Source organism: Lepidochelys kempii, chromosome 24 (assembly GCF_965140285.1).
Source record: "Lepidochelys kempii isolate rLepKem1 chromosome 24, rLepKem1.hap1, whole genome shotgun sequence".
Lineage (NCBI taxonomy): Eukaryota > Metazoa > Chordata > Testudines > Cheloniidae > Lepidochelys > Lepidochelys kempii.
The window spans coordinates 16,414,685-16,486,512 of NC_136403.1; the positions used below are offsets into that span (position 1 = coordinate 16,414,685).

At 47.6% G+C, this 71,828-nt stretch overlaps 1 long non-coding RNA gene across 1 annotated transcript; it reads right to left on the minus strand.

The window, feature by feature from the left end:
• Positions 1-17,702: 17,702 nt before the first annotated feature.
• LOC144929871 (uncharacterized) lies at positions 17,703-48,435 on the minus strand. The gene is made up of 7 exons (XR_013634988.1): positions 48,323-48,435; positions 44,376-44,408; positions 36,134-36,172; positions 30,636-30,674; positions 25,444-25,482; positions 20,092-20,115; positions 17,703-17,985 (listed from the first exon to the last, which is right to left on the minus strand). It is a non-coding gene; the product is annotated as an uncharacterized LOC144929871 (long non-coding RNA).
• Positions 48,436-71,828: the final 23,393 nt, after the last annotated feature.

The window sequence follows — 71,828 nt, forward strand, 5'->3', positions numbered from 1 at the left end:
CAGATTCTAGCAGGCTGTGCAGCTCCTGGTACTCTAGCGCTTCAGGTACACGACTGAACCCCAAGTCCCGGCCTTTTCAGTCCTTACCTGGTTATTCCCTGTGGATCTGTGTGGCACAGAGCTGGGTGGTATCACTAAGTAGCCCAGGGAAAGCATGTAGGAATTCCCATACCGGATCAGATTATGATTATTATTTATCATCTCTATTATGGTCGTGACTAGGAGGCAGATGAGATGAGGACCCTATTGTGCCAGGTGGTAGACACACAAATAGTGAGAGACAGTCCCAGCCCCAGCTGGGATCACGGCCCTGTGGTGCCGCATGCTGGTGGGGATGTTAGTGGAGGTGCAAGCACAAGTGGTTTGTAGCGTGAGGACACGGTCTGCTCACATCAACATAGGCACAGGCAGATGTTCCTTGGGAGGCTGGAAGGATAGACACCTCTCATAGACACCTCTCTGACCATTGGCCATTTCCAGGTGAAAACTTCTCCCCTCCCATCTCCACTTTCATTCCTATTCACTTGACTCCTGACTTCTCATTCCCCTTCACCCAGCCACCACCGTCCCCACCCTCCAAGCCTCTGTCTACCCTCCTGTTTCTCCTTGCCCGGCCCCACCAGCTCCCACCTCCCTTCACATTCCCCCTCACCGGACCTTGTCTCCCCTCCCGTTCCCTCTTGCTTGACCCCACCGGCCCTCTGGTTGCCCCTTGACTGCCTCCCATCTCCCCACCTGGTCTCTAATACCCAACCCTGTCTCCCTTCCCATCCCCGTCTGCCCTCCTGTTCCCCAGTGCCTTGCCCTCCCCACTCTCCCATTCATGGCTTCATAATGTCACTGTGGCAACTACAGAAACTGCTTCCTGAAAAAATACTTTTCAGAAAACATTCCTTGTGTTTCTGGCTCCTATTACCATGTTTTAGCTGCTAGAAATAGGACGTGTCAGCAACATGTAACCAGCCAGCTCCCTATAGACCACTATCAAGGGCTCCATAGAGCCCCAGTGAACGGGACCTATTCCCAGTACTGATCCAGCCTCCGATGTACTGAGGCAGGGTTGAGGGGTATGGTACTTTCTTACCTGCATGTTGGTGAGATGTGGCTTCTAAGAGTTAATCTCTGTCCAGGGTCAGGTCCCTGACACAGTCCCTGAAGTCTGCACAGACTGACTCTCCACGGGGCAGGAAGCTTTTCTTTTGTGGGTTTCTTAAAGGGAAGGAAGGGGCGTTCGCGACTGAAAGGTGCAGAAGGGTTTGGTTTTGATGGTCTCTACTGAGTGTTACAGACAGGCAGATGTCCTGCGATTGTGGACTTCTAAAGATTCCTTCAAACTCACATTTCCTCTGTTGTGTGGAATGCTGAACCCTAGTGCCCTGCTCTAACCACTAAACACCGTATCCCTCCCAGGGTCAGAGAGAGAACCCAGGAGTCCTGTCTCCCAGGCCCCCCTGCTCTAACCCACTAGACCTCACTTCCCTCCCAGCAGGGGAATGCGCAGAAATTTAACTTTGATCGCTTTTTTGAGGGGGGCACGTTCTGTGCCCCCCCACACACAGCTGCCAGGTCCCGGGAGGAGCTCACTCTTCCCTCCTCCCCACTGCAGCCCCAGGGCTGGACAAGTTCTGTGCCCCTGACGATTATTGGGGAGGGGGAGTGCCCCTGCTTGCCCCTCCATGTGCGCTTCCTGCCTCCCACAGTTGGAAGTAGAATCCAGGAGTTACTGCTTTAACCTACTAGATTCTACACCCTGCGCAGCACTGAGAATAGGACCCAGGCGTCCTGACTCCCAGCCCTGCATTTCTCACCAGACTGAAGACTGTATATCTTTTTAAAAGATAATTTCTGATTGGTCTATAACTTATGGGCTTGATGCAGAAATGATGGGTGAGACTGGCCTGTTATGCCCGAGGCCAGACTAGATGATCCTAATAGTCCTTTCTGTCCTTAAAAGCTATGAATCTATTAACCACTAGGCCCCTCCTTCCCACCACCACTGGGAATAGAACGCAGGTGTTTTGGTTTACAGTCTCACTGCTGTAAGTCACTAGATAACATTCATTAGTCCAAGAAACTCTTGCGGCTTGATACAGAAGATACAGAACTGGATTTGGATAGACAAGACTAGTTCTAATTAGACTGGTTTGAGAGTAGCAACCGTGTTAGTCTGTATCCGCAAAAAGAAAAGGAGTACTTGTGGCACCTTAGAAGCTGTTGCCGGAACCCAGGGCCAGAGGCGAGCAACAGCAGGGGTTCGTTGCCCGGTGTGCATCACCCAAGAATCACAACGGGGTGGAGAAGCAGAAAAGTTTATTTGCAGCTGCAAAGAAGGTACATGGAAAATAGAATCTCAAATCCTGCACACAGAGCAGGAAGTTACACAGGCTTTTATCCATCCTTTCTTCAGCATACTTATCCAACAGCAAGCTGCCCTAAGGATCCATATAGCCAGCCAATCCAGTTCCCATCTAGTTCCCTTCTTCTCTGTACCATCTGTTAAACCATACATAAAGCTGCTTTATTCACCATTGTTCTTCCATATCCACCCTGTTTGGCCTTGTTTAGTTTCAGGCAGCCTGACTCTGCAACATATTGTTGCAGATCCTCAGCATAACTGCTGTGAGTGCCTCCAGGCTGGGGGGCCAAGGACACTCGGGCCTAGTACGCAGAGCTGCTGTGAGTGCCTCCAGGCAGGGTGGGGGGGCCAAGGACGCTTGGGGCTAGTGCGAGGGGGCTTCATCGACACTCGTGGTCTTCCATCCCCTCGAGTTACCTAGTGGCCATGCCCAGTGTCCCCAACAGGACTAACAAATTTATTTGAGCATAAGCTTTCGTGAGCTATAGCTCCTTTCATCGGATGCATTCAGTGGAAAATACAGTGGGGAGATTTATATACACAGAGAACATGAAACAATGGGTGTTACCATACACACTGTAACGAGAGTGATCAAATAAGCTGAGCTATTATGAGCTACTTTTACGTAGAGATTGTCCAGTTTGGCCAATGTACAAGGCAGAGGGGCATTGCTGGCACATGATGGCATAGATCACATTGGTAGACACGTAGGTGAATGAGCCTCTGATAGTGTGGCTGATGTGATTAGGCCCAATGATGGTGTCCCCTGAATAGATATGTGGACACAGTTGGCAACGGGCTTTGTTGCAAGGGTAGGTTCCTGGGTTAGTGTTTCTGTCGTGTGGTGTGTGGTTGCTAGTGAGTATGTGCTTCAGGTTGGGGGGCTGTCTGTAAGCGAGAACTGGCCTGTCTCCCAAGATTTGTGAGAGTGATGGGTCGTCCTTCAGGATAGGTTGTAGATCCTTGATGATGCGCTGGAGAGGTTTTAGTTGGGGGCTGAAGGTGATGGCTCGTGGCGTTCTGTTATTTTCTTTGTTGGGCCTGTCCTGTAGTAGGTAACTTCTGGGTACTCTTCTGGCTCTGTCAATCTGTTTCTTCACTTCAGCAGGTGGGTATTGTAGTTGTAAGAACGCTTGATAGAGATCTTGTAGGTGTTTGTCTGAGGGGTTGGAACAAATGCGGTTGTATCATAGAGCTTGGCTGTAGACAATGGATCGTGTGGTGTGGTCTGGATGAAAGTTGGAGGCATGTAGGTAAGTATAGTGGTCAGTAGGTTTCCGGTATAGGGTGGTGTTTATGTGACCATCATTTATTAGCACCATAGTGTCCAGGAAGTGGATCTCTGGTGTGGACTGGTCCAGGCTGAGGTTGATGGTGGGATGGAAATTGTTGAAATCATGGTAGAATTCCTCAAGGGCTTCTTTTCCATGGGTCCAGATAATGAAGATGTCATCAATGTAGCACAAGTAGAGTAGGGGCATTAGGGGACGAGAGCTGAGGCAGCGTTGTTCTAAGTCAGCCATAAAAATGTTGGCATACTGTGGGGCCATGCGGGTACCCATAGCAGTGCCGCTGATTTGAACCCTAATTAGACTGTTGCACAATCATTACAAATCATACGCAGGATCCATAGGGTCAGCAGAGAAACATTCCCTATGAAGCTCTCTTGCTTAAAGGGAGATCTATTGAGAAAGAGTGCTGTGATGAAAAGGGGCCACTCCTGGGTAAAGCTGGCCTTCAATGGGTGAAAGAACGGGAAAGAACATCCTGTACCAGGGAGAGGAATTCTGAGATAGACTGGAAAGGGAAACCTCTGCAGCAGCAGTTGGCTCAGTAGCAGATATATAGGCCAAGGCCTGTTCCACCCAATTCAGGACATTTTAACCTCTGAGAAGCCTAAGGGAACTGGTAAGCCAGTAGTATGAAGATAGACAAAAGGATGGATGTGTGTCAACTGTGGACAGCAAGACCATTTAGTACAAGACTGTGAGAACTCACCTCAGCCCAATTTAGCGCAACAACGGCAAAGCTGCCTGCTGGAGGATTTGTGCGACGGGGACAGCCAGCAAAGCAGTCATGTAGAGGCACAGAGTACAATCTGGATCTCATGAGGACAATCCTGGAGAAGACTCAGCATACTAAAAGAGTTTCAGACAGCAAGACCATAGCCTGGAAGGACAAATGTGCAAGATTCTGTTCCTGTTGATTGGAAAGTTTTGCAGTGACAAGATAGGCATATAGGACACTTGATTCACTTTCTGGAGTCTGGCCCTTGACCCAGTCAGGGTGAGGAGGAGAAGGAGAAATATAAGACCTGTCTATACTTAACGAGACTGGCCAAAGCTCTTTGTGTTCAGTGGGGTTTTGTACAGAAAGATTCAGAAAAGAGTAGATTTGGGGTAGCTAGTGATTCCCTACACTCATTGAGGCAGCATTAGAAGGAATCCCTGGGAAGATATGCACCACATGGGAATAGAAAGAACACTAGAGTTGCTAGAGGTCAGTTTTATTTGCCTTAAATGACCCGAGCCGTAGAAAGGAAATGTCTGCAATCAGAACTCAATCCTCAGTCAGCGGAATTTGACCCAAACAAGAGGAGTCAACTTCATGAAGATCAACTGGAAGGGACACAAACTAGGGAAATTTCCCACCACAACATCTGTAGAGAGCACTGCAGAGGTATCTATTGGATCTCACAGAACATGGCAAGTTAGAAGCCAATTAGTCCAATTTGGCGACCATCTCCCTCACTCTGTTATTAATCCAAGGGCTGGAATATAAGGAGCCCTAGACTTTGGTTTGCTGACAAGGCAAGTGTTTGGGAAAGAATCAAGTTGCTGCTGTTCTTTCCAAGTGGTGAAGGTGACACATGCCACGTGTTATGAAGAGTGAGACCTCATCTCAGAAAGAAGATCAGAGAGCACTATGTTTGCTATGTGTGTGCTAACGTGTAAAGGCTATGTTGAAAGCTTGTATTTAAATATATGCAACAGCACCAAAGTGGGAACACTGTATAAGGGCTAGATTTAATACCAAATAGCTTGTGTTTAAAAAATTATTCAGAAGAATTCCAGATACTATTTGCAGGGTGTTTGCATGTGTTCAGTGTTAATTTATAAGACATTGCACTGGACTCTCTCTCTCTCTCTCTCTCTCTCTCTCTCTCTCTCTCTCTCTCTCTCTCTAGCTGCTTGGGAACTGTTAAGACCTATGTTCAAGGTTTTACATACAAGAGCCCTGAGGTTTAACTCTGTGCAAAAGCTTGTGCTTCAACAACGGGCTCAGCTGAGGACGTGCAAGAAAGAGGGGTGTGTAACCAAGTTACACATCCTAGTGGCGCAGCAACCCTTATCCTGTTATGTGTTGTCTTCAGATACCACCTCCCCTCTCCTTTCTCCTGTGTGATGTCACCCAGAGCCCCTGTCGTTTCCCAGGCGATTGTAGTAAACAAGTCCCTGGAGGTTCTGCTATGCCATGTGAGTAATGGCTTCCTCAGCCCCAGGCCAATTCAGTTACTCACCTCAGAGCCAAGGTACTGAATGGAAAATACAGGGGATGGTGGGAGGGACCCAGTTATTTCTGGAGCTGACTAAGAAGAGGGCATGGTAGAATAACATGCAGGCCAGAGGGCTCTTCCACTCTCAATGGAGGTGGATCATGCCCATGTTCAAGTCAGCCAAGACCTTCTCTGCCTCCCAACTCACCACTCCATCCTACATTCCTTCTGCTGTCTCTCTACCTCTCACCCCCATCACTGCCCCTCCACTCCCGTTGCTGTTCCCATGTTGGTCTCCCCTCCACACAATACTGCCTGTTCCCCGTTCCCCTCCCTGGGACTCTCACCTTGTTGTTTTGGGCAGGCATTGGAGGGAACCCAGCTGCTCCGGCCGCAGCCATCACCTCCAAGCCCAAAGGAGGAAGCGTAGGGAGCGGCCAGCAAGAATTCCTGCTCCCCCCACCACCCATCTTCAACCAGACAGCTCTGCCAAGCAACAACCCAGGGCTCATCTATAGCCTGATGGATGCCACTGTGTCCTCGCCCTCAGTGCTGGTCCAGACCCTGCCAGGGTCCTTCCCAGACATCTATGATGGAGACACCAAGAAATGGAAGAAGCATTTCCACAGCATCCAGAGGGCCTACAAGAAATTTGGCAAGGATGATGACTTGGCCATCCGGGTGCTGATGGAGGACTTCACCCTGCCATTCCCATTTACCTGGCCGGCTGAAGGTGAGGCATCCCTGCAGCCATCCTATGACCCCACCGACTGCTCCAGCTTCGACTTCTTCCTGCACCCAGGCAAACCCGTGCCTCAGATCCTGCAGCCGCTGCATGCCACCACCCAGGCCTTCTTCAAGAAGAGACGCCTGGAGCAGCTGGCCCACAGCTATACCAGCCAGGCTTCCCAGGGGCCATCGGCACAAGGAGCCACTCCCCCGATGCGGACAGAGATTGTGATGATCACCAGCCTGCCGCATGTGAGCACCTCCACCATTCCTGGAGAACCCACCTTCCTCCTAAAAGATGTCAAAGGCCTGAGGAACATCCAGCCTGCCCCTGTGGCGGTCTCCAATCCTGCCCCACCACAGCTAGGAAATCCTGGGTTCCTTACCCCAACCATTTCCCATTTAAACCTTCAGTAATGCTCCAGATGTGTCTGAACCCAAACGCGGCCCATCTGAATACTCCAGATGTTTATGAAACCTCGACACACCCCATGTGAACACTCAATAATGCTCCAGATGTTTATGAACTCCAGCACTGACCATAACACACACTGATGTTCCAGATGTTTTTGAAGCCCAGTTCTGCTCACCTGTCCACTCAGGTAAATCTACATTGCAAAAAACCAACCCCATGGCAGCGAATCACAGAGCCAAGGTCAACTGGTTTGGGCTCATGGGGCTCATGCTGCTGGGCTTAAAATAGCAGTGTAGACGTTGGCACCCAGGATGGAGCCCAGGCTCTGAGACCCTCTCCCCTTGCTGCGTTTCCAGCCTGGCATGGAATGTCTACACTGCTATTTTTAGCCTTGTAGTGTGAGCTCCGCAAGCCCAAGTCAGTTGACACAAGCTCCGAGAGTCGCTACTGCAACGTAGACATATCCTCAGTGATGATCCAGATGTTTGTTGTCTAGCTAGGATCTGTATGTTACAGCCTGGGTTGAAAGTTTAATAAAAATCGGCCTATCTGCTGAAGAGGGACCCTACCAGCCTACCCTGTATATGGAGAGAGCATCCCGGGGCGAAGATTAGTAAAATCGAATCAACTTGGACTCATCTTTGATCTTAGAGTGAGCTCATCGGACAGAAACATAGATCCTCTTCCACACCACAGCCAGGTCTCTCGCCGTGGGAAGTCAGAGACGAGTTGTGGGAGGCTCAGTCCCGTTACCAGCAGGACAGGTGTCAACACAAGTCAGCTGTCCTTTTCACTATCACCTTCAGCACCATGGTCAGGGATTAAAATAGGCCCAGGACACTGAAGCTGCAGCATCCAGATGAAGGCTGGTCAAAAACTTGCCATCAAAAACGGTATGTCCCAAAACCGAAATATTTCCATTCTCAAATGCCACCAGGGTGCCTCATGGGAGCTGTAGTTTGGGTGACTTGTGCTTTTGGGCTAGGCCCTGGTCAGGCTCCCATGATACACCAGGGTCATACAACTGCCATGATGCATGGCTTCCCCTTGCTAAGCAAGGAGCTGGCAGTCCCTCGTGGGCGATGTCCAGATGGGGAGCCTGGTCCCCACAGCAGAGTATGAGGCACCATTTCAGAATGGAAATCCTGCAATTTTTTTTCCCCCCAAAACTCCAAATTTAATCCCATTTTCCAGCTCTAATCCAGACCTCTTCCTACTCTCCAACTGGCAGGTCCCGCTCCTCTCTGTCCCCTGCAAATCCATATCATGAGTGTGTGTATGGGGAGCTGAGCTCTCAGTCATAGGGTGGGTGAGGATGAATGCACCAAACCATTCCTAAATTCTGCCCCCCCAGCACTGGCAAACCCCACTGTGACACTTCCCGGGGATACCCAGGGCTGGGAGACACCCTGCCACCCTCTGCTCTTGCCGTGTGGGAGCCACCTGTGCTAGCCATGGGTCAGCTCCCCAACTCCACTAGCCACAGGTGACACAAGCAGTCAATCCTCAGTCTATGCAGACCCCACTGTCCCTCTGCAGGTTAGCGAGAGGTGCACTCCAGCTCCCAAGCCTGCCAAGCATCTTCAGCATGGACCCCCTTGTGCACTGGACACTCACTGTGTTTTCTCCCAAGGAACAGCACCCCGCAGCTTGCCAGTCATACCTCAGATCACCGCTCTCCTTAAACACAGCTCTTAGAGCTGCTTAGGGAGAAAGCAAGCAAACATTTATTTAACAAAGAGTAGATTTCAAATAATAGCAAGTAGGAGTAACTGGAAACAAAAAGTTACATGTAAAATAAAATCACAGCACATATCCGAGGGCCTAGGCAATTAACCAAATACTAAGGGTGCCTCCCCCAAAGATCCTCACAGCGATTTACAGCCTGCTTGGCTGTGACCTTCTGTTCATAGGCAAACACACAGCTTGCTTCCTAGGAGAAGGATCCGGCCTGTCTCTTTGCAACCCCAGATATCTCAAAACAGTCCTTTGATCTTTGTTCATAAAGTGTGCGCTCCTTCTTGTAGATTTCACGGTCTCTTGTCGATGTCACAATCTTGATTAGCTGGTGGCTGTATATGAAAATAAACTTACATTCTGAGATGCACAGTGCACAATGATCAGACAGAGAGATAAGCACCTGCTGTCCCCTGCCTGAACAAAGCCTGTCTGAGGCATGTCACCACCTGGTGACCTGCCTTTGACTTCAAAAGCTTGAAGACATAATTTCCAGTATAAATACATCACTCCTTAAATTTGATCCTATATACATTACACAAAGATGATGATCACTACTGGCTCTCAGCAGACACCTTATGACATCCTTCGGTGAATTCTTCTGCATATAGTTGACCCAGGGGATTCGTGTAAAAGTCTCCCCCATCCCCCCCGTGCCTTCTGCCAGTTGGCACAAGGAGGTTTCTGTGTCACCTGTCACACAAGACTTTGGGAAGTCCTGGGCCAAATCTCATTCAGTGGGACCTGCGTTCTGTGACCCTAGTGCCCCCGTGACCCCCCACCAACACGCCTCTGCTTCTCCCTCAGCAGCCGCCTCTCCCTGAGGTATCCCATTGAATCCCTTCATGTTCCTTTCTACAACCCTTAGTCACCAGTGTCGGGATTACAGCCAGGAAAACAGAGGTTTATTAGACGACAGGAACATGGTCTAAAACAGAGCTTGTAGGTGCAGAGGACCGGACCCCTCAGCTGGGTCCATTTTGGGGGGCAGTGAGCCAGACAACCCCGTCTGCCCTTCACTCCATGTCACCAGCCAGCCCCAAACTGAAACTCCCTCCAGCCCCTCCTCCCCTGGGCTTTGTTCCTTTCCCGGGCCAGGAGGTCACCGGATTCCTTTGTTCTCCAACCCTTTAGTTCTCACCTTGTGGGGGGGGGGAAGGGCCCAGGCCATCTGTTGCCAGGAAACAGGGTGTCGGCCATTCTCTGTGTCCAGACCCCTGCACACACCTGCCCTCTAGGGCTCTGCAATGATCATACACCCTTATCCCACCCCCTAGACATTTAAGAACCGCCTAGGGGAAACTGAGCCACCCCACACTATTCAGAGGAAACATTAAGAACAGTCCCACTTGGTCACAGGGGGGTCTGTGTCTCAGTGAGGGGTGATGGGGTGAGGGTTGCTGGGGGGTCTGTGCCTCAGTGAGGGGTGATTGGGGTGGAGAGGTGGGTCGGGGGGTCTGTGTCTCACTGAGGGGTGGTTGGGGTGGGTGGTTGCTAGGGGGGTCTGTGTCTCAGGGAGCGGTGATTGGGGTGGGGGTGGCTGGGGGCTCTGTGTCTTAGTGAAGAGTGATTGGGGTGGAGAGGTGGGGGGGTCTGTGTCTCAGTGAGGGGTGATTGGGGTGGGGTGGCTGGGGGATCTGTGTCTCAGTGAGGGGTGATTGGGCTGTGGATTGCTGGGGTATCTGTTTCTCAGTGAGGGGTCATTGGGGTGGTTGGTGTCATGGAGTATGGGGGAGTCAGGGCCCTGCACCCCCCACCCGCCACTTCCTGCGATTCACCATGACTCTCAGCCAGCCAGTAAAACAGAAGGTTTATTAGACAACAGGAACACAGTTTAAAACAGAGCTTGTAGGTACAGAGAACAGGATCCCTCAGTCAGGTCCATCTTGCGCGGTGGGGAGCCCAGACCCTGGTTCTGGGCCTCCCTCTGTTTTCCCGGCCAGCTCTAAACTGAAACCCCCTCCAGCCCCTCCTCTGGCCTTTGTCTCTTTCCTGGGCAAGGAGGCCACCTGACTCTTTGTTCTCCAACACCTTCAGTTGGCACCTTGCAGGGGAGGGGCCCAGGCCACGGCCATTCTCTGTGCGGACACCATCACACTGGCCCTCTAGGGCTCTGCAGCAATCACACCCCCTTATCCCACCACCTAGATACTTAAGAACTGCATAGGGGAAACTGAGGCCCCCACAGTATTCAGAGAAAACATTAAGAACATTCCCACTTCATCACATCTCTCTCCCCTTTGAGACCGAACTGAGCGGGGTCACTTTAGCCAGTGACCTGGGGAAGTTAGAACCCACCAACGTTCCCATGGATGCCCCAACATTTCTCCCATTGTTTGGTGGGAGTTACACCAGGCCTGTCAGGGTTCCTTCCCCACTCTGAACTCTAGGGTACAGATGTGGGGACCTGCATGAAAGACCCCCTAAGCTTATTCTTACCAGCTTTGGTTCAAAACTTCCCCAAGGTACAAACTTTGCCTTGTCCTCGAACCCTATGCTGCCACCACCAAGCGTTTTAAACAAAGAACAGGGAAAGAGACCACTTGGAGACATCTTCCCTCAAAATATCCCCCCAAGCACTAACCCCCCTTTTCTGGGGAAGGCTTGATAAGAATCCTCACCAATTTGTACAGGTGAACACAGACCCAAACCCTTGGATCTTAAGAACAATGAAAAATCAATCAGGTTCTTTAAAGAAGAATTTTAATTAAAGAAAAGGTAAAAGAATCACCTCTGTAAAATCAGGATGGAAAATACTTTACAGGGTATTCAGATTCAAAACACAGAGGATCCCCCTCTGGGCAAAACCTTCAAGTCACAGAAAACAGGAATAAACCTCCCTCTTAACACAAGAAAAAGTCACATAAAACAAAAGATAAACTAATCCGCTTTGCCTGGTTTATCTATAGTGGTTGCAATATTGGAGACTTGGATTAGGATGGGTTGGAGAAGATGGATCTCTGTCTGGCCTCTCTCAGTTCCAAGAGAGAACAACCACGTAAACAAAGAGCACAAACAAAAGCCTTCCTTCTCCCCCCCCCTCAACAAGATTTGAAAGTATCTTGTCCCATTAATGGTCCTTTGGGTCAGATGCCAGCCAGGTTAGTTGAGCTTCTTAACCCTTTATAGGTAACAGGGTGTTGCATCTGGCCAGGACGGATTTTATAGCACTGTATACAGAAAGGTGGTTACTCTTCCCTTTATAGTTATCATAGAATCATAGAATATCAGGGTTGGAAGGGACCCCAGAAGGTCATCTAGTCCAACCCCCTGCTCAAAGCAGGACCAATTCCCAGTTAAATCATCCCAGCCAGGGCTTTGTCAAGCCTGACCTTAAAAACCTCTAAGGAAGGAGATTCTACCACCTCCCTAGGTAACGCATTCCAGTGTTTCACCACCCTCTTAGTGAAAAAGTTTTTCCTAATATCCAATCTAATCCTCCCCCACTGCAACTTGAGACCATTACTCCTCGTTCTGTCATCTGCTACCATTGAGAACAGTCTAGAGCCATCCTCTTTGGAACCCCCTTTCAGGTAGTTGAAAACAGCTATCAAATCCCCCCTCATTCTTCTCTTCTGCAGGCTAAACAATCCCAGCTCCCTCAGCCTCTCCTCATAACTCATGTGTTCCAGTCCCCTAATCATTTTTGTTGCCCTTCGCTGGACTCTCTCCAATTTATCCACATCCTTCTTGTAGTGTGGGGCCCAAGGCCCTTGACAAGGCCCTTCCAGTTTCATGCCCTCCCGTAGGTCGGGTGTGCTTGATGGCACTCGCAGGCCACATGTGGGAAGGTTTATGTGGCCTGTGCCCTTTTGCCACCCCAAAACTCCTGGGGTTCAAACTGAGATCGGGTCTTCTCCCAGCACTCCAGTCTGGAGGGCTGTGATTCGGGCTCTCTTGGTGTTAAGGAAAAGTTAGCACATGTGACTCCATTTTGGTTTGGGGCCCAGCATTGTCGAAAAGCAAACACATCATCCAGCAGGAGGCGTGATCCTTAGATAGTGAATCCCTGTGAAAATCCTCCTCCTTGTCTCCAGCCTGCCTTGACTCCCAGTATCTGTTTTTTGTCAGTCTCTAACTCCCTATCTCTTGGCCTTTGATGTGAGGCCTCCCATCCTGAAAATAAAAGTTACTAATGCATGGCTTTAGGACCATGCTGTGTAATTAACATACTGGTTTAGCAGGAGGAATGCACCAAGCAGGGATAGGAGGTAGATAAGAAAAGGGTTTGTTTATTGGCTAAGGTTTCCGATGCACGAGGGCAACATGCTTTGCTAAAAAGTATATAACCTTTGTATAATCTGTATTCAGGGTCCCCTCCTGGCTAGCAGGGGGGCACCACGCTCAAGCGTAATAAACTTAGTGTCTTTTGGGAACTCTACAGCTGTTAGGCAGCCTATTGGGAGGCTTAACATGGGGGACGCATTAGAACAGACTCCTTCTGCCCCCTCCAGACGTTTCAACCCTCTCCTGTCTCATCATGTAGCCCGGGGGGGCGCAAGGGAACAGCTCGCTTCTTCCAGCCTGGAGGGAGAAGTCGCAGGGGGAGGGGCAATGGAACAGCTGCCTCCCCACTGCTCCCCTCCCAGCCTTGGGGTGGGGGTTAAAGGACCAGCTTCCTCCCTTTAGTCCTCTCGCCACACAGCGTGGACAGAATTGGTGGGTGTCACCCCCATTGCCCTGCTCTCAGGGGGAGGGGTCACAATACCCTCTGAACCTGGGGGCTGAGGGGGTTTGAGTCCCCTTCCCGCAGCAAGGAGTGATGGGATTGGAAGGTCTTTGGTCACCAGAGAAACCCACCTCCATGACTGGACTCGGCACCAGGCCTCCATCGTCCAGGCTTCATGTCTGGCCTCTGGTAGCCTGGGGTCCACGGGGGGGCCTAAGTGTTTTGTCTCTGGCTTCAACAGCTGGACTCAACACTTGGCCTCCTTTCCCTGCCTTCGGCATCTGGACTTGACACCTGGTGTCGGTGTCTGATTTCTGTCTCAGCTTCAAACATCCGGCCGCAGCCTCTGGTCTGAACATCTGGCTGAAACATCTGCTCTCTAAGCCACCCGACTGCAGCCTGCATTTGACCTCAGCATATGCCATCGACATCTGGCACAGGTAGATCAGGTTTTTTAGGTACATTTCTTTCTTCTGCCTCTTTTTAACGAGTTCCCGGGAATACTCTGGTCTGATATTGATAATTGGCTGAGGTGGCAGCACTTTTGCAATCTCCTGCACCCTCTAATCTAACAAGAGTGAGGCATTTACATTTTCAGATTAGTGCACCCATCACCCCATTATTTACATTACAGCACTGAATAATCCTGTACCAACAAATATTTTCCACCCGCACCTGGTAGCGAGCAAAGCCTACTGCATGTCTAGAAAGTTTTTGGCCTCAGCACATGGGAGGAAAACGTGGTTGTTTGTTGTTGTCTTCCCTAAACATTATATCAGAGTTTAGGGCATGGGTTCCCACACTTTTGACTGGGACGACCCCATTGTAATGAATTATTTCCTTTCAGGGCCCCAGATAGCATGGAGGACACCATTTTGGAGAGCGAAATGGCATCCTCAGCACAGTGTGACCTCACGTGTATGGCGCATGCGACATCACGCCTCGTAGAGGATGCCAGCTTTCTCTACCAAATGGCATCTTCCATGCTGAATGACCTCATATGTGTGGTATGTGCAAAGTCATGCTGTGTGGAGGATGGCACATTGTAGAGCAATATGGCACTCTCAATGCCTCATGATTTCGAATGTGTCATACATGTGAGGTCACGCTGTGCGGAGCAAAATGGGTTGCTGGAACTCCATCTGCTGATGGCTGGGGTCGAGACACACAGTTAGGGAACTGCTGTGGGGAAGATTGAAGGTACTTTTTAGGCCAGGGACTAATGGGCTGCTTTGTTCGATTGATTGATATGGGTGAGTTAATTCATTCTCTTTATGTGATTGTCCTGCTTGGCAGCCATCATTATGTGATTGAAAGTTGGGGCACCAGGAGCTTTTCCTTTGAGCATTTGTTTTATGGTTATTTAAATATATTTTCAGAAGTGACTTGTGATTTTGGGAGCCCAACTCAAAACACCTTGTGCAGAGCACCCAACCTGTGAAAATCAGCTCTCTTTGAAGGCTTGGGCTCCCCAGAATGGCTAGTTCCTTTTGGAAAATGTTGGCCTGATTATTAAGTTCTATAAAGGGCACTTTAAAATGCCTTGCTTATGTGAAGATACCTTGTAAGTATAAAAATCACAATTCCATGGAGTGTCACCGACAATCAGCCCTTTAGGGTACAGTCTTCATTGCTGTCCAGAAAATCTAAATGAAATGGTTTGAATTGTAACTTGGATATTTTCTGACATGGATATGCCTTAAAATGGCTGGGAATTTAGGGCCAAATATGTCACATAACCTCTAATGCTGCGTTACTGGAGCCAAAAATCATGTTGGCAAACCTGATCTAAGCCCTGCAGATGATTATTGCATCCTAATGGGTGATGTACTTATTGCCATTTCTGTATGTATGCAGAACCACGAAGAAGCCTGCTGCTACCCAGTTTGTTCGAGCCATTCTTGCCCCATTGTGCCCTACGCTTACACAGAGCAGGTCTGTGCTCCTGTCTGGTGGCTGGAGTTTGAGCTAAGAGACTCTGAGCTAAAGAATCCTAAAATAGGGGATTCATAAACTGCTATATGTGGACTAACCACGAGGGGGAGCCGAGAGCCACAATGTCTACTCATGGTGGTAACAGTACCCCCATTACCAAGAGCTAAAAGCTGCCCTCGCGGCGAAAGCTCATCCCAACTTTCAGAGTTCCATTGCGGCTCAAATCCTCATATGGAGCATCTCTTCTGACAAATCTCACCTGGGAAGGAGCCACTGGGGGGGACTGAACCCTGGCTAGCTACATCTGAAATCATGCCAGAGCTGAAAGGGTTATATTTGTTTGCGCAAAGTCAGTTGCTGACTAATACACCTGTACGATGTCCTGCTGCTAGAGGGCACACAGCCACCCAGGGGAGGTATGGGTTACACCTTCATTTTTTTTTAAGATTTGATAGTGGACTCTAGCCTTTGTAGGCACATTTTTCGCGTGGCTTCTTGATGATTTGGGAATCTGCCCATGCAGTTCATGAATTCTGTGTGAGCTTATGAACTGTCCATCTGTATCTTTATTAGATTGCAAACTCCATTTTGAATGTGTGTGTGTGTGGGGGGGGTCTTCTCTGTGATCTTGTCTCCATGGTAGACTGAAAGTCCAAGGTGTAATGATACAGCACTGACAGTAGAGGGTCATTAAATTGGGATGGCCCCTATTGAAATAAAGACTGGCTCCCAACCTGGGGATCAGTTTGTCAGGGGAGTGGTCCACTGGCAATGAAATTGCCTGAGGAAACAGATCCAAGAGTCACCTGACGGGATGGGAAGATTAGGAAGGCAGGAGTTGATCTATTTGGGGTCTTTGGCTGTTGTCACCAGTTCAAGCCGAGGGGAAGTGATGCAGGAGCCTGATGAGGCAGGGGAACCCTGCCTACCTGAAGTCGGATGGTTCCGAAAGGATTCCCAAGGGAAGGGTGAGCCAGAGTGAGAGGCAATGTGTTTAGGATGTTTGTGGGTTTAGATATGAGCTGCTCTCTCTGTGTATTTCTTGTGCTTAAGTAAAGTGCAATAGTATTTGAGAATCCTATGCAAAGTGCCTCTCTCCATGTTACATATTTCACCTCATCATGGGCCCCCTGGGAGAGTTAAACTGGAAGGCTCCTATCTTCAGTGGGATTCTGGAGGAGGGTGAGTTTAAGCTACAGGAGAGTCAGAGGAATCAGCACTGATTCTAGCAACTGGGTGGTTGGACCCCCTGGCTGCAACTCTCAGGACGGGGTGCTAGATAGATCAGCACCCTGGGAGTGTGCATAAGGACCCCAAGACAGAGCCAGTGTCTGGGCTCATGTGTATTCAGACTCTGGAGGCTTGAAAGACATGGAAACCAGTGTCTGGGTCCCCTCACAGCAGTCTGGTGGGGCACTGGATCAGAGCTTTGACAGCTTCCTAACAGGTTGTTTGGAAGTGGCTGCTTCTGTGGTCACAATCCAGTCGAGTCATGAGAACGTGGAGAGGGGTTCAGGAAGAGTTGCCACTTTTATTTCTAGCAGCATTTGACATGTTAGTGGAATGAGCAAAAAGAGCAGCCCTGCTCCCATCTGCTTTGCAAAATATTGCTCTGTTGCCCTAGGTTGGGATCTTCAGACAGACCGAAGGAAATTAGGATTCTTTGCAAATCCCAGCCCCAATGTCTTTTGGGGAAGAGATTTTGTGTCTCACATGAAGGATAGAAGGTGACAGTCCGGATATAGGGAGCTGGGCTGGATGAGGCTGAGAAGCCAGTGGAAGGGGCTAAAGCCCAAAATAATTAAGAACAAATTAAACCTTCTCATGAATTTATCTGTAATCTGTGTCCTTTGAAGAAGCAAGACTGAGGTGCAGTTTATGGGTGGTTTTAATGGGAGTGGTTTCTTGTCCGGCGTTCAAGCCAAAAGAGCGTAACTGTTCTGGAAAGGGATCGTTTTATGGAGTGCAAGGAGGCACCTCTAGATTTTTGAGGATTATGTGCTGGAGCATCTACCCTGAAAGGAAAACTTGCCACATGTTCTCTAGCCCTGGTAGTGTAGTTCTGTAGCTCAGTTAACGGATACTCTTCCCTCCTGCTCTTCTGGATTTGTGAGCCACTCCATTATTCATTTTTCCCAGTGCTGCTGCTTCCCTGGTTTCACCACTGAGGGAGAGAGAGGAATACTGGAGAACAGTGTCTTCCCCCACCCCCCATACAGTAATCATTGCCTACAAAGAGTTTAGAAATGACTCACAGTCGTGTCAGCGTTTACAGAGGAGCGAATCCTATCCCAGCCTGGAAGGAAATTTAATTTACTAAAATGTAAAAAAACCAACAGTTACTGAACATTTTTTGTGCGTTTGTATTTATTTTAATTTTTGCAAAGCTCTCGCAATCCCCCAGGGCAGCTGCGGGACAGAGCTCAGTGTCCCTCCGCTCCCTGTTACATCAAAAAGCATAAAAATCAAGGACTGTCACAGTAATCAGCTAGAGGCCCATTCAGTAGGATTCATGATTTTCAGTCAGCATTTGATTGGTGGAAGAGTTGTGAGGCAGCAGCACGGGGAGCGTAATGGCAGGTGTCATCATCGAAGTCAGCCAATCCGGTTTCGCCAGCGTTTGAGTTAGTAATTCATAATTCTTAGTCCTGGGGAGAGATGGCAAATGGTCATTATGGTCCCAGTAACCCACAGGGAATCAGACAAGAACCCTCCCGCACTCCCTGGAGGAGTTTAGTCCCTTTGTAGTCCCCTACAGCTGTGTGCGACCGCCAGCATTCCACTTCCAGTATTGTGCATTGTACAGCAGTGCCCTTTACAAACTGCGATTGATGGCACTGGATGGGGAAATGAGGGAGGAGAGGGCCAGGGGAGATTTGGGAGGGCTGGAACTGAGCTCTTGGATTTGTTAAAGGGAAGGGTAATTTTAGAAATTAAAACTTTCTTTTGGGGATTTGAGCTGCCACTGGGATTTATGCTCTGGTTATCACACACTCGTCAAATCCCTGCCACTGTGTCAGTATTTACCCACACAGAGTTTATTCTGTCTGCCACGGGAATGCTGTGTCAATGAGACAGCATTGCACTTCCTAGCATTGCATTCAATGGAGAGGGTGACAGGAGGAAAGGGGAAGAAGTCTTGCGTGCTTGAAGGGGGCAGCTCAGTGATGTTGAGAGTAGCCCTCTGCCCTGCTCCTGATCTGTGGTGCATGATCCTGGTGGTGAAGTGGCTGCTGTGAGATCAGGAAAAGTGGTTGTGGAGAGGAAGTATGTCACAAAGCCAGTGCTGCTACACGGTAGATTCTTCCAGGTTTGGCTAATGGAAGCCCCAGAGCACCCATGGAGTTGGCGCCTATGCTCCTGAGAGTCAACAACCACACTGTTCCCCAGTTCTTTTGGGCCCCTATTCTAGGGCCTCCACACCTCTGGTGATTCTCCATCCTTCTTACCTCTCTCCTCCCGCAGCCCTCAGTTCGGGTCTTCTGCGAGAGGGCTCCCCACAGTGTTCCACTCTTCAGGCCCCCTTGCCTGTGAGTCCTACCCCTGCTAAGCAGCATCTCCTGGGAGCCTCAGTCTAGAAACAACTCTCTGCTTCTTGGCTCAGCCTGCCCTGATTGAGCTAGTTTGTCCCCTTTCCCTCGGGACCCCTGCACACACCGTCTGTTCAGCAGGGTTTCCCTGCTCTGGCCAGTTTTCTCCAGTGGCTGCCACCCACAGCACTAGCCGAACAGCTCTCGGAAGTTCTCTCTCTGTGCAGATCTCTTCCCCAACATCTTCCACTGCAGCCTTCTCAGATCTCAGACAGCTCTCTCCTAGCAATTCTTAACAGCTCCCTGCATGGAGGCCAGGTGCCCTCTATCAGGACCCACTGGGAGGGACCTAACTAATTACAGGTGAACAGGACCCATTCCCTCTTACATGAACCAGTCTTAAATGAACACAGCCATCAAATGGGGAAGTTACCAAGGGACAAGATGGAATCTCCATCACTCAAAGTCTGTCAGTCAAGTCTTGGTATAAATTTTGCATAAGCATCTACGTGATTTAGGAGTCCAGGTCCCACATTCAAAATTGACGGAGGCACTTAAGAGCCTGAGTCCTGGTGAAAGTCTGGGGATATGAAGTACCGAAGTCTTCCTCACTTTTGAAAATGCAACTTACAGTCTTAACACATGGAGGCGCTGGTGAGGCTTCTGCCAGGATATCTTTCTTTGGGGTGTGCCCTAGCTCACCTAGAAATCATGGGCTAGTTGCAGGAAGGACTGGATGAAATTCCCTGGACTGTGTTCTGCAGGAGGTCAGACTAGCTGAAGAGAACGGTCCCTTCTGGCCTTAAAATGTGTGAACCTATGAATTGTGCTGGTGGTGTTCTCTGTTAACATACATTTGAGCCTGTCACTCCCCCATCCTCTCTCTAACTACCAGACAAGCAGGAAAATAATACCTCCGAAATGAAAAGGTAAAGCTTTGTTTCTGCTCGCTAGTTGTTACTCCTTGGCATGGACTGAAGGCAGCAGCTGAAACAAACAGTTTCATGCCATTGGCAGATGCCGCTGGGTGGGGGACCCTTCTGTGTCAGGGCTGGTGGGCAGCAGCAAGAGCGGGGGGCACTTTTTTCCTTTCACTGAGGTTGTACCGTGAAATATACTGAGGGTGCCTCCTTTAACTCAAATGGCTCCAGTCTCCATTCCCATTATGAGAGCTGCCAAGATAACGCAAGAGATTCTCAAAGAGAGAGAACTTGAGATACTCACCACAGATCATTGCCCCAGTAAACCCTTTAGGGAGAAAATACAAGAAAGTTATTTTTTTCCAGTGACTTCCTGTGACATTGGAATGAGGGTGGTTAGCTCCTATCCCTGGCAGAAGCAGCTGTGGTGCTTGTGTCATGGCAAACTTTGTTGCTGTCCCAGAGCTGCCACTGACTTCTGGTGTAGCCCAGGGTGTTTAGCACCTTTTGAAATCGAGCCCCAGGCATCTGTACTTGAAACCCTCAACTGTGAGACCCCCTAAATGAATGACAGCTTTTCCTCCTGTTGGCCTAAATGTGTAAGGGAAATGGCATAGTAAGCTAACGTCAGTCAGTGAGGGCCTCTCTATTTCTCCGGCACACAAACTTCTTAGAACCGAATCTGTACACACCGAATCTGAGATTTGGACAAAAGTGGCTTTTAATCTATCGAAACACAATAATAGATGTAAAGAATTTTCTTAATAAGTGAGGAGAACCTTTTATCCTCCTTTCTGCTCACTCAAACAATCCAAACTCAGCTATAGGGAATGCTAAAAGTTCACCTTTGGGCAAAGAGGAAAGCACAGACATATCCAATCCTATTTCTGAGAGAGAATCGTCATTATAATAGAGAGTATGTTACCCCTACCATTACTTTCATTGTTACCACCAGCATTTGTACGGGCCCAGCGCTGCTTCCCTTTGGGCAAGGGACGGAGACGAGGAGAATGGCAGCTATAGATTGATCTTGACCGTCCCACCAGGTTATAAAGCAACACCTGAAACTCCAGATTTTGAAACATGGGTGTGACACTCTATACCTTGGGGGAGCATCCTGTAAACCCCATATTCCTCATTTTTAGATAACTGTGATCTTGCATATAAAGCATGCCTGGTAAGGTATCGGGGAAAGGTTATGATCTGCTGAAAGACATTGTTCTATCTAAACATGTGTAGCACAAATGCATATGAAATTATAAGAATTGTGTTGTATGGTTTTCACTAAAACATGCTGTGGGTTTGGGAGGCACCCAGATACTAGCTACACAGAGACAATGACAAGGGAGGTAACCAACACCAGGGTGGGTGCTGTTGAACAGACATCACTAGCCGTTATCCAGCAAGGGAACTACAATGCAATCACTCACCTGCATGAGGCCACACCAAGGGAATTGCTCAACCTTGGCTGGGGACTCATGACACAGGGGCCCCATGCTTGGCTTTCATAGAATCATAGAATATCAGGGTTGGGAAGGGACATCAGGAGGTCATCTAGTCCAACCCCCTGCTCAAAGCAGGACCAATCCCCAATTTTTGCCCCAGATCCCTAAATGGCCCCCTCAAGGATTGAACTCACAACCCTGGGTTTAGCAGGCCAATGCTCAAACCACTGAGCTATCCCTCCCCCCACCTATGCTGCAAGCAACAAAGACACTCATTGAAGACTTCAGCCTTCCTCTAGAACGCCGGGGGCTTGTGCCGCCTGGAGAGCACGGCGGCAATCCTCGTTCACATTTTCAACCGCCATTTTTAACAGGATCTCCTGAGCTGCCGTAGGGTTATCCACCTGTCGGAAGATAGCCTCCTGCAATCTGTTGGTAAAATCCATAAAGGACTCTGATGCACCCTGACGGATACTGGCAAAGCTTTTGGTAGGCTTGCCTGAATCCGGGACCTTCCGGAAAGCATGCTGGGCGCAGGTGGATATAATGGGGAAGACGGCCTGAGGGAGTTGAGTCTGCATCTGAACGGTAGCAAACTGGCCCTCCCCTGCCAAGTGCTCATAAATGATACCTTGCTTTCTATATACCTGGGCTTGGCGTTCCCCCATCTGCCGATACTCACCAAGCCAAATAACATACTGACTGGGCGTCAGCATCATGCGTAACAGCGCCTTCCAATCTTCAGGGATCGGGGTGTACCCAGTACCTAGCCCTTCAAGGAGACCACGTACATATGTGCTAGTGAGGCCGAACTCGCGAATCGCTTTCTTTACCTCTCTGATCACCGAGTAAGGCAAACTGACCCAGATTGCAACCTGGTTGCCCTGGCCATCATCCTGCCAGGTCACCGGACAAACTGAGACCAGATCAGCCAGCTCCTCCGCTGTAAGATCTGAGCGAGTCTTCGCTGCGTGAACCATTTGTTGCACCAGCGAAAGCCCCTGAGCAGACGCGGACGACCCCCCAGGGGGCCCCGGAGCATGGGGCCCCACGGGGGGATGGTGATCACACACCGGCTCCGGCCACTGTGAGATTTAACTTTCTTTCCCCCCTTTCTTCTTTGATGGAGCTCTTTGAAAAATTATAAGGTTGTCTGTGGCAAATTTCCAAGAAAAATAGCATTGGAACTCTATTTGCAAATAGGACTCTGGGGAATCAACAAAATTCAAAACATTTTTAGTTCTATTTTTCGTAATTTTCATTGGAAAAAAAAATCTTTCTTGAGCGGGAACAGCTAATTTAGATCCTATCATTTTATATTATAGTTGGGATTTTGTTTTCCCATGTGCATTACTTTGCATTTATCAACAATGAAGTTCATCTGCCATTTTGTTGCCCAGTCACCCAGTTTTTGGGAGATCCCTTTGTAACTCTTCGCAGTCTGCTTTGGACTTACAAAACTGCTCAAGATATTTATCATCTGCAAATTTTGCCACCTCACTGTTTATCCCTTTTTCCAGATTGTTTATGAATATGGTGAGTAGTACTGCTCCAAGTACAGATCCCTGCAGGATACCACTCTTGACTGAAAATTGACCCTTTATTCCTACCCGTTGTTTCCTATCTTTTAACCAGTTGCTGATCCATGAGAGGACCTTCCCTCTTATCCCATGACAGCTTACTTTGCTTAAGAACCTTCGATGAGGGAGCTTGTTAAAGACTTTCTGGAAATCTAAGTACACTATATCCACTGGATTCCCCCTTGTCCACGGGCTTGTTGACCCCCCTCAAAGAATTCTAGTAGATGGGTAAGGCATGATTGCTCTTTACAAAAACCATGTTGACTCTTCCCCCAACAAATTGTGTTCATCTAGGTGTCTGGTAATTCTGTACTTTACTATAGTTTCAACCAGCTTGCCGGCACTCAAGTTAGGCTTACCAGCCTGTAATTACCGGGATCACCTCTCGAGTCTTTTCTAAAAATTGGCGTCACGTTAGCAATGCTCCAGTCATCTGGTACAGAAGGTGATTGAAATGATAGGTTACGTACCACACTTAGTAGTTCTGCAATTTCACATTTGAGTTCCACGAGAACACTTGAGTGAATGCCATCTGGTCCTGGGGACTTATTACTCTTTAATTTTTCAATCTGTTCCAAAAGCTCCTCCAATGATACCTCAATCTGGGACAGTTCCTCAGATTTGTCACCTAAAAAGAATGGCTCTGGTTTGGGAATCTCCCTCACGTCCTCAGCCGTGAAGACCGACGCAAAGAATTTATTTCGTTTCTCCGCAATGGCTTTATCGTCCTTGAGTGCTCCTTTAGCATCTCAATCGTCCAGTGGCACCACCGGTTGTTTAGCAGCTTCCTGCTTCTGATCTACTTCAAAACATTTGGCTCTTACTTTTTGAGTCTTTTGCTAGTTGTTCTTCAAATTCTTTTTTGACCTTCCTAATTGTATTTTTACACTTCACTTGCCAGAGTTTATTCTCCTTTCCATTTTCCTCTGTAGGATTTAACTTCCACATTTAAAGGATGCCTTTTGCCTCTCAGTGCTTTTTTTACTTTGTTTAGCCATGGTGGAACTTTTAGGGTTCTCTAATTATGTTTTTTAATTTGGGGGATATATTTAAGTTGAGCCTCCATTATGGTGTCTTTAAAAAGTTTCCATGCAGCTTGGGGGGATTTCACATTTGGCACTGTACCTTTTAATTTCTGTTTAATTGACTTCCTCATTTTTGTGTTCTTCCCCTTTCTGAAATTAAATGCAGCTATGGTGGGCTGCTGTGGTTTTTCTCCCACCCGAGGGATGTTACATTTAATTATATTATGCTCACGATTACCAAGCAATCCAGCTATATTCACTTCTTGGACCAGATCCTGGGTTCCACTTAGTACTCAATCAAAGATTGCCTCTCCTCTTGGGGGTCCCAGGACTAGCTTCTCCAAGAAGCAGTCATTTAAGGTGTCAAGAAACTGTATATCTTCATCCCGTCCTAAGATGACATGTACCCAGTCAATATGGGGATTGTTGAAATCCCCCATCATTATTGAGTTGTTTTTTTTGTTTTGTTTTGTTTTATAGCCTCTCTAATCTCTCTGAGCATTTCACAGTCACTATCACCATCCTGGTCAGGTGGTGGGTTGTCTATGAAATTACTATCCATAGAGACTCTATGGTACAGTTTGGTTCATTTAAGATTTCTATTTCATTTGACTCTGTTTTTTTCACCTCTAGTGCCACTCCCCCACCAGTCCGACCGGTTCTGTCCTTCCAATGTAAAGAAATCGTATTTTTCAATTCACCTCATACAAGTACTGTCATGCAATCTCTTTCATGTGAAAGTGAAACTTTCAAAGGTAGATTTTATTTTAAAATAACTGCACTCAAAAACAAAACCATGTAAAACTGTAGAGCCTACAATTCCACTCAATCCTACTTCTTGTTCAGCCAATTTCGAAGACAAAGAAGTTTGTTTTCATTTACAGGAGATAATGCTGCCCGCTTCTCACTTTCAGGTGACATTGTAAATAAAAAGAGGCATTCGCATGGCACTTTTGCAGCCGGCATTGCAAAGTATTTACGTGCCAGATATGCTAAACATACGTATGCCCCTTCATGCTTTGGCCACCATTCCAGAGGATATGCTTCCATGCTCGTGACACTTCTTCTTCTTCTTCTTCAAAAAAAAGAAAATGCGCTAATTGAATTTCTGACTGAACTCCTTGTGTGAGATTGTATGTCTCTTGCTCTGTGTTTTACCCGCATTCTGCCACATATATTTCATGTTATAGCAGTCTCGGATGATGACCCAGCACATGTTGTTTATTTTAAGAACACTTTCGCTGCAGATTTGACAAAATGCAAAGAAGGTACCAATGTGAGATTTCTAAAGATAGCTACAGCACTCAACCCAAGGCTTAAGAATCAGAAGTGCCTTCCAAAATCTGAGCGGGACAAGGTGTGGAACATGTAGCTCTTTTAAGACTTCTGACAACACTCCAATGTGGAAGCTACAGAACCGGAACCACCCAAAAGGAAAATCAACCTTCTGTTGGTGGCATGTGATTCAGGTGATGAAAATGAACATGTGTTAGTCTGCACATTGCTTTGGATCATTATGGAGCAGAACCAGTCATTAGCATGGAAGCATGTCCTCTGTAATGATTATATAAAACAGGTGGACAGCAAAGTAATTTTGAGTACTCACCTGAGGAAGTCTTTCTCCAGCTGGACGTTTTAGAAACACCTGTAAGGAAATAGAGCAGGATCAAGAAACTCCTTCTCCAATATCATTTCAAGGTTGTTGATTCCTCACAATGGCAATAGCGTTATCAGAAAGCTCTACACTAGGAATGCTTTGCCAGTACAGTTCTACCAGTACACTCGTGTGCTTTTGCTGGTATGGCATATTCTCCTCGAAAGGGAAATGAGGCCATGTCTACACTTCAGAGCCTATGCCTGCATAGTCCCTAGAGTAAGGCTGCATATGTTGACTTAAGGACTTGTTCCGACATAATAAGACCACCTCCCCACTTGATGTTCAGGAAGCTGAGAGACTCACCCTTCTGTCGGTCTAGTTGCCTCTATCCTGGGGATTTTTCAGCATAGCGTTTTTCACACTGCTGGCTGATATAGCGACACTGGCCGAACACTGAATTGTACACCAGGCCCAGCAATACCAGCAAAAGCAGTTTTGCTGGTTATAACTGCAGTTACAATAGTCAGGCCTGACCAACCTGATTGCCTTCTATGATGAGATAACTGGCTCTGTGGATATGCGGAAAGCAGTGGACATGATATATCTTGACTTTAGCAAAGCTTTTGCTACGGTCTCCCACAGTATTCTTGCTAGCAAGTTAAAGAGTTACGGATAGGATGAATGGACTATAAGGTGGATAGAAAGCTGGCTCGATAGTCGGGCTCAACAGGTAGTGATCAAAGACTGGATGTCTAGTTGGCAGCCGGTATCAAGCAGAGTGTCCCAGGGGCCGGTCCTGGGGCCTGTTTTGTTCCATGTCTTTGTTAATGATCGGGATATGGGATGGATTGCACCCTCCGCAAGTTCAGAGATGACACTAAGCTGCGGGGAGAGGTAGATATGCTGGAGGGTAGGGATAGGGTCCAGAGGGACCTAGACAAATTGGAGGATTGTGCCAAAAGAAATCTGATGAGGTTCAAGAAGGACCAGTGCAGAGTCCTGCCCTTTGGACGGAAGAATCCCATGCATTGCTACTGCCTGGGGACTGACAGGCTAAGTAGCAGTTCTGCAGAAAAGGACCTGGGGATTGCAGTGGATGAGAAGCTGGCTATGAGTCAGCTGTGTGCCCTTGTTGCCAAGAAGGCTAACAGCATCTTGGGCTGCATTAGTAGGAGCATTGCCAGCAGATTGAGGGAAGTGATTATTCCCCTCTATTCAGCACTGGTGAGGCCACATCTGGAGTATTGCGTCCAGTTTTGGGGCCCCCACTACAGAAAGGATGTAGACAAATTGGAGAGACTACAGCGGAGAGCAATGAAAATGATTAGGGGGCTGGGGCAGGGGATTTAAGAGGAGAGGCTGAGGGAACTGGGCTTGTTTAGTCTGCAGAAGAGAAGAGTGAGGGGGGATTTGATAGCAGCCTTCAACTACCTGAAGGGGAGTTCCAAAGACGATGGAGCTCGGCTCTTCTCATTGATGGCAGATGACAGAACAAGGAGGAATGGTCTCAAGTTGCAGTGGGGGAGGTCTAGGTTGGATATTAGCAAACACTTTTTCACTAGGAGGGTGGTGAAGCACTGGAATGGGCTCCCTAGGGAGGTGGTGGAATCTCCATCCTTAGAGGTTTTTAAGGCCCGGCTTGACAAAGCCCTGGGTGGGATGATTTAGTTGGGGATTGGTCCAGCTTTGAGCAGGGGGTTGGACTAGATGACCTTCTGAGGTCTCTTCCAAACCTAATCCTCTATGATTTTATGACTTTTGCCAGTGCAGCTATGTCGTAAGGAATCAAACGTCTTCACACCCCATACAGATCGAGCTATGCCAGCCAAAGTCCGTATTGTACACATGGCCCCAGACAGCTCTGCCATGGGAAACTGTCCCCCTATCCTTGCTTCTCAGGGCGGAGATTAACCTGGAATATGGGAGCTTCCTTTCGTGACTCTGATCCCTCAAGATAAGAATTAGAGATGATCAACATTTTTCATAATGAATTTTTGCAAGCAAATTGTCACTTTTTTACCAGAAAATTAATCACTTCTTTTTTGACAAAATCAGAAATGAGAAAGTTTTCATTTTTTCATTTTCTTTCCCCCCTTTCTTCTTTGATGGAGCTCTTTGAAAAATTATAAGTTTGTTTGTGGCAAATTTCCAAGAAAAATAGCATTGGAACACTATTTGCAAATAGGACTCTGGGGAATCAACAAAATTCAAAACATTTTTAGTTCTATTTTTCATAGTTTTCATTGGAAAAAAAATCTTTCTTGAGCGGCAACAGCTAATTTAGATCCTATCATTTTATATTATAGTTGGGATTTTGTTTTCCCATGTGCATTACTTTGCATTTATCAACAATGAAGTTCATCTGCCATTTTGTTGCCCAGTCACCCAGTTTTTGGGAGATCCCTTTGTAACTCTTCGCAGTCTGCTTTGGACTTACAAAACTGCTCAAGATATTTATCATCTGCAAATTTTGCCACCTCACTGTTTATCCCTTTTTCCAGATTGTTTATGAATATGGTGAGTAGTACTGCTCCAAGTACAGATCCCTGCAGGATACCACTCTTGACTGAAAATTGACCCTTTATTCCTACCCGTTGTTTCCTATCTTTTAACCAGTTGCTGATCCATGAGAGGACCTTCCCTCTTATCCCATGACAGCTTACTTTGCTTAAGAACTTTCGATGAGGGAGCTTGTCAAAGACTTTCTGGAAATCTAAGTACACTATATCCACTGGATTCCCCCTTGTCCACGTGATTGTTGACCCCCCTCAAAGAATTCTAGTAGATGGGTAAGGCATGATGGCTCTTTACAAAAACCATGTTGACTCTTCCCCCAACAAATTGTGTTCATCTAGGTGTCTGGTAATTCTGTCCTTTACTACAGTTTCAACCAGCTTGCCGGCACTCAAGTTAGGCTTACCAGCCTGTAATTACCGGGATCACCTCTCGAGTCTTTTCTAAAAATTGGTGTCACGTTAGCAATGCTCCAGTCATCTGGTACAGAAGGTGATTGAAATGATAGGTTACGTACCACACTTAGTAGTTCTGCAATTTCACATTTGAGTTCCACGAGAACACTTGAGTGAATGCCATCTGGTCCTGGGGACTTATTACTCTTTAATTTTTCAATCTGTTCCAAAAGCTCCTCTAATGATACCTCAATCTGGGACAGTTCCTCAGATTTGTCACCTAAAAAGAATGGCTCTGGTTTGGGAATCTCCCTCACGTCCTCAGCCGTGAAGACCGACGCAAAGAATTTATTTCGTTTCTCCGCAATGGCTTTATCGTCCTTGAGTGCTCCTTTAGCATCTCAATCGTCCAGTGGCACCACCGGTTGTTTAGCAGCTTCCTGCTTCTGATCTACTTCAAAACATTTGGCTCTTACTTTTTGAGTCTTTTGCTAGTTGTTCTTCAAATTCTTTTTGACCTTCCTAATTGTATTTTTACACTTCACTTGCCAGAGTTTATTCTCCTTTCCATTTTCCTCTGTAGGATTTAACTTCCACATTTAAAGGATGCCTTTTGCCTCTCAGTGCTTTTTTTACTTTGTTTAGCCATGGTGGAACTTTTAGGGTTCTCTAATTATGTTTTTTAATTTGGGGGATGTATTTAAGTTGAGCCTCCATTATGGTGTCTTTAAAAAGTTTCCATGCAGCTTGGGGGGATTTCACATTTGGCACTGTACCTTTTAATTTCTGTTTAATTGACTTCCTCATTTTTGTGTTCTTCCCCTTTCTGAAATTAAACGCAGCTATGGTGGGCTGCTGTGGTTTTTCTCCCACCCGAGGGATGTTACATTTAATTATATTATGCTCACGATTACCAAGCAATCCAGCTATATTCACTTCTTGGACCAGATCCTGGGTTCCACTTAGTACTCAATCAAAGATTGCCTCTCCTCTTGGGGGTCCCAGGACTAGCTTCTCCAAGAAGCAGTCATTTAAGGTGTCAAGAAACTGTATATCTGCATCCCGTCCTAAGATGACATGTACCCAGTCAATATGGGGATTGTTGAAATCCCCCATCATTATTGAGTTGTTTTTTTTGTTTTGTTTTGTTTTGTTTTATAGCCTCTCTAATCTCGCTGAGAATTTCACAGTCTCTTTTACCATCCTGGTCAGGTGGTGGGTTGTCTATGGAATTACTATCCATAGAGATTCTATGGTACAGTTTGGTTCATTTAAGATTTTTATTTCATTTGATCCTGGTTTTTTTCACATCTAGTGCCACTCCCCCACCAGTCTGACCTGTTCTGTCCTTCCAATGGAAAGAAATCGTATTTTTCAATTCACCTCATACAAGTACTGTCATGCAATCTCTTTCATGTGAAAGTGAAACTTTCAAAGGTAGATTTTATTTTAAAATAACTGCACTCAAAAACAAAACCATGTAAAACTGTAGAGCCTACAATTCCACTCAATCCTACTTCTTGTTCAGCCAATTTCGAAGACAAAGAAGTTTGTTTTCATTTACAGGAGATAATGCTGCCCGCTTCTCACTTTCAGGTGACATTGTAAATAAAAAGAGGCATTCGCATGGCACTTTTGCAGCCGGCATTGTAAGGTATTTACGTGCCAGATATGCTAAACATTCGTATGGCCCTTCATGCTTTGGCCACCATTCCAGAGGATATGCTTCCATGCTCGTGACACTTCTTCTTCTTCAAAAAAAAAAAAAAAAAAGAAAATGCGCTAATTGAATTTCTGACTGAACTCCTTGTGCGAGATTGTATGTCTCTTGCTCTGTGTTTTACCCGCATTCTGCCACATATATTTCATGTTATAGCAGTCTCGGATGATGACCCAGCACATGTTGTTTATTTTAAGAACACTTTCGCTGCAGATTTGACAAAATGCAAAGAAGGTACCAATGTGAGATTTCTAAAGATAGCTACAGCACTCAACCCAAGGCTTAAGAATCTGAAGTGCCTTCCAAAATCTGAGAGGGACAAGGTGTGGAACATGTTGCTCTTTTAAGACTTTTGACAACACTCCAATGTGGAAACTACAGAACCCGAACCATCCAAAAGGAAAATCAACCTTCTGTTGGTGGCATCTGATTCAGGTGATGAAAATGAACATGTGTCAGTCTGCACATTGCTTTGGATCATTATCGAGCAGAACCAGTCATTGGCATGGAAGCATGTCCTCTGTAATGATTATATAAAACAGGTGGACAGCAAAGTAATTTTGAGTACTCACCCAAGGAAAACTTTCTCCAGCTGGACGTTGTGGAAACACCTGTAAGGAAATAGAGCAGGATCAAGAAACTCCTTCTCCAATATCATTTCAAGGTTGTTGATTCCTCACAATGGCAATAGCGTTACCAGCCCGTTCTACACTAGGAATGCTTTGCCAGTACAGTTCTACCAGTACACTCGTGTGCTTTTGCTGGTATGGCATATTCTCCTCGAAAGGGAAATGAGGCCATGTCTACACTACAGAGCCTATGCCTGCATAGTCCCTAGAGTAAGGCTGCATATGTTGACTTAAGGACTTGTTCCGACATAATAAGACCACTTCCCCACTTGATGTTCAGGAAGCTGAGAGACTCACCCTTGTGTCAGTCTAGTTGCCTCTATCCTGGGGATTTTTCAGCATAGCGTTTTTCACACTGCTGGCTGATATCGCGATGCTGGCCGAACACCAAAGTGTACACCAGGCTCAGCAATACCAGCAAAAGCAGTTTTGCTGGTTGTAACTGCAGTTACAATAGTCAGGCCTGACCAACCTGATTGCCTTCTATGATGAGATAACTGGCTCTGTGGATATGGGGAAAGCAGTGGACATGATATATCTTGACTTTAGCAAAGCTTTTGCTACTGTCTTCCACAGTATTCTTGCTAGCAAGTTAAAGAGGTACAGATTGGATAAATGGACTGTAAGGTGGATAGAAAGCTGGCTAGATAGTCGGGCTCAACGGGTAGTGATCAATGACTGGATGTCTAGTTGGCAGCCAGTATCAAGCAGAGTGTCCCAGGGGCCGGTCCTGGGGCCTGTTTTGTTCAATGTCTTTATTAATTATCTGGATGATGGGAAGGATTGCACCCTCCGCAAGTTCAGAGGTGATACTAAGCTGCGGGGAGAGGTAGATATGCTGGAAGGTAGGGATAGGGTCCAGAGTGACCTAGACAAAATGGAGGATTGTGCCAAAAGAAATCTGAGGAGGTTCAACAAGGACCAGTGCAGAGTCCTGCACTTAGGACGGAAGAATCCCATGCACCGCTACTGCCTGGGGACCGACAGGCTAAGTAGCAGTTCTGCAGAAAAGGACCTGGGGATTGCAGTGGATGAGAAGCTGGCTATGAGTCAGCAGGGTGCCCTTGTTGCCAAGAAGGCCAACAGCATCTTGGGCTGCATTAGTAGGAGCGTGGCCAGCAGATTGAGGGAAGTGATTATTCCCCTCTATTCAGCACTGGTGAGGCCACATCTGGAGTACTGTGTCCAGTTTTGGGGCCCCCACTACAGAAAGGATGTAGACAAATTGGAGAGACTACAGCGGAGAACAATGAAAATGATTAGGGGGCTGGGGCAGGGGATTTACGAGGAGAGGCTGAGGGAACTGGGCTTGTTTAGTCTGCAGAAGAGAAGAGTGAGCGGGGATTTGATGGCAGCCTTCAACTACCTGAAGGGGGGTTCCAAAGAGGATGGAGCTTGGCTGTTCTCATTGATGGCAGACGGCAGAACAAGGAGGAATGGTCTCAAGTTGCAGTGGGGGAGGTCTAGGTTGGATATTAGGAAACACTATTTCACTAGGAGGGTGGTGAAGCACTGGACTGGGTTCCCTAGGGAGGTGGTGGAATCTCCATCCTTAGAGGTTTTTAAGGCCCGGCTTGACAAAGCCCTGGCTGGGATGATTTAGTTGGGGATTGGTCCAGCTTTGAGCAGGGGGTTGGACTAGATGACCTTCTGAGGTCTCTTCCAGACCCAATCCTCTATGATTTTATGACTTTTGCCAGCGCAGCTATGTCGTAAGGAATCAAACTTCTTCACACCCTATACAGATTGAGCTATGCCAGCAGAAGTCCATATTGTAGACATGGCCCCAGACAGCTCTGCGATGGGAAACCGTCCCCCTATCGTTACTTCTCAGGGGTGAGATTAACCTGGAATATGGGAGCTTCCTTTCGTGACTCTGATCCCTCAAAATAAGAATTAGAGATGATCAACATTTTTCATAATGAATTTTTGCAAGCAAATTGTCACTTTTTTACCAGAAAATTAATCACTTCTTTTTTGACAAAATCAGAAATGAAAAAGTTTTCATTTTTTCATTTTCTTTCCCCCCCCTTCTTCTTTGATGGAGCTCTTTCAAAAATTATAAGTTTGTTTGTGGCAAATTTCCAAGAAAAATAGCATTGGAACTCTATTTGCAAATAGGACTCTGGGGAATCAACAAAATTCAAAACATTTTTAGTTCTATTTTTCTTAATTTTCATTGGAAAAAAAATCTTTCTTGAGTGGCAACAGCTAATTTAGATCCTATCATTTTATGCATCTGAGGAAGTGAGCTGTAGCTCACGAAAGCTTATGCTCTAATAAATCGGTTAGTCTCTAAGGTGCCACAAGTCCTCCTTTTCTTTTTGCGAATACAGACTAACACGGCTGCTACTCTGAAACCTATCATTTTATAGTATAGTTGGGATTTTGTTTTCCTATGTGCATTACTTCGCATTTATCAACAATGAAGTTCACCTGCCATTTTGTTGCCCAGTCACCCAGTTTTTGGGAGATCCCTTTGTAACTCTTCGCAGTCTGCTTTGGACTTACAAAACTGCTCAAGATATTTATCATCTGCAAATTTTGCCACCTCACTGTTTATCCCTTTTTCCAGATTGTTTATGAATATGGTGAGTAGTACTGGTCCAAGTACACATCCCTGCAGGATACCACTCTTGACTGAAAATTGACCATTTATTCCTGCCCTTTGTTTCCTATCTTTTAACCAGTTGCTGATCCATGAGAGGACCTTCCCTCTTATCCCATGACAGCTTTCTTTGCTTAAGAACCTTCGATGAGGGAGCTTGTCAAAGACTTTCTGGAAATCTAAGTACACTATATCCACTGGATTCCCCCTTGTCCACGTGCTTGTTGACCCCCCTCAAAGAATTCTATTAGATGGGTAAGGCATGATTGCTCTTTACAAAAACCACGTGGAATCTTCCCCCAACAAATTGTGTTCATCTAGGTGTCTGGTAATTCTGTTCTTTACTATATTTTCAACCAGCTTGCCTGGCATTCAAGTTAGGCTTACCAGCCTGTAATTACCGGGATCACCTCTCAAGTCTTTTTTAAAAATTGGTGTCACATTAGCAATGCTCCAGTCATCTGGTACAGAAGGTGATTGAAATGATAGGTTACGTACCACAATTAGTAGTTCTGCAATTTCACATTTGAGTTCCAAGAGAACACTTGAGTGAATGCCATCTGGTCCTGGTGACTGGGGGGAGGGATAGCTCAGTGGTTTGAGCATTGGCCTGCTAAACCCAGGGTTGTGAGTTCAATCCTTGAGGGGGCCATTTGGGATCAGGGCAAAAATTGGGGATTGGTCCTGCTCTGAGCAGGGGGTTGGACTAGATGACCTCCTGAGGTCCCTTCCAACCCTGGTATTCTATGACTTATTACTGTTTAATTTTTCAATCTGTTCCAAAAGCTCCTCTAATGGTACCTCAATCTGGGACAGCTCCTCAGAATTGTCACCTAAAAAGAATGGCTCTGGTTTGGGAATCTCCCTCACATCCTCAGCCGTGAAGACCGACGCAAAGAATTTATTTCGTTTCTCCGCAATGGCTTTATCGTCCTTGAGTGCTCCTTTAGCATCTCAATCGTCCAGTGGCACCACCGGTTGTTTAGCAGCTTCCTGCTTCTGATCTACTTCAAAACATTTGGCTCTTACTTTCTGAGACTTTTGCTAGTTGTTCTTCAAATTCTTTTTTGACCTTCCTAATTGTATTTTTACACTTCACTTGCCAGAGTTTATTCTCCTTTCTATTTTCCTCAGTAGGATTTAACTTCCACTTTTTAAAGGATGCCTTTTGCCTCTCAGTGCTTCTTTTACTTTGTTTAGCCATGGTGGCACTTTTAGAATTCTCTAATTATGTTTTTTTAATTTGGGGGATACATTGAAGTTGAGCCTGCATTATGGTGTCTTTATAAAGTTTCCATGCAGCGTGGGGGATTTCACATTTGGCACTGTACCTTTTAATTTCTGTTTAATTAACTTCCTCATGTTTGTGTTGTTCCCCTTTCTGAAATTAAATGCAGCTATGGCGGGCTGCTGTGGTTTTTCTCCCACCCGAGGGATGTTACATTTAATTATATTATGCTCACGATTACCAAGCAATCCAGCTATATTCACTTCTTGGACCAGATCCTGTGATCCACCTAGTACTAAATCAAAGATTGCCTCTCCTCTTGGGGGTCCCAGGACTAGCTTCTCCAAGAAGCAGTCATTTAAGGTGTCAAGAAACTGTATATCTGCATCCCGTCCTAAGATGACATGTACCCAGTCAATATGGGGATTGTTGAAATCCCCCATCATTATTGAGTTGTTGTCTTGTTTTTGTTTTGTTTTATAGCCTCTCTAATCTCTCTGAGCATTTCACAGTCACTATCCCATCCTGGTCAGGTGGTGGGTTGTCTATGGAATTACTATCCATAGAGACTCTATGGTACAGTTTGGTTCATTTAAGATTCTTATTTCATTTGACTCTGGTTTTTTTCACCTCTAGTGCCACTCCCCCACCAGTCCGACCTGTTCTGTCCTTCCAATATAAAGAAATAGTATTTTTCAATTCACCTCATACAAGTACTGTAGTGCAATCTCTTTCATGTGAAAGTGAAACTTTCAATTGTAGATTTTATTTTAAAATAACAGCACTCAAAAACAAAACCATGTAAAACTTTAGAGCCTATAATTCCACTCAATCCTACTTCTTCTTCAGCCAATTTGTAAGACAAAGAAGTTTGTTTTCATTTACAGGAGATAATGCTGCCCGCTTCTCACTTTCAGGTGACATTGTAAATAAGAAGAGGCATGTGCATGGCACTTTTGTAGCCAGCATTGCAAGGTAGTTATATGCCAGATATCCTAAACATTCGTATGCCCCTTCATCCTTTGGCCACCATTCCAGAGGATATGCTTTCATGCTCGTGACACTTCTTCAAAAAAAAGAAAAAAAGAAAATGCGCTAATTGAATTTCTGACTGAACTCCTTGTGCGAGATTGTATGTCTCTTGCTCTGTGTTTTACCCGCATTCTGCCACATATATTTCATGTTATAGCAGTGTCGGATGATGACCCAGCACATGTTGTTTATTTTAAGAACACTTTCGCTGCAGATTTGACAAAATGCAAAGAAGGTACCAATGTGAGATTTCTAAAGATAGCTACAGCACTCAACCCAAGGCTTAAGAATCTGAAGTGCCTTCCAAAATCTGAGAGGGACAAGGTGTGGAACATGTTGCTCTTTTAAGACTTTTGACAACACTCCAATGTGGAAACTACAGAACCCGAACCACCCAAAAGGAAAATCAACCTTCTGTTGGTGGCATCTGATTCAGGTGATGAAAATGAACATGTGTTAGTCTGCACATTGCTTTGGATCATTATGGAGCAGAACCAGTCATTAGCATGGAAGCATGTCCTCTGTAATGATTATATAAAACAGGTGGACAGCAAAGTAATTTTGAGTACTCACCTGACGAAGTCTTTCTCCAGCTGGACGTTGTGGAAACACCTGTAAGGAAATAGAGCAGGATCAAGAAACTCCTTCTCCAATATCATTTCAAGGTTGTTGATTCCTCACAATGGCAATAGCGTTACCAGCCCGTTCTACACTAGGAGTGCTTTGCCAGTACAGTTCTACCAGTACACTCGTGTGCTTTTGCTGGTATGGCATATTCTCCTCGAAAGGGAAATGAGGCCATGTCTACACTACAGAGCCTATGCCTGCATAGGCCCTTGAGTAGATGCTGCATATGCTGACATAAACTTTTTCACACCCCATACAGATGGAGCTATGCCAGCAGAAGTCTGTATTTTAGACATGGCCCCAGACAGCTCTGCGAAGGGAAACAGCCCCCCATCCTTGCTTCACAGGGGTGAGATTAATCTCCTGAATCTGAATATGGGAGCTTCCTTTCTTGACTCTGACCAATCAAGATAAGAATTAGAGCTGGTCAAAAAAATTTTTCTAATGAATTTTTGTTTAAAAAAAATTCTCAAGCTTTTTCCAGAAAATTGATTAATACTTTTAAGAAAATCAGAAATGAAATTTCTTTGCATTTTTTCATTTACTTTTCCCCCTTTTTTTCTTCTTTTCTGGAACTCTTTGAAAAATTATAAATGTGTAAATTTCAAAGAAAAATAGCATTTCAACTCTATTTGGAAATTGGACCCTGGGGAATCAAATAACAAAATTCCAAACTTGTTTTGTAAAAAGAAAAGGAATACTTGTGGACCTTAGAGACTAACAAATTTATTAGAGCATAAGCTTTCGTGAGCTACAGCTCACTTCATCAGATGCATACGGTGGAAAATACAGTGGGTAGATTTTATATACACAGAGAACATGGAACAATGGGTGTTACCATACACACTGTAACGAGAGTGATCAGGGAAGGTGAGATGTTACCAGCAAGAGAGAAAAAAAACCTTTTGTAGTAATAATCAAGGTGTAAGGCCAATATAGGCACTCCACCTCCCCGATGGATGTTCGGTATGCTGATAGACTCACCCTTCTCTTGGTCTAGTTCCGTCTATACTGGGGATTCTCCAGGAAAATAGCTGTGTTGCCCAAGAGGGGTGATTTTTGCACACAGCTCGTTGATATAGCTGCGCTGGCAGAACTTTATAGTATAGACCAGGCCCAGCAATACCAGCAAAAGCCCAGTTATGCTGATTACAACTGCAGCTACAGTAGGGAGAGGCTTTTGCCAGCACAGCCGTGTCAGTCAGGAATCAAACCTCTTCACACCCCATTCTATAGAGCTGTGCCAGCAGAAGTCTGTGTTTCAGACATGGCCCCAGACAGCTGTGGGATAGAAGACATCCCCTCTACACTTCCTTCTCAGTACTCAGATTGACCCCCAGAATCTGGAATTTGGGAACTCCCTTTCTTCAGTCTGACATTTCAAGATAAGAATTAGAGCTGGTTCCATTTTTTCAAAATGAATATTTGTAATAAAATTGTCATTTTTTATCCAGAGAACAAATTCATTGTTTGATAGAATCAAAAATGAAAAAGTTTGACATTTTTTTCATTTACTTCTCCCCCGTCCTTCTTTCTTCTTTACTGGAGCTGAATCTATTTTGGATTTTTCAATGAAAAATTACATTTCAACTCTATTTCCAAAAATGGATCTTGGGAATCAAATGACACAACTCAGAACTTTTTTGTTTTAGTTTTCATTTATTTCAATAATGTTTCAAAATGCTCGAGCCTGCAAAGAATGAGACCTCCTGAATCACTGACCACTGCTGCACTTGTTGGCCTAAATGTGGAAGGACATGGCAGAGTAAACTGTTGTCAGTCAGTGAGAGCCTCTCTCTGTCTTCTGCACACAAACCACTTTTAACCATACATGTACACATCAAGTCTGAAATTTGGAACAAAAGCTGCTTTTGAGATATCTGAGCACAATAACATCTAAACAGTTTTCTTAATACGTGATGAAAACCCTTCAGCCTCCTCCCCCCACAGCTGTTACTCAGCATCTTTCTACACTTAAAACGCTACAGCAACACCGTGCAGCACTAAATTTGCACACTGAAGCACTTCAGTGTAAACACTCGCTACCGTGACGGGAGGGGTTCTCCTGTCGCTATAGTTAATCCACTTTCCCATGGAGCAGTACCTAGGTTGAGTGTAAAATTCTTCCGCCCAGCTAGCACTGTCTACAACGAGGATTAGGTCAGGATAGCTGCTACTTTCAGGGGTGTGGATTTTTCACGCTCATGAGAGACGTAGCTATATCAATGTGAGTATTCAGGATAGATGGGGCCTCAGACAATTCAAGCTCAGCTAGAGGGAATGCCAAGAGATCGTCACAGAACAATTCACCATTGGGTAGAGAGAAAAAGGAGACATTTATGTTACTATATCACAGAGAAAATCATCTTTCTAATATAAAGTATTAATCCTCGTAGTACTTTCACTTTTACCAGCAGAGCTTCTACCGGCAAAGCACTGCTTCCCTTTCGGTAAAGGGTGGAGATGGGGGTAAAGGCAGCCATGATTTGGAGCTTAATGTTGGTTTCTGTTTGTTTCTTCCGATTATGAAATCCACTTTCAGGCTGGGGAGGTTTAGCAGCTCCATTGATACCATGAGTTGTCTATGACATTACAAGCCTGATTGCCCAAACCCAACACCTTGTTTGTTAAAGAGACCAGTGGCCTTTGTCAATGAGGAACGGTCAGAGTTGATTTACCTCCCGGTGTAATATGGCTACATGCTGTCCCTAGAGTTTCTGAACATAGCCTTTATGGTGTGGATGGGGTCTGTAATCATAAGAACATAAGAATGGCCATCCTGAGTCAGACCAAAGGTCCATCCAGCCCAGTATCCCATCTACCAACAGTGGCCAATGCCAGGTTCCCCAGAGGGAGTGAACCTAACAGGCAATGATCAAGTGATCTCTCTCCTGCCATCCATCTCCACCCTCTGACAAACAGAGGCTAGGGACACCATTCCTTACCCATCCTGGCTAATAGCCATTAATGGACTTAACCTCCATGAATTTATCCAGTTCTCTTTTAAACCCTCTCATAGTCCTAGCCTTCACAACCTCCTCAGGCAGGGAGTTCCACAGGTTGACTGTGTGCTGTGTGAAGAACAACTTCCTTTTATTTGTTTTAAATCTGCTGCCCATTAATTTCATTTGGTGGCCCCTAGTTCTTATATTACGGGAACAAGTAAATAACTTTTCCTTATTCACTTTCTCTAAACCACTCATGATTTTATAGACCTCTATCATGTCCCCCCTTAGTCTCCTCTTTTCCAAGCTGAAAAGTCCTAGCGTCTTTAATCTCTCCTCATAGGGGACCTGTTCCAAACCCCTAATCATTTTAGTTGCCCTTCTCTGAACCTTTTCCAATGCCAGTATATCTTTTTTGAGATGAGGAGACCACATCTGTATGCAGTATTGAAGATATTCTCCGTCTTATTCTCTATCCCTTTTTTAATGATTTGTTTGCTTTTTTGACTGCCGCTGCACACTGCATGGACGTCTTCAGAGAACTATCCACAATGACTCCAAGATCTTTTTCCTGATTAGTTGTAGCTAAATTAGCCCCCATCATATTCTATGTATAGTTGGGGTTATTTTTTCCAATATGCATTACTTTACATTTATCCACATTAAATTTCATTTGCCATTTTGTTGCCCAATCACTTAGTTTGGTGAGATCTTTTTAAAGTTCTTCACAGTCTGCTTTGGTCTTAACTATCTTGAGCAGTTTAGTATCATCTGCAAACTTTGCCACCTCATTGTTTACCCCTTTCTCCAGATCATTTATGAATAAATTGAATAGGATTGGTCCTAGGACTGACCTTTGGGGAACACCACTAGTTACCCCTCTCCATTCTGAAAATTTACCATTTATTCCTACCCTTTGTTCCCTGTCTTTTAACCAGTTCTCAATCCATGAAAGGATCTTCCCTCTTATCCCATGACAACTTAATTTACATAAGAGCCTTTGGGGAGGGACCTTGTCAAAGGCTTTCTGAAAATCTAAGTACACTGTGTCCACTGGATCCCCCTTGTCTACATGTTTGTTGACCCCTTCAAAGAACTCTAAGGCCTGGGCTACATTGGCGGGGGGTGGGGGTGGGTTCGAACTAAGATACACAACTTCCTCCACACTATTTGCATAGCTGAAGTCAAAGTATCTTAGTTTGAGTTACCTGGCCGTCCGCACGGTGGCAAGTCAACCACAACAGCTCCCCCGTCGACTCCGCTTACTCCTCCTGCTGAGGTGGAGTACAGGCGTCGATTCAGGGATCGATTTATCGCCTCTAGACGTGATTTATCGCGTCCCCGATAGATCGATCACTACCCTCCGAGCTGGTGGGTAGTGAAGACGTGCCCTAAAAGGTTAGTAAGACACTATTTCCCTTCACAGAAACCATGTTGAGTTTTGCCCAACCATTTATGTTCTTCTATGTGTCTGGACACTTTTATTTTTTACTATTGTTTCAACTAATTTGCCCCGTACTGACGATAGATTTACCGGTGTGTAATTGGTGGGATCACCTCTAGAGCTCTTCTTAAATAGTGGCATTACATTAGCTATCTTCCAGTCATTGGATATAGAAGCTGATTTAAAGGACAGGTTACAAACCCTAGTTAATAGTTCCGCAATTTCACATTGGAGTTCTTTCAGAACTCTTGGGTAAATGCCATCTGGTCCTGGTGACTTGTTACTGTTAAGTTTATCAATTAATTCCAAAACGTCCTCTAGTGACACTTCAGTCTGTGACAATTCCTCAGATTTGTCACCTGTAAAAGATGGCTCAGGTTTGAGAATATTCCAAACATCCTCAGCCGTGAAGACTAAAGCAAAGAATTCATTTAGTTTCTCTGCAATGACTTTATTGTCTTTAAGTTTGTCTGCGGAAAAGGACCTAGGGGTGACAGTGGACGAGAAGCTGGATATGAGTCAGCAGTGTGCCCTTGTTGCCAAGAAGGCCAATGGCATTTTGGGATGTATAAGTAGGGGCATAGCGAGCAGATCGAGGGACGTGATCGTCCCCCTCTATTCGACATTGGTGAGGCCTCATCTGGAGGACTGTGTCCAGTTTTGGGCCCCACACTACAAGAAGGATGTGGATAAATTGGAGAGAGTCCAGCGAAGGGCAACAAAAATGATTAGGGGTCTGGAACACATGACTTATGAGGAGAGGCTGAGGAAACTGGGATTGTTTCGTCTGCAGAAGAGAAGAATGAGGGGGGATTTGATAGCTGCTTTCAACTACCTGAAAGGGGGTTCCAAAGAGGATGGCTCTAGACAGTTCTCAATGGTAGCAGATGACAGAACGAGGAGTAATGGTCTCAAGTTGCAGTGGGGGAGGTTTAGATTGGATATTAGGAAAAACTTTTTCACTAAGAGGGTGGTGAAACACTGGAATGCGTTACCTAGGGAGGTGGTAGAATCTCCTTCCTTAGAGATTTTTAAGGTCAGGCTTGACAAAGCCCTGGCTGGGATGATTTAACTGGGAATTGGTCCTGCTTTGAGCCGGGGGTTGGACTAGATGACCTTCTGGGGTCCCTTCCAACCCTGATATTCTATGATTCTATGATTCTAAGTGCTCCTTTTGTATCTCAATCGTCCAGGGGTCCCACTGGTTGTTTAGCAGGCTTCCTGCTTCTGATGTACTTAAAAAACATTTTGTTCTTACCTTTTGAGTTTTTGGCTAGTTGTTCTTCAAACTCCTTTTTGGCTTTTCTTATTACATTTTTACACTTAATTTGGCATAGTTTATGCTCCTTTCTATTTACCTCACTAGGATTTGCCTTCCACTTTTTAAAAGATGCCTTTTTATCTCTCACTGCTTCTTCTACATGGTTGTTAAGCCACAGAGGCTCTTTTTTAGTTCTTTTACTGTGTTTTTTAATTTGGATTTACATTTAAGTTGGGCCTCTATTATGGTGTCTTTGAAAAGTGTCCATGCAGCTTGCAGGGATTTCACTCTATTCACTCTACCTTTTAATTTCTGTTTAACGAACCCCCTCATTTTTGAATAGTTCCCTTTTCTGAAATTAAATGCCATAGTGTTGGGCTCTTGACGTGTTCTTCCCACCACAGGAATGTTAAATGTTAGTGGATTATGGTCACTGTTTCCAAGCGGTCCTGTTATAGTTCCCTCTTGGACCAGATCCTGCGCCCCACTCAGGACTAGATCGAGAGTTGCCTCTCCCCTGGTGGGTTCCTGTACCAGCTGCTCCAAGAAGCCGCCATTTAAAGGATCGAGAAATTTTGTCTCTGCATTTCGTCCTGAGGTGACATGGACCCAGTGAACATGGGGATAATTGAAATCCCCCACTATTAGTGAGTTCTTTGTTTTGGCAGCCTCTCTAATCTCCCTTAGCATTTCATCATCACTATCGCTGTCCTGGTCAGGTGGTCGATAATAGATCCCTACTGTTATATTCTTATTAGAGCCTGGAATTACTATCCAGAGAGATTCTATGGAACATGTGGATTCATTTAAGATTTTTACTTCATTTGATTCTACATTTTCTCCCCCCCCCCGCCCCCGCACGACCTGTTCTGTCCTTCCAATATATATTGTACCCCGGAATGATTGTGTCCCATTGATTGTCCTCATTCCACCAATTTTCCGTGATGCCTATTATGTAAATATCCTCCTTTAACACGAGGCCTTCTAGTTCACCCATCTTATTATTTAGACTTCTAGCATTTGTGTACAAGCACTTTAAAAACTTGTCACTGTTTATTTGTCTGCCCTTTTCTGATGTGTCAGATTCTTTTTTATGTGACTGTTTCTTATCTGATCTGGCCCCTCCTTTATCCTCTTCCATCCTCTCCTCCCGACTAAAACCTAGAGAATCTCTATCAATAGACCCTCCTGTAAGAGAAGTCTCTGTCCGATCCACGTGCTCCTCTGCAGCAATCGGCTTTCCCCCCGCCCCCATCTCTTAACATTAAAAAGGTTGCAGAGCAATTTTTAAACTAAGTGCCAGCCGTCTGGATCCACCTTGGTTTAGGTGGAACCCATCCTTCCTGTATAGGCTCCCCCCTATCCCAAAAGTTTCCCCAGTTCCTAATAAATCTAAACCCTGCCTCTCTACACCGTCATCTCATCCACGCATTGAGACTCTGAAGCTCTGCCTGCCTACCTGGCCCTGCACGTGGAAGCATTTCTGAGAATGCCACCACAGAGGTCCTGGATTTCAGTCTCTTTCCTACCAGCCTAAATTTGCCCTCCAGGACGTCTCTCCTCCCCTTCCCTGTGTCACTGGTACCTACATGTACCACGACCACTGGCTCCTCCCCAGCACTGCACATGAGTCTGTCTAGATGCCTCGAGAGAAATCATAGCTGGCCCTATGACCACCACCTGAAACTCCAGATTCTGAACATGATGGGAAGCCAGATGAATAAAAGAGAGACTAGGATTGCCAGGGATCTCTCACTTCATAGATTTGCTAACCCTAACCGTGAAGGGAATGGGCTTCCGCCATTTAATCTGGCCTCTGTCTGTTAAAAGTATCAGGCTAATAGAACAGACTCTTGAAACAAAAGGAACTTGCAGTACTCACAGGCAGAGCATCACTGACGCGGCTCACCCCTGCCCTGCCTCCAATGGAGCGACCTCGGTTTAGCCTGGACCATGAACTCCAACACAGGAATGTTGATTTACATCCATTTGGAATCTGGCCCGTTGACTCCAATGAAGCTACGGATAAGTTACACCAGAAGGGGATCTGGCCCTGCTGACTTTACTGGAGCAATGGTTGATTTACCCCTGTTGTTCTGTCTCCACTTACTTTGATAGAGCAACACTAATTTACACCAGCTTGGGATCTGCTCCCTTGTAGAGATGAGGCCATGTACGGGATTGCCCATGGTGACACTATGATCTGCAGTCTCTCGGATGCAGAATGACAGAATTCCCCGTATATCACAGCTCCCAGTATGTATGACTCCACCTGGGAAGTGATTATAATGAACAGAGCCCACAGTAACCCAGCAAATTATCTACTTTTATGATGGGAGACTTGAACCTGCAAAGAACACTTGGATTGACACTTACATGCCCCATGGGACTTGGAAGTCCATTGCTTTGTGTTTTGCACCAGTCTTTGAACATGTGTCCAGGATACTCCAGTTGACTCTGAATCTCAGGGTTCGGGCTTGCGAAGAGGTACTGAGATAATATGACAGCCTGACAATAAAGTAAATCTAGAGTACTCACCAAAACAGCTTCTTCAAATGGAGTCTCGACATCCTGTAAGGAGATAGTTAGGAGTTATTTCACCCTGCTCTTTCTCCACGATCATTTCAATGTAGCTGATTCCTCACAATGGCAATAGCTTTCCCAGGTCAGTTCTACACAAGGAGCGCTTGGCCAGTGTGGCTCTACTGGTAGACGAGTGGGCTTTTGCCAGTATAGCATGTTCCCCCCAAAGCCAAATAAGGTCATGTCTGCATTACGCTGCATTGCCCTATGGAACATGCTGTGCACGCCAACAGAAGGTCTTTTTCTGCCAATATCAGCACTCCACCTCCCCGATGGATGTTCGGTATGCTGACAGAATCACCTTCTCTTGGTCTAGTTCCGTCTATACGGGGGATTCTCCAGGAAAATAGCCGTGTTGCCCAAGAGGGGTGATTTTTGCACACAGCTCGTTGATATAGCTGCACTGGCAGAACTTTATAGTGTAGACCAGGCTCAACCATACCAGCAAAAGCCCAGTTGTGCTGATTACAACTGCAGCTACAGTAGGGAGAGGCTTTTGCCAGCACAGCCGTGTCAGTCAGGAATCAAACCTCCTCACACCCCATACTATAGAGCTGTGCCAGCAGAAGTGTGTATTTCAGACATGGCCCCAGACAGCTCTGCGATGGGAAACAGCCCTCCTACACTTCCTTCTCAGTACTCAGATTGACCCCCAGAATCTGGAATTTGGGAACTAACTCCCTTTCTTGAGTCTGACTTTTCAAGATAAGAATTAGAGCTGGTTCAAATGTTTCAAAATGAGTTTTTGTAAAAATATTGACAGGTTTCAGAGTAACAGCCGTGTTAGTCTGTATTCGCAAAAAGAAAAGGAGTACTTGTGGCACCTTAGAGACTAACCAATTTATTTTAACTCCCTTTCTTGAGTCTGACTTTTCACGATAAGAATTAGAGCTGGTTAAATGTTTCAAAATGAATTTTTGTAAAAATATTGTCATTTTGTTTTGCAAAATCAGAAATGAAAAGAATTTGTGGTTTTTTTATTTATTCCCCCCCCCCCTTCATCTTTTCTGGAGCTGTTTGAAAAATTATAAGTGTGTTTTGGGGACATTTCAAAGAAAAATAGCATTTCAAATCTATTTGCAAAAATGGGTCTGAGGAATCAAAGAACAAACCTCAAAACTTTTTTTCTTTTTCTTTTTCATTATTTTTATGGAAAAATTGGGGAAAAAGGTGGCTAGAAAATTATGTAATAGAACTCATGCCTTTTTTTCTTTTTAGTTTTCATTATTTTCGTTGAAAAAAATCAGAAAAAAACAGAAGAAACAAATTTTTCCATCAAATTTTTCTTTTAAAAAAATCATTTTTAGTTAAAAATAAAATAGATTAGTGACAAATTTCAAGTAGTTCTACATTTTTCTCCTTTCAAAAATGACTGAGCATCCTGTTTGTTGTTTTCAAAAAATATAGAACGTGGAGGGAAGAGTTGATTGCACAGCTGAAACTGTTCAGCACTTTTGGGAATCAAGTCCAAATCGTCAGTGATTGCGCCCCCAAAGAATGAGATCTGCAGGTTTTGCTAACTGTGTGAGGGAAATGGCATGATAAGCTATTGTCAATTGGTGAGGGCCTCTCTATATCTCCGGCACACAAACCTCTTAGAACCATATGTAAACACTGAAGCTGAAGATTGGAACAATAGTTGCTTTTGTAATATCTAAGCACAATAATGGATCCAAAACATTTTCTGAATAAGCAAGGAAATCCCTGTAATCTTCTCCCCTCACTACACCGAGACAATTCCAACTCAGCTACAGGGAATGCTAAGATACTGTCCCTGAGCAATTCACCTTTGGACAGAGAGGAAAGGGGAGACATTTCAGATCGTATTTCACAGAGAAAATCATCATTATAATAGAAAGGTCCAACTTATGACATTCTCCTAAGCAAAGTAGGGAAATATGATCTAGGTGAAATTGGTATAATGTGTGTGCACAACTGGTTGAAAGGCTGGGTAACGGTGGTTCTCTGTCAAGCTGGGTGGACGTATCTAGTGGCGTTCTGCAGTGGTCACTCCTGGGTCTGATACTATTCCATATTTTCATTAATGACTTGGATAATGGGGTGGAGAACACACTTATAAAATGTGCAGATGATACCAAGCTGGGAGGAGTTGCAAGCAGAGGGTTAGAATTCAAAACAACCTTAACATATTGGAGAATTGGACCAAAAGCATCTAGATGAAATTCAATAGACAAGTGCAAAGTACTTCTCTTAGGAAAGAAAAAAACAAATGTACAGCTACAAAAGAGGGAATAACTGGCTAGGTGGTAATACCCGGAAAAGGATCAGGTGGTTATTGTGAGTCACAAATTGAATATGAGTCAACATGTGATACAGATGTAAAAGAGGCTATTATCATTCTGGGATATATTAACAGGAGTGGTGAATGTAAGACACAGGAAGTAATTGTTCCATTGTGCTCAGCACTGGGGAGGCTTCTGTTGGAGCCGTGTTTTCAGTTCTGGGCGCTACACTTTAGGAAAGATGTAAACAAATCGGAGAGTCCAGAGGAAAGCAACAAAAATGGTAAAAGGTTTCGAAAATGTGGCCTGTGAGGAGAGGTTAAAAAATGGGGCATGTTTAGTATTGAGACAAGAGGACTGAGGAGGGGGACCTGATAACAGTCTTCAAATATATTAAGGGTTGTTCTAAAGAGGACTGTGATCAACTGTTCTCTGTGTCCACTGAAGATAGGGCAAAAAGTAGGGGGCTTAATTGCAGCAAGGGAGATTTTGACTCGATATTAAAAAGAACTTTCTAACTCTAAGGGTAATTAAACTCTTGAGTAGGCTTGTGGAATCCCCATCATTGCACGTTTTTAAGAAAACTTTGGACACCACCTGTCAGGGATGGTTTAGGTTTCTTGGTTCTGCCTCAGTGCAGGGAGCTGGACATGATGACTTCTTGCGGTGCCTTCCAGCTCTACCTTTCTATTATTTTACAAAAGTCATCGTTATGACAAATAGTATGTCACTCCTAGCAGTGCTTTCATTGTTACCAGCAGCACTCCTACGGGCAGAGAGCTGCTTCCCTTGGGCAAAGGACAGAGATGAGGGGAATGGCAGCCATGATCTGGACTTCCATCATCGCTTCCGTTCAGCTCTTCCAGATGAGCAAGTCCCCATTGTGGCTGGGGAGTTTAGCAGCTGTATTTATCCCCTGTGTCATATCTGACACTACAAGCCTGATTGCTCCAACCCAATCCCTGGATTGTCAAAGAGATCAATAGTCTTCATTAAACTAAAAAGGTCAGGACCATCGTATTAGTCCTTCTGCAATATGGCTGTATGATGTCCCTAGAGTTTCTGATTACAGCCTTTGTGGTGTGGAAAGGGGCTGTAACCAAAGCATCCTCTGTTATTTTCAAACATTTTAGAGAATGGGGTGGGGAGTCGGGGAGGGGGGTTCTTTGCACAGCCCAGGATGTTCAGCACTTTTGGGAATCAAGATCAAGTCATCTCTGCTTGAGCCTCTAAAGAATGAGACCCCACCCCCAGCCCATATCGCTGACCACTGGGCCACAAGTTGGCCAAATGTGTGGTGGAAATGGCATAGTAAGCTAATGTCAATCAGTGAGGACCTCTCTATTTCTCCAGCACGCAAACCACTTTGAACCATATGTACACATTGAATCTGAACTTTGGAACAAAATGCGCTTTGGGGATATCGAAGCATAATAACAGATCTAAAGAATTTTCCAAATAAGTGAGGAAAACCCTTTAATCTTCTCCCCCCATTACTGTACTCGGCCAATTCAAACTCAGCACAGTGCTAAGACACTGTCCAAGAACAATTCACCTTTGGGCAGAGAGGAAAGTGGAGCCATTTCAGATCCCATTTCACAGAGAAAACCAGCATTATAATAGAAAGTATTATACTGCTCGTAGTGATCGCATCCTTACCTGTGCGCTGACCTGATGCGCGCTGCTTCTCTTTGGGGAAAGGATGGTGACGAGGAGAATGGCAGCCACAATCTGGAGCTTCATCTTGGCTGCTGAAAGATTCTTCCAGGTCCTGATATCCCCAGTGTGCAGCTCGAGGGTTTAGCATCTATATTTATACCATGTGTGGTACGTGACATTACAAGCTTGATTGCCCAAACTCCATGCCCTCATTGTCAAGGAGACCAATCACCTTTATCAATAAGGAAAGGTCAGACAGCTCATTTATCACCAAAACTCACCCTGTGGAATCTGATTTCTGCTTCCAAAGGCCAGGATCCAACTTCAGCTGGAAAAATAAACTGCTGTTCTCCCTAAACTTATCAAAGTGACTTATCTTTTCCTTTCTGGCATGGAGAGGCAGAACCTGCTTTATTTTTCTAATCTGCCCCAATCCCCATGCCCACCGTTTCTGCTAACTAATCAACTAGCCCATCCCTAGCCCTGCAGCCTCTCAGTTTCCCCTGCGCTCTACGGGCTGTTCCCTTGAAGGGGCCACGAGCCTGATCTTACCCTACTCTCTCAAGCGCAGTATCTTGCGCCACTGGTTCTGCCCAGTGGAACCAACAAGTCTCTCTTTACCCTCCCATGATTGCCCAGACTTTGCAGCCTGCAACTCCTGCCACTTTATTGTCTCGTTCAGGTCATGAACATTTCTTCTTTCCCTCTGCGAAAGGTCTGCCCCCCACAGTAGAGATGTGTCTACCGTAGGTGAAGATATGTCCGTCCACAGCTGAAGTATCTCCCAATCTTTCATATCCTTAACCTTCCAACCTCCCTGCAAGGACAGGAAGTGCTATTGTCCCTGTCTTACAGATGGGAAACTGAGGCACAGAAGGACTCAATAACGTAATCAAGGTCACACAGGAGTCTGTGGCACCACAGGGGATTGAGCTGTCATGTCCTGAGTCCTAAGCTAATGCTCTAACCACTGGGCGACCCTCCTTCCATAACCTGAGTCCCAAAAGCCACCCCTGGAGGCAGGAATGTAGCAAGTAATGAAATCAGAGGCGCTCCCAAGTGTAAGGGGACTGTTGTCCCCTTACTAACATTCAGTGGGGGTGTTTTAGTTGCTAGCTGCCGGTACTAAAAAGGGGGAAGGTTGGATGGGGAATCAGGACCCTGAGACTGACAGCCCCCAGGAACAATGGGGAGAGGCCAATGCTCCAGATCAGCCTGAATGACAGGGCGAGCAGGCTAATCAGGGAGTCAGAAGGCCAAGGAGGTCCCGTCCTCGTCCTCCATGTGAGCTGGATTTGCCTGGGTCAGACAGAGTGGGGCCGAGCTAAGGAGAAAGCAGGGGCCCAAGCTAAGCTGGGGAGCAGAGCTGGGCCAGATCCAGAGGGACCTGAAAAGCAGCCCAGAGAGAGCAGACCCTGTCCTGGGAGCAGAGCTGCAGCAACCAGAGCCAGAGGGGCCAAAGAAGCAGCCCAGGGAGCTGGAGACAGCAGCAGCAGTGCAGAGGCCGAGCGGTGGAGCTGGGGCTGGAGCAGTCCGGAGCTGGGTGCGGAGAGCAGCTGGGGAGAGCAAGGGGGACCCTGGGCAGTGGGCCCAGCACAGGGAGACGCCTCAGCCAAGAGGCTCTGCAGGCCAGGCTTGGATCGTAACCCCGCCAGGGCGGGGGCGACACTGGGCAGAAGGGTCCTACCACTTAGAGCCTGAGAGCGTGTGGCCACCACCAGAGCAAGTGTCCAACCCACAGCATCCCTGCTGCACAGCCAGGGCCTGAGAAGAAGGCCTGGGACTTACGAGGAACAGACTGTGAACTGCCCTGACGTTCCAGAGACACTGTTTGTGATTTTCCCTGCCACAGAGCAGGGTGATGTGTTTCCTTTAACCTTTCTCATTCTTCCTTACTCTTTTTAAAATTAATTGTTGATTAAATAACTTGTATTTGCTTTAAGTTGTATGTAATGGTCAGTAGGTCAGAGAAGTGCCCAGTGCAGAGAGAGTACCCCGGAGTGGGGACACCCTAGCCCCTGTCCTAGGTGACCAGAGCAGGGTTGGGGGTCGAGCCCCCCAGGAATCCTGGGCCCAGCCTTGTTGGGGTTACAAGGACTCTGCCAGACAGGAGAGTGGAAGGGGAGTCCTCAAGGGCAGGGAGGCCACTGGGTAAAGGAAGTGGGCATGAGGACTCGGATCCTTTCGCTAGCCCACTTCACCGGGGTCGTGCAGAAGCCAGGAAAGTTCCCCACAAGAGCGGGACTATTTCCCCACTTACATAAGCATGCTCAGACTTTATGTACAGCAAAGACATCAGTGGAGTATGCTTCCATTGGGTGTACTCAGCTACTGGTTTACTGGCTGACAATAGTGTAGCAAGAGAAGGCTGAGAGTTATCCAAGTCTTCCCGTCCCAAGTAATGCTCCCCTGAACTTCTCTCCCGCAGCCATGGCTCTCAGGTCGTCCTCCTCAGAGATGTCCGCCATTCTTGGCCCCCGCTAGCAAATCGCAAATGGCTTTCTGGAGGAAAGGAATGGCAAGACTGGATTAGACCCAAGAGCCATTTCCTCCAGTATCCCATCTCCGGCACTGGCCAGCACCCACTGCTTCCAAGGAAGGTGTAAGAACCCCAATGTGGGAGAATCTGCCCCCATGAAAGTCTCATCCTTATCCCTAAGCAGGAGGTTTCATAACCCTTCCAAAATTAGGATAATGCAACATAAACCTGATTTGAATGGAAGAAGAGCCTGCACACAGGGGTTTTCATGGTTGAACTAACTCAGATTAAACTCCCACAAAATTGGTCAAATAATGTATCTTTCTTGTATAAACAAGACCTGAGAATCTGGGCCTCTGTTTTCTCTCTCTCCTTCCACAACCGGGACCCAATCCTAGAACAACAAAGAACTTCTATTGAGGCCGCTCTTTGCCTCGCTGGACACCACACTTTTCACCTGTCACCGGTAGCATTGCTATGTTGGCACAGCTCTTTCATGCAAGAGCTCTTCTGAAAACACAGCCACACCTGACAGCCTGTTCTCCCTGTCTGCCCTTGTTCACCTCTGGCAGGCACCGATCTCATGCTGATAAGAGCCATGGGTTCTGCTTCCTCCTCTTAATGACTGACTGTTCCCATTCTTAAAACCCCATGAACTGTCCAGTGGACAAACAATAGGAGCCTGTTTAGAGTCTGACCGGGCATTACCTCAGAACAAGAGCTTTAGCCGTTTGCTGTTCAGAGACGGTGATGTAACAAGGACAGTCCACGTCAGCAGCCAGAAAGGACATTTCTTCGCATGGGTCACTCACTCTAAAATACCTTGCTGTAGGAGGTTCTCAGGATCACTCCTGCTGATTCCCCACTGGACTTCTCTCCAGATTCTAGCAGGCTGTGCAGCTCCGGGTACTCTAGGGTTTGAGGTACACAACTGAACCCCAAGTCCTGGCCTTTTCAGTCCTTACCTGGTTATTCCCTGTGGATCTGTGTGGCACAGAGCTGGGTGGTATTACTAAGTAGCCCGGGGAAACCCTATAGGAATTCCCATAGGAGATGAGATTACTATAATTATTTATCATATGTCGTATGGTAGCGACTAGGGGGCAGATAATAGGACACTGTTGTGTCAGGCACTGAACAGTCACGGAGCCCAGTGTTAACCTGCAATTTAACCCTGCAGTGAAGATGCACCTTAAGGTCCTTTTGAGCCTAATGGCGACATAAAGATGCCTTAAACTCACACCCATTTTAAGGCCTTTAGACAGGAAGCATGATCCAGTGGTTAGGGCCCAAACCCAGGGGTTGAATTCCTTGCTCTGCTACAGAGCTCTTGTGTGACCTTGGGCGAATCACAGAGGGTCTCTTTGCCAGTTGCAAAATGAGGGTAGCAGCACTTTGGTAGCTCCTGGGGAAGTCTTCAGGAGAAATTCATCAATGATTGTGACCTTCCCAGCTATTAGGCTCTCAGGGGCCACGGAAGTGCTGAAGAGAGACAGAGCAGTGTAAAGTGAGTCGGCTGAAGCAGTGCTACAGACTGGTTGGTGGATATTTGTTTCGATTTAGCAGTGGTGTGTTTCAGTTCAGCTGGTCAATTTAGGACAGAGGTCCCCAATCTGTGGGACATGCCCCACTCGTGGGGCGCAGAGGAAGATTAAGGGGGCACTCCTGGGGCACAGGCCAGCCCCCATGTGGGGTGGGGATAGGGCGCCTAGTCCCGCCCTGACTGCCAGCCACACACCCAGGGATCCGCTACTAGCCGCCGGGCCCACACGCGGGGTCCCAGCTGGTGGCCCCACGCCCGGGCATCTGCTCTCAGCCCCGCGTCTGGGGATCCACCCCCGACCCAGCTGTGACCCCAGCCTCGGCCCCTTACCCCTGTCCACGTCCCCCCTCCCCGAGCTGCGACCCCGCTCCCAGCAGGCAGGGGGGGCGTAGACAGAGTAAGGGGGGGTGCAAGGTAAAAATTTTGAGGACCACTGATTTAGGATAACGCAACATAAGCCTGATTTCAATGGAAAGAAGAGCCTCCACACAGGGGTTTTCATGGTTGAACTAACTCCGATTAAAATCCCACAAAATTGGTCAAATAATGTATCTTTCTTGTATAAACAAGGCCTGAGAATCTGGGCCTCTGTTTTCTCTCTCTCCGCCCACAACCGGGACCCAATCCTAGAACAACAAAGAGCTTCTAATGAGGCAGCTCTTTGCCTCGCTGGACACCACACTTTTCACCTGTCACCGGCAGCATTGCTATGTTGGCACAGCTCTTTCATGCAAGAGCTCTTCTGAAAACACAGCCACACCTGACAGCCTGTTCTTCCTGTCGGCCCTTGTTCACCTCTGGCAGGCATCAATCTCATGCTGATAAGAGCCATGGGTTCTGCTTCCTCCTCTTAATGACTGACTGTTCCCATTCTTAAAACCCCATGAACTGTCCAGTGGACAAACAATAGGAGCCTGTTTAGAGTCTGACCGGGCGTCACCTCAGAACAAGAGCTTTAGCCGTTTGCTGTTCAGAGACGGTGATATAACAAGGACAGTCCACGTCAGCAGCCAGAAAGGACATTTCTTCGCATGGGTCACTCACTCTAAAATACCTTGCTGTAGGAAGTTCTCAGGATCACTCCTGCTGATTCCCCACTGGACTTCTCTCCAGATTCTAGCAGGCTGTGCAGCTCCTGGTACTCTAGCGCTTCAGGTACGCGACTGAACCCCAAGTCCCGGCCTTTTCAGTCCTTACCTGGTTATTCCCTGTGGATCTGTGTGGCATAGAGCTGGGTGGTATCACTAAGTAGCCCAGGGAAAGCATGTAGGAATTCCCATACCGGATCAGATTATGATTATTATTTATCATCTCTATTATGGTCGTGACTAGGAGGCAGATGAGATGAGGACCCTATTGTGCCAGGTGGTAGACACACAAATAGTGAGAGACAGTCCCAGCCCCAGCTGGGATCACGGCCCTGTGGTGCCGCATGCTGGTGGGGATGTTAGTGGAGGTGCAAGCACAAGTGGTTTGTAGCGTGAGGACACGGTCTGCTCACATCAACATAGGCACAGGCAGATGTTCCTTGGGAGGCTGGAAGGATAGACACCTCTCATAGACACCTCTCTGACCATTAGCCATTTCCAGGTGAAAACTTCTCCCCTCCCATCTCCACTTTCATTCCTGTTCACTTGACTCCTGACTTCTCATTCCCCATCACCCAGCCACCACCGTCCCCACCCTCCGAGCCTCTGTCTACCCTCCTGTTTCTCCTTGCCCGGCCCCACCAGCTCCCACCTCCCTTCACATTCCCCCTCACCGGACCTTGTCTCCCCTCCCGTTCCCTCTTGCTTCACCCCACCAGCCCTCTGGTTGCCCCTTGACTGCCTCCCATCTCCCCACCTGGTCTCTAATACCCAACCCTGTCTCCCTTCCCATCCCCGTCTGCCCTCCTGTTCCCCAGTGCCTTGCCCTCCCCACTCTCCCATTCATGGCTTCATAATGTCACTATGGCAACTACAGAAAAATACTGTAATTCTGATAAATTCTGATAAAATACTTTTCAGAAAACATTCCATGTGTTTCTGGCTCCTATTACCATGATTTAGCTGCTAGAAATAGGACGGGTCAGCAACATGTAACCAGCCAGCTCCCTATAGACCACCATCAAGGGCTCCATAGAGCCCCAGTGAACGGGACCTATTCCCAGTACTGATCCAGCCTCCGATGTACTGAGGCAGGGTTGAGGGGTATGGTACTTTCTTATCTGTGTGCTGGTGAGATGTGAGATGTGGCTTCTAAGAGTTAATCTCTGTCCAGGGTCAGGTCCCTGACACAGTCCCTGAAGTCTACACAGACTGACTCTCCACGGGGCAGGAAGCTTTTCTTTTGTGGGTTTCTTAAAGGGAAGGAAGGGGCGTTCGCGACTGAAGGGTGCAGAAGGGTTTGGTTTTGATGGTCTCTACTGAGTGTTACAGACAGGCAGATGTCCTGCGATTGTGCACTTCTCAAGATTCCTTCAAACTCACATTTCCTCTGTTGTGTGGAATGCTGAGCCCTAGTGCCCTGCTCTAACCACTAAACACCGTATCCCTCCCAGGGTCAGAGAGAGAACCCAGGAGTCCTGTCTCCCAGGCCCCCCTGCTCTAACCCACTAGACCTCACTTCCCTCCCAGCAGGGGAATGCACAGAAATTTAACTTTGATCGCTTTTTTGAGGGGGGCACGTTCTGTGCCCCCCACACACAGCTGCCCAGGTCCCGGGAGGAGCTCACTCTTCCCTCCTCCCCACTGCAGCCCCAGGGCTGGACAAGTTCTGTGCCCCTGACGATTATTGGGGAGGGGGAGTGCCCCTGCTTGCCCCTCCATGTGCGCTTCCTGCCTCCCACAGTTGGAAGTAGAATCCAGGAGTTACTGCTTTAACCTACTAGATTCTACACCCTGCGCAGCACTGAGAATAGGACCCAGGCGTCCTGACTCCCAGCCCTGCATTTCTCACCAGACTGAAGACTGTATATCTTTTTAAAAGATAATTTCTGATTGGTCTATAACTTATGGGCTTGATGCAGAAATGATGGGTGAGACTGGCCTGTTATGCCCGAGGCCAGACTAGATGATCCTAATAGTCCTTTCTGTCCTTAAAAGCTATGAATCTATTAACCACTAGGCCCCTCCTTCCCACCACCACTGGGAATAGAACGCAGGTGTTTTGGTTTACAGTCTCACTGCTGTAAGTCACTAGATAACATTCATTAGTCCAAGAAACTCTTGCGGCTTGATACAGAAGATACAGAACTGGATTTGGATAGACAAGACTAGTTCTAATTAGACTGGTTTGAGAGTAGCAACCGTGTTAGTCTGTATCCGCAAAAAGAAAAGGAGTACTTGTGGCACCTTAGAAGCTGTTGCCGGAACCCAGGGCCAGAGGCGAGCAACAGCAGGGGTTCGTTGCCCGGTGTGCATCACCCAAGAATCACAACGGGGTGGAGAAGCAGAAAAGTTTATTTGCAGCTGCAAAGAAGATACATGGAAAATAGAATCTCAAATCCTGCACACAGAGCAGGAGGTTACACAGGCTTTTATCCATCCTTTCTTCAGCATACTTATCCAACAGCAAGCTGCCCTAAGGATCCATATAGCCAGCCAATCCAGTTCCCAGCTAGTTCCCTTGTTCTCTGTACCATCTGTTAAACCATACATAAAGCTGCTTTATTCACCATTGTTCTTCCATATCCGCCCTGTTTGGCCTTGTTTAGTTTCAGGCAGCCTGACTCTGCAACATATTGTTGCAGATCCTCAGCATAACTGCTGTGAGTGCCTCCAGGCTGGGGGGCCAAGGACACTCGGGCCTAGTACGCAGAGCTGCTGTGAGTGCCTCCAGGCAGGGGGGGGCGGCCAAGGATGCTTGGGGCTAGTGCGAGGGGGCTTCATCGACACTCGTGGTCTTCCATCCCCTCGAGTTACCTAGTGGCCATGCCCAGTGTCCCCAACAGGACTAACAAATTTATTTGAGCATAAGCTTTCGTGAGCTATAGCTCCTTTCATCGGATGCATTCAGTGGAAAATACAGTGGGGAGATTTATATACACAGAGAACATGAAACAATGGGTGTTACCATACACACTGTAACGAGAGTGATCAAATAAGCTGAGCTATTATGAGCTACTTTTACGTAGAGATTGTCCAGTTTGGCCAATGTACAAGGCAGAGGGGCATTGCTGGCACATGATGGCATAGATCACATTGGTAGACACGTAGGTGAATGAGCCTCTGATAGTGTGGCTGATGTGATTAGGCCCAATGATGGTGTCCCCTGAATAGATATGTGGACACAGTTGGCAACGGGCTTTGTTGCAAGGGTAGGTTCCTGGGTTAGTGTTTCTGTCGTGTGGTGTGTGGTTGCTAGTGAGTATGTGCTTCAGGTTGGGGGGCTGTCTGTAAGCGAGAACTGGCCTGTCTCCCAAGATTTGTGAGAGTGATGGGTCGTCCTTCAGGATAGGTTGTAGATCCTTGATGATGCGCTGGAGAGGTTTTAGTTGGGGGCTGAAGGTGATGGCTCGTGGCGTTCTGTTATTTTCTTTGTTGGGCCTGTCCTGTAGTAGGTAACTTCTGGGTACTCTTCTGGCTCTGTCAATCTGTTTCTTCACTTCAGCAGGTGGGTATTGTAGTTGTAAGAACGCTTGATAGAGATCTTGTAGGTGTTTGTCTCTGTCTGAGGGGTTGGAACAAATGCGGTTGTATCATAGAGCTTGGCTGTAGACAATGGATCGTGTGGTGTGGTCTGGATGAAAGTTGGAGGCATGTAGGTAAGTATAGTGGTCAGTAGGTTTCCGGTATAGGGTGGTGTTTATGTGACCATCATTTATTAGCACCATAGTGTCCAGGAAGTGGATCTCTGGTGAGGACTGGTCCAGGCTGAGGTTGATGGTGGGATGGAAATTGTTGAAATCATGGTAGAATTCCTCAAGGGCTTCTTTTCCATGGGTCCAGATGATGAAGATGTCATCAATGTAGCACAAGTAGAGTAGGGGCATTAGGGGACAAGAGCTGAGGCAGCGTTGTTCTAAGTCAGCCATAAAAATGTTGGCATACTGTGGGGCCATGCGGGTACCCATAGCAGTGCCGCTGATTTGAACCCTAATTAGACTGTTGCACAAATCATTACAAATCATACACAGGATTCATAGGGTCAGCAGAGAAACATTCCCTATGAAGCTCTCTTGCTTAAAGGGAGATCTATTGAGAAAGAGTGCTGTGATGAAAAGGGGCCACTCCTGGGTAAAGCTGGCCTTCAATGGGTGAAAGAACGGGAAAGAACATCCTGTACCAGGGAGAGGAATTCTGAGATAGACAGGAAAGGGAAACCTCTGCAGCAGCAGTTGGCTCAGTAGCAGATATATAGGCCAAGGCCTGTTCCACCCAATTCAGGACATTTTAACCTCTGAGAAGCCTAAGGGAACTGGTAAGCCAGTAGTATGAAGATAGACAAAAGGATGGATGTGTGTCAACTGTGAGCAGCAAGACCATTTAGTACAAGACTGTGAGAACTCACCTCAGCCCAATTTAGCGCAACAACGGCAAAGTTGCCTGCTGGAGGATTTGCGTGACGGGGACAGCCAGCAAAGCAGTCATGTAGAGGCACAGAGTACAATCTGGATCTCATGAGGACAATCCTGGAGAAGACTCAGCATACTAAAAGAGTTTCAGACAGCAAGACCATAGCCTGGAAGGACAAATGTGCAAGATTCTGTTCCTGTTGATTGGAAAGTTTTGCAGTGACAAGATAGGCATATAGGACATTTGATTCACTTTCTGGAGTCTGGCCCTTGACCCAGTCAGGGTGAGGAGGAGAAGGAGAAATATAATATATATATATAAAATATAATATATATATATATATATTTAACTGGGAATTGGTCCTGCTTTGAGCAGGGGGTTGGACTAGATGACCTTCTGGGGTCCCTTCCAACCCTGATATTCTATGGTTCTATGATTCTATGATTCTAAGACCTGTCTATACTTAACGAGACTGGCCAAAGCTTTTTGTGTTCAGTGGGGTTTTGTACAGAAAGATTCAGAAAAGAGTAGATTTGGGGTAGCTAGTGATTCCCTACACTCATTGAGACAGCATTAGAAGGAATCCCTGGGAAGATATGCACCACATGGGAATAGAAAGAACACTAGAGTTGCTAGAGGTCAGTTTTATTTGCCTTAAATGACCCGAGCCGTAGAAAGGAAATGTCTGCAATCAGAACTCAATCCTCAGTCAGCGGAATTTGACCCAAACAAGAGGAGTCAACTTCATGAAGATCAACTGGAAGGGACACAAACCAGGGAAATTTCCCACCACAACATCTGTAGAGAGTACTGCAGAGGTATCTATTGGATCTCACAGAACATGGCAAGTTAGAAGCCAATTAGTCCAATTTGGTGACCATCTCCCTCACTCTGTTATTAATCCAAGGGCTGGAATATAAGGAGCCCTAGACTTTGGTTTGCTGACAAGGCAAGTGTTTGGGAAAGAATCAAGTTGCTGCTGTTCTTTCCAAGTGGTGAAGGTGACACATGCCACGTGTTATGAAGAGTGAGACCTCATCTCAGAAAGAAGATCAGAGAGCACTATGTTTGCTATGTGTGTGCTAACGTGTAAAGGCTATGTTGAAAGCTTGTATTTAAACATATGCAACAGCACCAAAGTGGGAACACTGTATAAGGGCTAGATTTAATACCAAATAGCTTGTGTTTAAAAAATTATTCAGAAGAATTCCAGATACTATTTGCAGGGTGTTTGCATGTGTTCAGTGTTAGTTTATAAGACATTGCACTGGACTCTCTCTCTCTCTCTCTCTCTCTCTCTCTCTAGCTGCTTGGGAACTGTTAAGACCTATGTTCAAGGTTTTACATACAAGAGCCCTGAGGTTTAACTCTGTGCAAAAGCTTGTGCTTCAACAACGGGCTCAGCTGAGGACGTGCAAGAAAGAGGGGTGTGTAACCAAGTTACACATCCTAGTGGCGCAGCAACCCTTATCCTGTTATGTGTTGTCTTCAGATACCACCTCCCCTCTCCTTTCTCCTGTGTGATGTCACCCAGAGCCCCTGTCGTTTCCCAGGCGATTGTAGTAAACAAGTCCCTGGAGGTTCTGCTATGCCATGTGAGTAATGGCTTCCTCAGCCCCAGGCCAATTCAGTTACTCACCTCAGAGCCAAGGTACTGAATGGAAAATACAGGGGATGGTGGGAGGGACCCAGTTGTTTCTGGAGCTGACTAAGAAGAGGGCATGGTAGAATAACATGCAGGCCAGAGGGCTCTTCCACTCTCAATGGAGGTGGATCATGCCCATGTTCAAGTCAGCCAAGACCTTCTCTGCCTCCCAACTCACCACTCCATCCTACATTCCTTCTGCTGTCTCTCTACCTCTCACCCCCATCACTGCCCCTCCACTCCCGTTGCTGTTCCCATGTTGGTCTCCCCTCCACACAACACTGCTTGTTCCCCGTTCCCCTCCCTGGGACTCTCACCTTGTTGTTTTGGGCAGGCAATGGAGGGAACCCAGCTGCTCCGGCCTCAGCCATCACCTCCAAGCCCAAAGGAGGAAGAGTAGGGAGCGGCCAGCAAGAATTCCTGCTCCCCCCACCACGCATTTTCAACCAGACAGCTCTGCCAAGCAACAACTCAGGGCTCATCTACAGCCTGATGGATGCCACTGTGTCCTCGCCCTCAGTGCTGGTCCAGACCCTGCCGGGGTCCTTCCCAGACATCTATGATGGAGACACCAAGAAGTGGGAGGAGCATTTCCACAGCATCCAGAGAGCCTACAAGGAATTTGGTAAGGATGATGACTTGGCCATCCGGGTGCTGACCGAGGACTTCACCCTGCCATTCCCATTTACCTGGCCGGCTGAAGGTGAGGCATCCCTGCAGCCATCCTATGACCCCACCGACTGCTCCAGCTTCGACTTCTTCCTGCACCCAGGCAAACCCGTGCCTCGGATCCTGCAGCCGCTGCATGCCACCACCCAGGCCTTCTTCAAGAAGAGACGCCTGGAGCAGCTGGCCCTCAGCTATGCCAGCCAGGGTTCCCAGGGGCCACCAGCACAAGGAGCCACTCCCCCGATGCAGACAGACGTTGTGATGATCACCAGCCTGCCGCATGTGAGCACCTCCACCATTCCTGGAGAACCCACCTTCCTTCTAAAGGATGTCAAAGGCCTGAGGAACATTCAGCCTGTCCCTGTGGCAGTCTCCAATCCTGCCCCACCACAGCTAGGAAATCCTGGGTTCCTTACCCCAACCATTTCCCATTTAAACCTTCAGTAATGCTCCAGATGTGAATGAACCCAAACGTGGCCCATCTGAATACTCCAGATGTTTATGAAACCTCGACAAACCGCATGTGAACACTCAATAATGCTCCAGATGTTTATGAACTCCAGCGCTGCCCGTCTTAATGTTCCAGATGTTTATGAACTCCAGCACTGACCATAACACACACTGATGTTCCAGATGTTTTTGAAGCCCAGTTCTGCTCACCTGTCCACTCAGGTAAATCTACATTGCAAAAAACCAACCCCATGGCAGCGAATCACAGAGCCAAGGTCAACTGGTTTGGGCTCATGGGGCTCATGCTGCTGGGCTTAAAATAGCAGTGTAGACATTGGCACCCAGGATGGAGCCCAGGCTCTGAGACCCTCTCCCCTTGCTGCGTTTCCAGCCTGGCATGGAACGTCTACACTGCTATTTTTAGCCTTGTAGTGTGAGCTCCGCAAGCCCAAGTCAGTTGACACAAGCTCCGAGAGTCGCTGCTGCAACGTAGACATATCCTCAGTGATGATCCAGATGTTTGTTGTCTAGCTAGGATCTGTATGTTACAGCCTGGGTTGAAAGTTTAATAAAAATCGGCCTATCTGCTGAAGAGGGACCCTACCAGCCTACCCTGTATATGGAGAGAGCATCCCGGGGCGAAGATTAGTAAAATCGAATCAACTTGGACTCATCTTTGATCTTAGAGTGAGCTCATCGGACAGAAACATAGATCCTCTTCCACACCACAGCCAGGTCTCTCGCCGTTGGAAGTCAGAGACGAGTTGTGGGAGGCTCAGTCCCGTTACCAGCAGGACAGGTGTCAACACAAGTCATCTGTCCTTTTCACTATCACCTTCAGCACCATGGTCAGGGATTAAAATAGGCCCAGGACACTGAAGCTGCAGCATCCAGATGAAGGCTGGTCAAAAACTTGCCATCAAAAACGGTATGTCCCAAAACCGAAATATTTCCATTCTCAAATGCCACCAGGGTGCCTCATGGGAGCTATAGTTTGGGTGACTCGTGCTTTTGGGCTAGGCCCTGGTCAGGCTCCCATGATACACCAGGGTCATACAACTGCCATAATGCATGGCTTCCCCTTGCTAAGCAAGGAGCTGGCAGTCCCTCGTGGGCGATGTCCAGATGGGGAGCCTGGTCCCCACAGCAGAGTATGAGGCACCATTTCAGAATGGAAATCCTGCAATTTTTTTTCCCCCCAAAACTCCAAATTTAATCCCATTTTCCAGCTCTAATCCAGACCTCTTCCTACTCTCCAACTGGCAGGTCCCGCTCCTCTCTGTCCCCTGCAAATCCATATCATGAGTGTGTGTATGGGGAGCTGAGCTCTCAGTCATAGGGTGGGTGAGGATGAATGCACCAAACCATTCCTAAATTCTGCCCCCCCAGCACTGGCAAACCCCACTGTGACACTTCCCGGGGATACCCAGGGCTGGGAGACACCCTGCCACCCTCTGCTCTTGCTGTGTGGGAGCCACCTGTGCTAGCCATGGGTCAGCTCCCCAACTCCACCAGCCACAGGTGACACAAGCAGTCAATCCTCAGTCTATGCAGACCCCACTGTCCCTCTGCAGGTTAGCGAGAGGTGCACTCCAGCTCCCAAGCCTGCCAAGCATCTTCAGCATGGACCCCCTTGTGCACTGGACACTCACTGTGTTTTCTCCCAAGGAACAGCACCCCGCAGCTTGCCAGTCATACCTCAGATCACCGCTCTCCTTAAACACAGCTCTCAGAGCTGCTTAGGGAGAAAGCAAGCAAACATTTATTTAACAAAGAGTAGATTTCAAATAATAGCAAGTAGGAGTAACTGGAAACAAAAAGTTACATGTAAAATAAAATCACAGCACATATCCGAGGGCCTAGGCAATTAACCAAATACTAAGGGTGCCTCCCCCAAAAGATCCTCACAGCGATTTACAGCCTGCTTGGCTGTGACCTTCTGTTCATAGGCAAACACACAGCTTGCTTCCTAGGAGAAGGATCCGGCCTGTCTCTTTGCAACCCCAGATATCTCAAAACAGTCCTTTGATCTTTGTTCATAAAGTGTGCGCTCCTTCTTGTAGATTTCACGGTCTCTTGTCGATGTCACAATCTTGATTAGCTGGTGGCTGTATATGAAAATAAACTTACATTCTGAGATGCACAGTGCACAATGATCAGACAGAGAGATAAGCACCTGCTGTCCCCTGCCTGAACAAAGCCTGTCTGAGGCATGTCACCACCTGGTGACCTGCCTTTGACTTCAAAAGCTTGAAGACATAATTTCCAGTATAAATACATCACTCCTTAAATTTGATCCTACATACATTACACAAAGATGATGATCACTACTGGCTCTCAGCAGACACCTTATGACATCCTTCGGTGAATTCTTCTGCATATAGTTGACCCAGGGGATTCGTGTAAAAGTCTCCCCCATCCCCCCCGTGCCTTCTGCCAGTTGGCACAAGGAGGTTTCTGTGTCACCTGTCACACAAGACTTTGGGAAGTCCTGGGCCAAATCTCATTCAGTGGGACCTGCGTTCTGTGACCCTAGTGCCCCCGTGACCCCCCACCAACACGCCTCTGCTTCTCCCTCAGCAGCCGCCTCTCCCTGAGGTATCCCATTGAATCCCTTCATGTTCCTTTCTACAACCCTTAGTCACCAGTGTCGGGATTACAGCCAGGAAAACAGAGGTTTATTAGACGACAGGAACATGGTCTAAAACAGAGCTTGTAGGTGCAGAGGACCGGACCCCTCAGCTGGGTCCATTTTGGGGGGCAGTGAGCCAGACAACCCCGTCTGCCCTTCACTCCATGTCACCAGCCAGCCCCAAACTGAAACTCCCTCCAGCCCCTCCTCCCCTGGGCTTTGTTCCTTTCCCGGGCCAGGAGGTCACCGGATTCCTTTGTTCTCCAACCCTTTAGTTCTCACCTTGTGGGGGGGGGGGGAAGGGCCCAGGCCATCTGTTGCCAGGAAACAGGGTGTCGGCCATTCTCTGTGTCCAGACCCCTGCACACACCTGCCCTCTAGGGCTCTGCAATGATCATACACCCTTATCCCACCCCCTAGACATTTAAGAACCGCCTAGGGGAAACTGAGCCACCCCACACTATTCAGAGGAAACATTAAGAACAGTCCCACTTGGTCACAGGGGGGTCTGTGTCTCAGTGAGGGGTGATGGGGTGAGGGTTGCTGGGGGGTCTGTGCCTCAGTGAGGGGTGATTGGGGTGGAGAGGTTGGTCGGGGGGTCTGTGGCTCACTGAGGGGTGGTTGGGGTGGGTGGTTGCTAGGGGGGTCTGTGTCTCAGGGAGCGGTGATTGGGGTGGGGGTGGCTGGGGGCTCTGTGTCTTAGTGAAGAGTGATTGGGGTGGAGAGGTGGGGGGGTCTGTGTCTCAGTGAGGGGTGATTGGGGTGGGGTGGCTGGGGGATCTGTGTCTCAGTGAGGGGTGATTGGGCTGTGGATTGCTGGGGTATCTGTTTCTCAGTGAGGGGTCATTGGGGTGGTTGGTGTCATGGAGTATGGGGGAGTCAGGGCCCTGCACCCCCCACCCGCCACTTCCTGCGATTCACCATGACTCTCAGCCAGCCAGTAAAACAGAAGGTTTATTAGACAACAGGAACACAGTTTAAAACAGAGCTTGTAGGTACAGAGAACAGGATCCCTCAGTCAGGTCCATCTTGCGCGGTGGGGAGCCCAGACCCTGGTTCTGGGCCTCCCTCTGTTTTCCCGGCCAGCTCTAAACTGAAACCCCCTCCAGCCCCTCCTCTGGCCTTTGTCTCTTTCCTGGGCAAGGAGGCCACCTGACTCTTTGTTCTCCAACACCTTCAGTTGGCACCTTGCAGGGGAGGGGCCCAGGCCACGGCCATTCTCTGTGCGGACACCATCACACTGGCCCTCTAGGGCTCTGCAGCAATCACACCCCCTTATCCCACCACCTAGATACTTAAGAACTGCATAGGGGAAACTGAGGCCCCCACAGTATTCAGAGAAAACATTAAGAACATTCCCACTTCATCACATCTCTCTCCCCTTTGAGACCGAACTGAGCGAGGTCACTTTAGCCAGTGACCTGGGGAAGTTAGAACCCACCAACGTTCCCATGGATGCCCCAACATTTCTCCCATTGTTTGGTGGGAGTTACACCAGGCCTGTCAGGGTTCCTTCCCCACTCTGAACTCTAGGGTACAGATGTGGGGACCTGCATGAAAGACCCCCTAAGCTTATTCTTACCAGCTTTGGTTCAAAACTTCCCCAAGGTACAAACTTTGCCTTGTCCTCGAACCCTATGCTGCCACCACCAAGCGTTTTAAACAAAGAACAGGAAAAGAGACCACTTGGAGACATCTTCCCCCAAAATATCCCCCCAAGCCCTAACCCCCCTTTTCTGGGGAAGGCTTGATAAGAATCCTCACCAATTTGTACAGGTGAACACAGACCCAAACCCTTGGATCTTAAGAACAATGAAAAATCAATCAGGTTCTTTAGAGAAGAATTTTAATTAAAGAAAAGGTAAAAGAATCACCTCTGTAAAATCAGGATGGAAAATACTTTACAGGGTATTCAGATTCAAAACACAGAGGATCCCCCTCTGGGCAAAACCTTCAAGTCACAGAAAACAGGAATAAACCTCCCTCTTAACACAAGAAAAAGTCACATAAAACAAAAGATAAACTAATCCGCTTTGCCTGGTTTACCTATAGTGGTTGCAATATTGGAGACTTGGATTAGGATGGGTTGGAGAAGATGGATCTCTGTCTGGCCTCTCTCAGTTCCAAGAGAGAACAACCACGTAAACAAAGAGCACAAACAAAAGCCTTCCTTCTCCCCCCCCCCTCAACAAGATTTGAAAGTATCTTGTCCCATTAATGGTCCTTTGGGTCAGATGCCAGCCAGGTTAGTTGAGCTTCTTAACCCTTTATAGGTAACAGGGTGTTGCATCTGGCCAGGACGGATTTTATAGCACTGTATACAGAAAGGTGGTTACTCTTCCCTTTATAGTTATGACAAGGCCCTTCCAGTTTCATGCCCTCCCGTAGGTCGGGTGTGCTTGATGGCACTCGCAGGCCACATGTGGGAAGGTTTATGTGGCCTGTGCCCTTTTGCCACCCCAAAACTCCTGGGGTTCAAACTGAGATCGGGTCTTCTCCCAGCACTCCAGTCTGGAGGGCTGTGATTCGGGCTCTCTTGGTGTTAAGGAAAAGTTAGCACATGTGACTCCATTTTGGTTTGGGGCCCAGCATTGTCGAAAAGCAAACACATCATCCAGCAGGAGGAGTGATCCTTAGATACTGAATCCCTGTGAAAATCCTCCTCCTTGTCTCCAGCCTGCCTTGACTCCCAGTATCTGTTTTTTGTCAGTCTCTAACTCCCTATCTCTTGGCCTTTGATGTGAGGCCTCCCATCCTGAAAATAAAAGTTACTAATGCATGGCTTTAGGACCATGCTGTGTAATTAACATACTGGTTTAGCAGGAGGAATGCACCAAGCAGGGATAGGAGGTAGATAAGAAAAGGGTTTGTTTATTGGCTAAGGTTTCCGATGCACGAGGGCAACATGCTTTGCTAAAAAGTATATAACCTTTGTATAATCTGTATTCAGGGTCCCCTCCTGGCTAGCAGGGGGGCACCACGCTCAAGCGTAATAAACTTAGTGTCTTTTGGGAACTCTACAGCTGTGGACTATGTTTATGTGCCTCAGCCTAGATTCGAACTGTGCGTGACCTATCAGGTATAATTCGCAGCAGTTGTGTGCGTGTCCTCTCAGGTGTAATTCCTAACACTTGGTTAAAAGCCCCCACCTTGACCTTGGCCACCCTCTGCCCAGGTGTGTCTGTCACCAGCAGCTCAGCATCAGCCCCTTTCATTTGATGCAGCCACGTTGGGGCAGAGGGGTCAGGATACACAGCAAAGCACCGCCCAAAGAGATACGGCCACAGCTTTTTAGGGGCCTGCCCCATGGCCAGGCATTTCTTCTCTGTGGCCGCATAGTTCTGCTCCCGGGGCAGCAGCTTTTTGCTCGGGTACCCAATGGGGTGTCTCTCCCCCTCAGCATCGGCCTGCATCAGCACCGCATCCAGCCCTGCGTCAGAGGTGTTGGTGAACACTGTAAAGGCTTGGCAAAATCTGGGTTTACCAGATTTACCAGAGCCTGGATTAGAGCCTCCTTCAGCGCACAGAGAGTCCTCTGGCACTGCTCAATCCAGACCATCTCGTCTGGCTTCCCCTTCTTACACAGCTCAGTGATGGGGGCAGCTAGGGAGCTAAAGTGGGGTACAAACCTCCAGTAGTACCCCGCCATCCTGATTAAGGCCTGGACCTGTTTCTTGGTCTGGGGAATGGGCCAATCTCTGATTGTCTCCACCTTGGCCGGCTCTGCGCTTGGGCAGCTGCTCCCCACCTTGTGGCCCAGGTACAACACCTCTGCCATCCCCACCTTACACTTTCCAGCTTTCACCGGCAGTCCTGCCTCCTTGAGGCAGCCCAGCACCCTCTTCACCTGGGACACGTGTTCCTCCCAGGTCTGGCTAAAGACATAGATGTCACCAATGTACGCCAAGGCCAAGTTCTCCATCCCCCTCAGTAACGGAACCACCCGGCGCTGGGAGGTGGCCGACCCTTGAGGTCGAAAGGCTGGACCAGGAACTCAAAGAGCCCCAAAGGGGTGAAAGCAGATTTCAACCTGGCATCTGGGTCCAAAGGCACCTGCCAGTCACCTTTGGTGAGATCCATAGGAGTGAGTAACGAGCCCTCCACAGCTTGTCTAGTATCTCACCAGGCCTAGGCATGGAGTAGGCATCGGACATGGTGATGGCATTAAGCTTCTGATAGTCCACCCAGAATCAGATTGACCCGTCTTTCTTGGGGACCAGCCCCACGGCTGAGGCTCATGGGCTGTTGAACAGCTGGATCACCTCTAAAGCCAACATGTCCTTGACCTCTCTCTCCAGGTTCTGGGCTGTTTTCCCAGTGACTCTGAACAGGGGACACCTGATGGGAGGATTGGCTCCCATCTCAGGGAAGAGATCCACCAGGGGTTTTTCCCCCTTCTTCTCCCAGTCATCCCTACTCCAGGTCCAGGGGTCCCCTCACTCTCCTCCCATACAGCAGCTCAAAAGGGAAGAACCCTGTGGATTCCTGGGGCACTTCCCTGTACCACAGGTGGGGCAGGTTCTTGTCCCAGTCCTGCGGATGCTGATTCATAAAAGTCCTCAGCATGATCCTCAGTTTCCCATAAAATCTCTCCACCAGCCCGTTGGACTAAGGGTGATATGCAGAGGCCCCGGTGGGCCAGACCCCACATTTCTCCCACAAGCCCTAGAGGACTCAGTTTCCCTGGGTGTTACTGCTTTAACAAGGAGGGGGAGGATCGCCAGCCTTACTTCTCCGCTGTTCCCAGCTCCACCCACAGCCCGGTCTGTGTTCATGATACGATATGAGTCTGCTCAGACTCAGCTCACCACCCCACCTCAGTGCTGTCTGTGCCTCTCAACAGCTCTCCCCTTGTAACTCCCCAATACATCCTCACAGGGCCTGCCCCATACGCCCCCTCACAGACCCCCAGTGTCCCCCCTCAGGACCTGCCCCATACGCCTCCTCACAGCCCTCCAGTGTCCCCTCTCAGGACCTGCCCCATAAGCCTCCTCACAGCGTCCCCTCCCCCCAGTGTGTCCCCACAGGACCTGCCCCATACACCTCCTCACAGCCCCCCCTCAAGCGTGTCCCCTCAGGACCTGCCCCATACACCTCCTCACAGCATCCCCCCCCCCCAAGCGTGTCCCCTCAGGACCTCCCCCAAACACTTCCTCACAGCCCCCTCCAAGCATGTCCCCTCAGGACCTGCGCCATACACCTCCTCACAGTGCCCCTCTAAGTGTGTCCCCACAGGACCTGCCCCATACACCTCCTCACAGCCCCCCCTCACCAGTGTCCCCCCTCAGGACCGGCCCCACAAGCGGCCTCACAGCCCCCCAGTGTGTCCTCAAAGGATGTGCCCCATACGCCTCCACACAGCCCCCCAGTATGTCCCCTCAGGACCTGCCCCACACACCTCCTCACAGCCCCCCCCCCAAGCGTGTCCCCTCAGGACCTACCCCACACACCTCCTCACAGAGCCCCCCCCAAGCGTGTCCCCTCAGGACCTGCCCCACACACCTCCTCACAGCCCCCCCGCCCAAGCGTGTCCCCTCAGGACCTGCCCCACACACCTCCTCACAGCCCCCCCGCCCAAGCGTGTCCCCTCAGGACCTGCCCCACACACCTCCTCACAGCCCCTCCCATTCCCTCATTCTCCTCGTCCTGTCCCCCATTCTCCCTGCAGACCCTCGAGATCCCTTCCTCGCTCCTCGTGTCCCGCCCCGGGACTCCCCGTGCCGTGGATACACCAATCCCTGGCGGGCGGGCGGGCGGGTGAGGACCCCGCCGCGAGGCAGTGACCGTGGGTCTCGCGCGCCCCGTTTCTGCCCCGCCCCCTCCGCTCAGCCCGGCACGCGGCGGTAGGCAGCGCCGGGGGGGGGGCGGGAAGGGGGCGGAGCTTTGGAAAAGGCGGGAAGAACCGGGGGCGTTTGCGAGTCTGCGGGGTGGGGAGGAGACAGCGCGAGACGTGGAGAGGAAGCAACGGCGGGGGGGGGACGATGGAACGGCCTCCTGCTCCTCCCCGGACCCTTCAGTGGGCGGGGCAAAGGAACAGCCCCGCCCCCTTTCAGGCAGCCTATTGGGAGGCTTAACATGGGGGACGCATTAGAACAGACTCCTTCTGCCCCCTCCAGACGTTTCAACCCTCTCCTGTCTCCTCATGTAGCCCGGGGGGGCGCAAGGGAACAGCTCGCTTCTTCCAGCCTGGAGGGAGAAGTCGCAGGGGGAGGGGTAATGGAACAGCTGCCTCCCCACTGCTCCCCTCCCAGCCTTGGGGTGGGGGTTAAAGGACCAGCTTCCTCCCTTTAGTCCTCTCGCCACACAGCGTGGACAGAATTGGTGGGTGTCACCCCCATTGCCCTGCTCTCAGGGGGAGGGGTCACAATACCCTCTGAACCTGGGGGCTGAGGGGGTTTGAGCCCCCTTCCCGCAGCAAGGAGTGATGGGATTGGAAGGTCTTTGGTCACCAGAGAAACCCACCTCCATGACTGGACTCGGCACCAGGCCTCCATCGTCCAGGCTTCATGTCTGGCCTCTGGTAGCCTGGGGTCCACGGGGGGGCCTAAGTGTTTTGTCTCTGGCTTCAACAGCTGGACTCAACACTTGGCCTCCTTTCCCTGCCTTCGGCATCTGGACTTGACACCTGGTGTCGGTGTCTGATTTCTGTCTCAGCTTCAAACATCCGGCCGCAGCCTCTGGTCTGAACATCTGGCTGAAACATCTGCTCTCTAAGCCACCCGACTGCAGCCTGCATTTGACCTCAGCATATGCCATCGACATCTGGCACAGGTAGATCAGGTTTTTTAGGTACATTTCTTTCTTCTGCCTCTTTTTAACGAGTTCCCGGGAATACTCTGGTCTGATATTGATAATTGGCTGAGGTGGCAGCACTTTTGCAATCTCCTGCACCCTCTAATCTAACAAGAGTGAGGCATTTACATTTTCAGATTAGTGCACCCATCACCCCATTATTTACATTACAGCACTGAATAATCCTGTACCAACAAATATTTTCCACCCGCACCTGGTAGCGAGCAAAGCCTACTGCATGTCTAGAAAGTTTTTGGCCTCAGCACATGGGAGGAAAACGTGGTTGTTTGTTGTTGTCTTCCCTAAACTTTATATCAGAGTTTAGGGCTTGGGTTCCCACACTTTTGACTGGGACGACCCCATTGTAATGAATTATTTCCTTTCAGGGCCCCAGATAGCATGGAGGACACCATTTTGGAGAGCGAAATGGCATCCTCAGCACAGTGTGACCTCACGTGTATGGCGCATGCGACATCACGCCTCGTAGAGGATGCCAGTTTTCTCTACCAAATGGCATCTTCCATGCTGAATGACCTCATATGTGTGGTATGTGCAAAGTCATGCTGTGTGGAGGATGGCACATTGTAGAGCAATATGGCACTCTCAATGCCTCATGATTTCGAATGTGTCATACATGTGAGGTCACGCTGTGCGGAGCAAAATGGGTTGCTGGAACTCCATCTGCTGATGGCTGGGGTCGAGACACACAGTTAGGGAACTGCTGTGGGGAAGATTGAAGGTACTTTTTAGGCCAGGGACTAATGGGCTGCTTTATTCGATTGATTGATATGGGTGAGTTAATTCATTCTCTTTATGTGATTGTCCTGCTTGGCAGCCATCATTATGTGATTGAAAGTTGGGGCACCAGGAGCTTTTCCTTTGAGCATTTGTTTTATGGTTATTTATATATTTTCAGAAGTGACTTGTGATTTTGGGAGCCCAACTCAAAACACCTTGTGCAGAGCACCCAACCTGTGAAAATCAGCTCTCTTTGAAGGCTTGGGCTCCCCAGAATGGCTAGTTCCTTTTGGAAAATGTTGGCCTGATTATTAAGTTCTATAAAGGGCACTTTAAAATGTCTTGCTTATGTGAAGTAAGTATAAAAATCACAATTCCATGGAGTGTCACCGACAATCAGCCCTTTAGGGTACAGTCTTCATTGCTGTCCAGAAAATCTAAATGAAATGGTTTGAATTGTAACTTGGATATTTTCTGACATGGATATGCCTTAAAATGGCTGGGAATTTAGGGCCAAATATGTCACATAACCTCTAATGCTGCGTTACTGGAGCCAAAAATCATGTTGGCAAACCTGATCTAAGCCCTGCAGATGATTATTGCATCCTAATGGGTGATGTACTTATTGCCATTTCTGTATGCATGCAGAACCACGAAGAAGCCTGCTGCTACCCAGTTTGTTCGAGCCATTCTTGCCCCATTGTGCCCTACGCTTACACAGAGCAGGTCTGTGCTCCTGTCTGGTGGCTGGAGTTTGAGCTAAGAGACTCTGAGCTAAAGAATCCTAAAATAGGGGATTCATAAACTGCTATATGTGGACTAACCACGAGGGGGAGCCGAGAGCCACAATGTCTACTAATGGTGGTAACAGTACCCCCATCACCAAGAGCTAAAAGCTGCCCTCGCAGCGAAAGCTCATCCCAACTTTCAGAGTTCCATTGCGGCTCAAATCCTCATATGGAGCATCTCTTCTGACAAATCTCACCTGGGAAGGAGCCACTGGGGGGGACTGAACCCTGGCTAGCTACATCTGAAATCATGCCAGAGCTGAAAGGGTTAT